This window comes from Rutidosis leptorrhynchoides, chromosome 1 (genome assembly GCF_046630445.1).
Source record: "Rutidosis leptorrhynchoides isolate AG116_Rl617_1_P2 chromosome 1, CSIRO_AGI_Rlap_v1, whole genome shotgun sequence".
NCBI classification, from domain to species: Eukaryota; Viridiplantae; Streptophyta; class Magnoliopsida; order Asterales; family Asteraceae; genus Rutidosis; species Rutidosis leptorrhynchoides.
In genome coordinates this window covers 667263309-667335397 of record NC_092333.1, presented here as the reverse complement: position 1 = coordinate 667335397, position 72089 = coordinate 667263309, and the positions used below count along the sequence as shown (strand labels likewise).

Here is a 72089-nt window from a genome sequence, read left to right as displayed (position 1 = left end):
CTTCCATAATTGAATTTGTTGAATCCGAATCACTAGAAAATTCTGATTTAATGGTTTCTTCCTCGACAATCTCTGGATGAGTAATTTGTGGTTCCGGAGGAATGATTAGTGGTTCAGGATCTCTGAATTGTCCTTGAATATTCTCCAGATTCTCAATTGTGAGGTCGGGTTCAAAAAATGGATTATCGAAAATTTGAGTTGGAGTACTCGTTCGACTAGATGATGATTCTAAAGAAAAATCAACGGCAACAATGTTGGCAAGATGTCTTGATCGAGTTACATGTGGTGAACGTATGAAAGGTGATGAACGTTTTGCTCGGTGCATTCACTGAATATCCTATTAGTTATAAAGATAAAAATTATATAAGCTATCAAATTAATAGACTTTTTTGATTTTGCCCACGTTTCGAATAGCCAATAGATGCAGCAGGTAGCCAGGACCCTTTAAATCGGAAGCCCACAACTCGCCACTAACAAATCCAACTATTACTACGAACAGGAAAATTTTGGATGTCTATCAATTTAACCACTTAAAATAATTTTTCGTCGAAGTTTAAAGAAAATAAAGAAAATTCTATGTCCTAAAAACTAGAGCGTCGAGAAATAAGAAAGAAAAAGAGCGCGTCGGAAAACGTCGAAAAATAAAAGGTCGAAAAATAATAATAAGAAAATAAAGCGTCGAAACTTAAAAGTCTAAAAACTAAATATTAAAGGTTGCGTCTAAAGGTATTAAAGCTTAAAAGTAATTCTATATCCAAAACGGCAATAACTTAATTAGCACTAAAATCTATTAAAACTAAAGCGATAAGCGATTTCGAAAAATTCTAAAGTACCTAAATCTTAATCTAAAGAAAAAGCACTTAAGGGATTTTACGGCAAATCTTAGAATTCTAGAAATAAAAATAAACTACGGCAAAAACTAAGTTTAAAACTAGTTACGAACGATAAATATACAATTACGTACTAAATAATAAAAAGATACAAAAATGCTAAAATTACTTATTTTTATAAAAATATTATTTTTATATTATTATTTTATAATAGTATTAAGTTTATATATTTAATAAAACTAATTATAACTTAAAAATACAAATTAAATAAAACTAAAACTAATTAATAAAATAATTAACCCTAATTAAATTAAATAATAATAATTATATAAAACCCTGCGCGTAATTAATGTTTTAAGGTTTCTGCTCTGTCAGATCACTCCATGCGAGTGCATGGTTTTCGTGCTACTGAGTCATACGATCGCATGACAGGCAGTCCAGGAAGTCCTTGGGCTTCGATCAGGCCTCGGCCCAATTTTAATTTTTTTTTAATTAATATATAGGTTATATTTAAAATTATATTTTTAAAAATACTTTTATACTTTAAATAAATAAATAAAATATAAACTTTTTAAACACTTAAATAGATAAATATACTTTTTTTTTATATTTTTGTATTTTAAAACTTATATAAAATTATATTTTTACAAAAATAGCTTAAAAACTAATATATTTATTTTTTTTAGAATATAGCGTAAAAATATAGCGTTTCACTTTCGCTTCCCCGGCAGCGGCACCAAAAACTTGATGTGCGAGCAGAGGTGTACGAAATAATATTATATTTTTTTTACAAAATACGGTACACTTTACACAAGTTTTATTTAATTTATTTACGGATGAGATATACCTAAACCTTGCTACAACACTATATGCAGTGTACCTAATCGTAGAGTAGTGTAGTTTTTAGTAAGTCCGGTTCGTTCCACAGGGAGCTAGCTGAGTTTAACGCTATATTTTTTTTTACAACTATATTTATAGAATATATATAATAAAAGGGGGTTTTTACCGTTTAATGACCGGTTTGTCGATTTTAATTAAAGCGTAAAGATAAATGACGATGACCGAATTTAAATTGCTATAAAGTAAATTGCAGTAATTAAAATGACAGTAAATAAAGGTACGATGAAATATGAAATAAAAGTATTATGCTTATTTAAACTTCCGTAATCATGATGTTTGACGTTTTGATTTTAATTAATTGTTATTCGAGTTAATTGTCCTTTGTCCTGGTTTATTTGATACCTATCCAGTTTTTGTCCATAATAGTCCATCGGTCATAATTATAAAATGCTCGTCAAATTAACCTTATTCCCGAAGTCAAATATTCCAACTAATTAGGGATTCGAACTGTAACAAGGTTTTAATTCTTTGTTTAATAATTACACCAGGTTATCGACTACGTGTAATCCAAGGTTTTATTACTTTGTTAACAATTACACCAATTATCCTTGTATGTAATCCACCCCTGTTTTAATGAGATATGAATATTAATTTACCCACTTGATCAGAATGAATAATCAATTACCCAACCCGAATAATTAAATAAATGATCGTAAAAGATGTCGTATAAACGTCACTAAATAGAACATACATAATCATTTTAATAATTAGATTAAATAATTTGAAGATAGGTTAGACAGGTTCCAATGAGTGGTCGTTCAATTAGACAATACCCCTATCTATTAATAATCATAGTCCAATATCCCCAAGTGTCGATCTTTTGTCCAAACCTTAATTATGGTACAAAATCTAATAACCCAATCTTAATTTTTAGTCCAACATCACGATTACTTTGGCTTAAATAAGCATAATAATAACTTAGTTACGAGACATTAATTTAAAAAGGAAGAACATAGCTTACAGTGATTATTTATCCCGTAGCGTTACCCGGACAGAGTTCCGACTTAAAAACTTACAACATTAGCTACCATAACCTTATTATTATTAATTTAAATTATAATTATAATTAAAATATAAATATAAATATAAATTGAGAGATAAGAGAAAGAAAATAGAAAAGGATATATTAAAACTCGCAGAAAACTGGTGAATTTATAGGATGTGGCCTGCTAGAGTAACTCATACGGTCGCATGAGATTTGTGCCTTCTGGCCATGCGATCGCATGGCCGTCATTTCCTGGTCACATACTTTTTGGCTCCTAGCTTGTCGACATATTTATTTAATATATATAATATATATATATATAATTTTATATAATTATATATATATTATATTATATTCATGTGCATAGTTGATTTGTAATTTTAGCTCCGTTACGTCGCGCGTTGATAGTTGGCTCAGGTCCCGGTTCCGAATTTTCGAACGTCCTTTCGTACTATTTAATATCTTGTTCTTTGCGTTTTGCGGCTTATACTCTTATCATTTTTAGACGTTTCTCATCAATAAATTGAACCACTTGAATTATATCTTGTACATTTGAGCTTTTTGGTCATTTACGTCTTCAAATCGTCGTTTTCTTCTTTTGTCTTCGCACTTATTTATTTAAACGAATATTACATAAAAATAGAACAATAGTAACTAAAAGCTTTACATATTGGAAGGATATTGTGCTTAAATATATGTTCATTTGGAGCACTATCAGACTTTATCTTAGTGGACTTCCAAGGCCCACCCTACTTACTTGATGGGCTCACTTAATGGACTAGTTAATGGACTAATTTAGCTCATTAAGCATAAGACAAAATCCAATTAGTTAATTAGACAAGATTAAGCATGCTTGGTACCATATACTTACACTTTTTAGCCTTTTGTTCCATGCCACCCAACATGTACAACCACCACCATGTACCACCATCCAATAGCAAGTAATGGTCCCCCCACCCTACCCCACCAAACCGTCGGCCTACACCAACACCACCACCACTTCATTTTGTTTTCAACTCTCTCGTTCTCATTTCAAAAACACACACACTTATTCTCTCAAATTTCTCTGTACTTTTCTCTCATCTTTCTTGAAGAAACTTGAAGGTTTTGATTCTTTTTCTCTTCTTTTTCTTCTCAAAATCGAACCATCATCATCATCATTGTAATTTTTGGATTTTGGTTTTTATAACTTCAATCCTCATGATATCTTGCAATCTTTGATCTCTTTTATGATAAAGAAGCAAGAACAAGGATCAAAGCTTTGTAGCTTTTGGTTCTACATGAACTTTTAACAAATTTTAAGATCAAATTACTTTATGATCTTCTTTATGTTCAAGTATTGGAACTTAAAGTTCATTTCATGAAGATTCAAGTTCTTAACTTGATATCTTTTTGTATAAAGGATCCTTACTTGAACTTGTTTATTTTTGACTTTAAATCTATCATTTATGTTTATAGATTTCGATTTGTTTGAGTTTCATGGTCAAAGATTACTTGTTAAACTTTGATCTCATAAATCTTGAAACCAAAGTCTAACTTTGAAAGTTCAAGAACAAGAAAGTATAAGCATACTATTTTATGACTTTCACACATGTAAGATTGATCTAAGTTTCATAACTTAAGGTCATCTAACTTGTTAAAACAATAGATCATTTATTCATGTTCATTTTACTTTACAAAATCTAGGTTTCATAACTTATGGTTGTGTAAAGTTGAAAGTCTAAGTGTTTTGACTTAGGGTTTCACCAAGAACACGAGATCTAGACTTTTTAGTCTAAGATCTTTAATATCTAGTTATGATCTAAGCTCTCTAGCTTAAGGTTTTGATTATTTAGTTTGATTCAAAGTTTATAGCTTTATAAGACTTGTATTTGTATTGAAACTAAGAAAAGTGATGCAACTTTGGTTCATCACCTTGCTCAAACTCTCACATGAGTTGTGTTTTAATTCTTAGTCGTGATTATTGTGTGTTGATGGTAGAACCTTGGTCAAAAGTGATGCAAACACATTAACGGGTTGTACACTTGAAGCTATAAGCATCAAGGATGAGAACCGTGATGAGCATCAAGCACCAAGAATCCCATCAGAGCACCTTGCTTACTGTTTTCTAGATCTAATCAGTCCCCTGGGCTGCTGGAAAAGTTGATTTCCAGATAGTTCGGTTCGATTAGATGACTTTTCATTTAGGCCTCGCCTAAATCCGATGTACGGTTTAGGATTTATAGCCTTCCGAAAGTCACTACGCCCTTGTAACGTTGTGCTGAAATTTCTGACCTACTCGCAATTAAACCGTCGCCACGGTCAAACAAAGACGAGTTAGGTTCTGAAAATTGGTCAGCGGTTAGAGGACTCACATACGGAGCCATTTCAACTGGCCTAGTGTCATTTCAGTTTGTATAGAGGTCATAGCAGCTGAACGAAGTCAGCCTTTGTTTCGATCTCTATCCTTGATTGAAAACTTACTTTACTTTTTACGTATGATGTTGATGATGATGATACTTGATGTTATGCGAGGTGTATATAAAATAGTTATTAATTTTAGCAGAAAACACTATTAAATACAATACAATTTTACACAAGATATTTAATTATTTATAGAATGGATATACTTAAACCTTGCTACAACACTTATAGGCAGTGTACCTAATCGTACAGTAGTGTAGTTTTTAGTAAGTCCGGTTCGTTCCACAGGGAAATCTTTAAACAAAGCTCAACGCTATATTAGTTTACTTTTATAAAAATACAAATATATATATATAAGTAATATTATTATTATAAAGGGGGGTTTTTACCGTTTAATGACCGGTTTGTCGATTTTAAGACTTTAGTCGCAGTTAAAACCTAATGTAAAATATAAAATAAATACAAGACTTAAATTAAAGCGTAAAGTAAATAACGATAATGAAATTGCGAATAATAAAAGTGCGATAAAATAAAATTGCGATAATTAAAAAGTACGATAATTAAAAGTGCGATTAAATAACAATACATAAAAGTGCGATAATTAGAAGTGCAATTAAATATAAAATAAAGGAAATTAAATATGAAATAAAAGAATTATGCTTATTTAAACTTCCGTAATCATGATGTTTGACGTGTTGATTTTAGTTTTATGCCCATGGGTTAATTGTCCTTTGTCCTGGATTATTTAATATGTCCGTCTGGTTTTTGTCCATAACAGCCCATCAGTCATAAATATAAAGTGCGAGTGTCCTCGTCAAATTATTATTATACCCGAAGTTAAATATTCCAACTAATTGGGGATTCGAATTGTAACAAGGTTTTAATACTTTGTTTAATGAATACACCAGGTTATCGACTGCGTGTAAACCAAGGTTTTACTACTTTGTTAACAATTACACCAATTACCCTTGAATGTAATTTCACCCCTGTTTTAATTATTCTAGTGGCTATTAATCCATTCCCGTGTCCGGTTAAATGAACGATTATTCGTACATATAAATACCCCGCCCATCGTGTCCGATCGAGTGTATATGGTAATTTATAGGGACGCCCAATTGTAAATCTTTATATTAACATTAACAAACTATCATTTAGTTAAACAAATATAAAGCCCATTAATAGCCCATAGTCTAATTTCCACAAGTGTCGTTCTTTTGTCCAAACCCCAATTATGGTACAAAGCCCAATTATCCAATTTTAGTAATTAGCCCAACATCATGATTACTTCGTTTTAAATAAGCATAATAATAACTTAGCTACGAGACATTAATGTAAAAAGGTTGAACATAACTTACAATGATTAAAAATAGCGTAGCGTTACACGGACAGAATTTCGACTTACACCCTTACAACATTCGCTAACATACCCTTATTATTAGAATTATAATTAAAATTAAAATTAAAATATAAATTATATATATATATTTTACGTATATATGAGAGAAGAGAGAAATAGATTGATAATTGTGATTAGAATTCGGTTGGCTTTATAGGGATTTTTGATTTTTGGGGCTCCGCGACTCGCGGCCTTTTTGGCCTTCAAACTCCGCGAGTCGCGGAGATTGAAATTACAGCTCACATCTTTTGGAGTCTTTCTTGCCGACGGATTTTATATATAAATATAAAATATAAATAATTAATATAATTATTTATATATTATATTATATTCTTGTGCATAGTAGACTTGTAATTTTTAGTCCGTTGCGTCGAGCGTTGAGAGTTGACTCTGGTCCCGGTTCCGGATTTTCGAACGTCCTTGCATACAATTTTATATTTTGTATTTTGCGTTTTGAATCTTGTACTCTTGTAATTTCGAGACGTTTCTTATCAATAATTGGAACCTCTTTGATTGTCTTTTGTACTTTTGAGCTTTTTGGTCGTTTGCGTCTTCAATTCGTCGAATCTGTCTTTTGTCTTCACCTTTTATTATTTAAACGAATATCACTTGTAAATAGAACAATTGCAACTAAAAGCTTGTCTTTCTTGAGGAATAATGCTATGAAATATATGTTCGTTTTTAGCATTATCAAATATTCCCACATTTGAGCGTTGCTTGTCCTCAAGCAATATCGTCTTGAAATACTAGAATCACTTCTTTATTCTTCACACTTTGTACATCAGTGATTTCTATACGGCAGTATAAACAATGGTAGTAACGATATGGTTTACAGCCCCACATGACTATAAAAATTTAGATCCATTAAGGAAATTGGATCTTTATGAAAACATTTGATCTCTTGAAAATTAAATCTAGTTTTTACCCTAGATAAGTTTTCCGGGATAACCCTTTACCGGTGTTTGCAAAATATTTTTGTGGGTTTGGTGGGTTTCAGATTTGAAAATTTTAGCTCAAAACTTGCGGTTTTGTGTCACCCACTTGCTAACTTTGTATTTGGAAAGCAACACGTCCAGTTTACTTGTCCCGTATATTACCTTTCGGTAAACTACCGTCCGGTTGTAAAGGAAAGCGTTGAACAAGCAACTGTTAAGGCAATGTCCCGTGACATGCTTTTGATTATGGTCTATAACGTATCGGACGCAATTACTATCCTTGGTAGGAGCAATAGTAAAGCTCACCCTTATAATTTTTCGGTATGGCACAAGGTCCTGTCTTTGACCACTATGCAACCACCGTTCTTACGGTTGACACCCGATTTAGTTCAGGTGACCTAATGAATTCCAGGTGAATTCCTAGGATTTTACGTTCAATGGTAATGAACGCATTGAAAATAGGGTTTTCAGAAAACAAATCGGTTTGTAATTTTGATCAAAATATTTTCTCGTTTAAGCTCGAGTTTAGATATCATCGAATTCCATGAGTTTGTAATTCTCAATCTTTAAGGTCAATCTCTAGGATTGAGTAATATCAGTCTTAAAAGCTGATTTTTAATCTTTAAGGAGATTATCCTTTCTGGGGATCTGATTCATTAGTCTTATCCAGCTAATTTGCATGGTGCCCCCCCCCCATTGTACGAGATAAATCCTTCTCATGGTTAGGATAAATCTGACCACATGGCGACCCTGTTTGATGCTGAGGTCCGTGGATTTCCTGCTGATTTTAGAGATGACTTTTCTAGATTTTTCGTCAACCTACAGCTGGTCTGGACGACAACTTCATGACCTAAATCAAGAAGCGCGTGTCTTTTTCGGAAGACTTTACTTCCTTTCAATGATGGAATTGATTCATCGTGTAGATCCATCTCTTCTTTTCTTTCATCGGGTAAAACAGTTTAGTTTAGTCCAAAGCAAAAGTATTTTCAGTTATTTGTTACAGATATATGTGACATATGTTTAAGATAACTTGGTAAATTTTCCCACACTTAGCTTTTATTTTCCTTTTTATCGTCCTCTATTCCATTTTAAATGAATTTTAACATTTTAGTTTGTTTCTTAATTTATGTCCTTTCCGAGGTAACAATAATTCCGGTGTTAAAACCTAGTTTTATCGTTCATAAATATGTATAAACATGATTTTGAATTCATTTAATTGAAAATTTTAAAAAATTTTACTAGAATTGGGTAGTCAGTATATAAGACTAGGGCTGTTCTTTTTTATCAGAGAGCACTAGATTCTAATACAACTACTGCTTTACTAGTATTTTTAATGGTAACCAAGTGTATAAAGTAAAAAATTTTAAAATCCGAAAGAATTTAACCCCTTCCCACACTTAAGATCTTGCAATGCCCTCATTTGCAAGAAATCAGTAACAATTTAAATTATTGAGGGTGATTTGTGTGAAAATGATTAAATTTTTACCAAAGTTTCCAAATATATTGGCGTTTGTTTGCTGAATGATAAATGGTGCACATCATTTGTTCATTCCGTCTTGTTGTTATTTCACATATATTTTGCATCTTGTCGTCAAAATTAGTTGCTTTTGCTGAACTTAATGCCAGTCTTTGAAAATGCGTTGTTTTACCCTGTTGTGTACATAAGATAAACTGCAAACATATATACATATTTTTGAAGTTTGGTATATTACCCCACATTCAAAAATTATTAAAATCTAAGAATAAAAGTTAGATAATTATAAAAATGATTACAATATTAACAAAAGTATTAAATGTATCAATAATTACAAATTACAAAAAAAAAAAAATAATAATAAGTAAACTAAGGATGATATTGGTACCAATAGGGGTTCCAGGCATAACCATAAGTGCTATAGAATGCTTCGGCAGGGTCATACGTAGGATATGGTGGCTGCATCTCTATAGACCAAGGAGGGAAGATGGGTTTCGGTGTAGGAATATAGTTTCTACCTATATGTTGGCAATGAGCTATGATTTGGTTCTGATGAACTTGCCAATCTTCAAATGCTCTCTGTCTAGCATTTTCGTATTCCTGAGAAGCTATAAACCTATGCATTTCTTGCATCTCATTCCCCCCTCCTACATTACCTTGCTGCTGGTTTCTCTCCACCTGTGGATGTCTACCATGGTATCGTACTGCGGCGTTATTTCGCCTCTTCAAAACTTTCGCACCATGGTATACATTTAAACCTATAGTATCGCGGGGTTCCGGCTCTTCTAGTAATAATCCCCCCCGACTTATATCCACACCGAGATATTCACCAATCAAAGTAATAAAAATACCACCTCCTATTATGCTATGTGGTCGCATCCCCCGAACCATAGCTGATAAATAATAACCCACACAATATGGTATACTTACAGCGCTTTGTGGGTCTCGAATACACATATGGTAAAACAAATCCTGTTCATTTACTTTTTCTTTGTTCTTACCCTTTGTGTAATCGAATTAGCTAAAAACCTATGTATCACTCTTAATTCGGCTCTATCTATATCCAAATAAGAGTAATTTCCCCCTTTGAAACGGTGATGGCTTGTCATTTGACTCCACACACCGTGTGTATCAAAATTTTCATCTATCTTTCTACCGTTTAGTATCAATCCTCTACAATCGGCAGACGCTAACTCCTCAGGCGTATATATACGTAAAGCCTGAGCCATGTCCAGTAAAGACATGTGGCGCATCGAACCGCCTAACAAAAATCTAATAAAAGAACGATCGGTTAAACTAGCTACCCGATCATTCAACTCTATACTACATAACAATTCTTCACACCATACTTTATATACAGGTCTACGTATGGTGAATAAACATACCCAGTCATTAAAAGAAGAATTACCATACCTCTGTACAAGTAATTCTCTAATTGGCCCGGCCAATTCTACAGCTTCTAAGGGTCCCCATTCTATGACCCTCGGTACCTCAACAACCTTAGAATGAAGAGTATGCAAACCCCTTTGATATTTTGGATAATCTATCCAAAGTCTGTCAAATCTCAGGTTCGGGTGCAACTCTTCCAAGTGCAGATCGGAAAAGGTCATGACTGGATGAGGTATATCCTGCTTGTAGTAGTTATCCACCTCCTGTTGTTCCAAATTCTCAGCAGGAGCATTGCGGGCTTGGGATGAAGATTCACCCCTTTCATTCTGCAAAACACATCAAACACAATTTTTGTGCATCCAAATATGCATTAGTGTCAGCAAAATCATCAATCAAAATAATTACAATGACATTATCAATTTATATCAAACTTAAGCTTATTTTCACATTTTTATCAAATCTACACTTTTTCAAATAAGCATATACGAAAATTTTTGCCAAGTTCATAAGCATTCAACTCAAATAACATGTCAAAATAATCATTACTAGCAATTAAACAAGTCTCAAATGGCATTATCTTTCAAAAATCAAGTTCATGAATTTTAGACTTGAAAAAGTCCACTTTAATTCTCAAAATCATGTTTAGGCTCAAAGTTTGGATCATTTAACTACCTAGACATGTTACACTACTTAATTTAGCAACAATTCATGACAAAAATCGGCCATAACCTGTTTATATCAAAAAGCCCCAAATTTGCTCAAGAACACAAACCCTAGATTACTCAAAATTTGAAGTTTAAGGCTTCTAATCATGTTAAACAGCATCAATCTAGGTTATACAAGCATAATACATAAACAATTTAAGCTTAATTACACTAAAAAGCATCAAAATCAAATTGGGGAAAAAATGACTCAAGAACACCAAATTTCGAATTAAATGGTGTTTAGGTGTAGAAATTTACCGTTTTTCTTGAGTAATTCTTAGATAGCATCATTCTCAACATGATTTTAGCAAAAGATTTGGTGATTAACGGTTAAAAATTGTGATTTTTGGGGTGTTTTTGGGTGGTTTTTCGGGGTTTTTCGCAGCAGTTTTTCGGTTTTGAGGTTGTGGACTGATCAGTTCGGGTGTTTATATTTTTTTATTCTGGGTTTTGGTCCCTCCGTGACTCGCGGTGAATAACCCTTCAAACTTCGCGAGTCGCGGAGTTTGTTATATTTTTTTTTTTTTTTTTTATAATCAATAACTTATTAAAACAATTAAGTAATTAATTTTAAAATTTTGTTTCCCTTGTTATTTAGGACGAGGTCGTTTCGGATTGATGTCCTAGTCCGTCCCTCGACAAAATTTTAAAATTTGTCTTTTTGTAGCGATTGTTTTAAAAGCTAAGATTTTTGGTTTTTTAATATTTTGGCATACTTTAATCTAATAAGATTAAAAATAATGATAATAAAAGTTCTCGTCCCTTCCTCGGGTAAAGCAATTTCGGTTCAAAGACCTTGTCTTCAACTTACGACGAATTTTAAAAATCATATTTTTAACTTAATGAGATAAAGTAAATTTTTGTTTTTAAATTCACACAACTTAAATATAAAATTCAAAATTAATATTAAAAATTCACACCAAACTTAAAATTTGAAATGCATAAAATTAAAAATTCATATTTTAAAAATTAAAAATTCACACCAATCTTAATTTAAAAATTCATATTATAAATTCATACCAAACTTATATTAATTTTTCAAATATTTACAATTTGAAATATATTGTTTTTACAAAGTTTACAATATTAATTTAAGATTTAAATATTAAGATTAAAAATATGGTAAAAATAAAATTAAAAATCTTTTTGTCTTTTTATCCCACTTTAATCAATCAAATATTATCAAAAATATGCGCCCCTCTTTTCAGTAAAGTAATTTCGGTTCCAAGTCCTAATTTAACTCATGACGAATTTTTGAAATATTTTGGGTTGATTGTTTAAAGATATTTATACCTTAAGAATAAACGTTAAATTTCGCAGTGATGTAATAAATTTTTGAATGATATCAATAATTTCGGTCGCCAAACCTAATTTTATTTAATACCAATTTAATACTTTTTAGCGAACAAATTAGCGTTTATTATCAAAAGGTTAAAAATAAAAATAAAAATAAAAACTGTACAGACATACCTGTGAAATAGATTTCTTAGTTATATGATCTATCCCATTCATAAGATAGTCGGTTTAATTGATTTTCCATGGCTACATAGGCGTAACCTCGAGCATTCAGTGTCTTTTCTTCTAAACATATGAACGGTCCGTCTCTGCATAAAGTAACAAATTCGGTATTTGAATAGGTTTGATTATTTGAACATTTACCTCCATGTGACCATTTTCCGCATTTGTGACATCGTTCTAGGTGTCGTGCTCTTCTTTTCGCTGCGGATTTTGATTTTCCTTTACCAAATTGTAACTTATTATCTTCGCATCTGGATTCTTTTCTAACTCCGTCCATTCTTTCTCTGATTACTGATACTATTTCACTCGGTAATATGTCATTATTACGTTTAGTGATCAAAGCGTGTAGCATTAGACCATGGTTTAGTTCACAGGCAGTCTTCATTTCGTAAAAACCTAAAAAAAAATAAAAATTCAGAATGGGGGGAGAAGACTAGTTCTTTAGGGTCTGCTAGGGAAAGACCATTCGGGTTCCATTTTCGAGAACTACACGAAAACAGACAATCTAACTCTAACAGAAATACATATTATCCTTTAAAGACTTGATTCTCCCCACACTTAATTAGCTGTGTTGTCGAAATTGTGATTAACTTCGTTGTCGACTTCCATCGGACCATGTATGTAATGTTTAACTCTGTGACCATTAACTTTAAATTCAATCCCATTTGAATTTATTAATTCTATCGTTCCGTATGGGAAAACTCTTTTGACTATGAATGGTCCAGACCATCTTGATTTCAATTTTCCAGGAAATAACTTGAATCGTGAATTGAAAAGAAGAACTCTGTCTCCTTCTTTAAATTCTTTTGAACTTCTGATTCTTTTATCATGCCATTTCTTCGTTCTTTCTTTATAGATTAACGAATTTTCGTATGCTGAATGTCTTAATTCTTCTAATTCGTTTAGTTGACTTAATCGTAGACGTCCAGCTTCATGTAAATCAAGATTACATGTCTTCAAAGCCCAAAATGCTTTGTGTTCAATTTCTACTGGAAGATGACATGCTTTTCCATAAATAAGTCTAAAAGGTGTGGTTCCAATTGGAGTTTTGTAGGCTGTTCTAAAAGCCCAGAGTGCATCCTCCAATTTAATGGACCATTCCTTCGGATTTGATCCTACGGTTTTCTCTAGAATACGTTTTAAAGCTCGGTTGGTATTTTCAACTTGTCCACTTGTTTGTGGATGATATGCGGTGGAGATTTTATGAGTTACTCCATATCTTTTAAGAACTTTTTCAAGTTGATTATTACAGAAATGAGTACCCCGATCACTTATTAAAGCTTTCGGTGTTCCAAACCTTGCAAAAAGACGTTTTAAAAAGTTGACTACAACTCGTGCATCGTTAGTTGGGAGAGCTTGTGCTTCCGCCCATTTAGATACATAATCAATGGCTACGAGTATATATAGATTATTATGAGATTTTGGAAATGGACCCATAAAGTCAATACCCCAAATGTCAAATACTTCACATACTTGGATGACATTTTGTGGCATTTCATCACGTTGACTTATTTTTCCGGCCCTTTGACATGCATCACAGGATTTGCAAAGAAGGTGTGCGTCTTTGTAAATTGTAGGCCAATAGAATCCAGCTTCATAAACTTTTCTTGCTGTTAGTTGAGGCCCATAATGCCCTCCTGTTGGTCCTGTGTGACAATGGTTTAAAATTTTACTAGCTTCATCTCCAAATACACATCGGCGTATTATTCCATCGGGACAACTTTTAAACAGATGTGGATCTTCCCAGAAATAGTGTTTTATATCACTGAAGAATTTCTTTCGTCTTTGGTACGATAATCCTTTTTCAAGGAATCCACAAACTAAGTAGTTTGCATAGTCTGCAAACCATGGGATTTCTTTATAATCTATCTTCAATAGATATTCATCAGGAAAGTTGTCTTGTATGGCCGATTCATTCAGAACTTCTAATTCGGGATTTTCAAGACGAGAAAGATGATCAGCGGCGAGATTTTCTGCTCCTCTTTTATCTCGGATTTCAATATCAAACTCTTGTAAGAGTAAGATCCAACGGATTAATCTTGGTTTAGCATCTTGTTTTGAAAATAGGTATCTAAGAGCAGAATGGTCGGTATAGACCACCGTTTTTGCTAGAACGAGATATGATCGAAATTTGTCAAAAGCAAAGACAATAGCAAGGAGTTCTTTTTCAGTAGTTGTATAGTTTGTTTGTGCTCCTTGTAACGTCTTACTAGCATAATATATAGGTTGAAATCGTTTTTCAATCCTTTGTCCTAAAACGGCTCCCATTGCAAAATCACTTGCATCGCACATTAGTTCAAATGGTAGATTCCAATTTGGTGTTATCATGATCGGTGCATTAGTGAGTTTCTCTTTAAGAATATTAAAAGATTTGATACACTCGTCTGAAAAGATGAATGGAGCATCCTTTTCTAGGAGTTTATTCATAGGAGTGGCAATTTTAGAAAAATCTTTTATGAAACGTCGGTAAAAACCGGCATGCCCTAGAAAACTCCTAACTCCTCTAACATTGGTGGGATGTGGAAGTTTAGCAATTACATCTACTTTAGCTCTATCTACTTCAATTCCTTCTTTTGAAATTTTATGTCCAAGAACGATGCCTTCTTTAACCATGAAATGGCATTTCTCCCAATTAAGTACTAGATTTGATTGTTCGCATCTAATTAGCATTCGTTCCAGATTAACTAGACATGATTTAAATGTATCACCGAAGACTGAAAAGTCATCCATTAATACTTCCATGCATTCTTCTATCATGTCGTGAAAAATCGCCATCATACACCTTTGAAAGGTTGCAGGGGCGTTGCAAAGTCCAAATGGCATGCGTTTGTAAGCAAAAGTACCATAAGGGCACGTGAATGTGGTTTTCTCTTGGTCTTCGGGTGCTATTGGAATTTGAAAATATCCGGAAAATCCATCTAGAAAACAATAGTAACTATTTCCGGCTAATCTTTCCAACATTTGATCTATGAAAGGTAAGGGAAAGTGATCTTTTCTGGTGGCGTCATTTAATTTTCTATAATCAATACATACACGCCATCCTGTTACAGTCCTAGTAGGAATAAGCTCATTTTTCTCATTTGTAATGACAGTCATGCCACCCTTCTTAGGCACACATTGAACTGGGCTTACCCATGGACTATCAGAAATTGGATATATCAAACCTGCATCTAGCAGTTTAATAATTTCCTTCTTAACTACATCTTGCATATTAAGATTTAGTCTTCGTTGGCGTTGCACATACGTTTTATGACCTTCTTCCATAAGGATTTTATGTGTGCAATACGAAGGACTTATTCCTTTAATATCATGAATCTTCCATGCAATGGCTGGTTTATGAGCTTTCAACACAGAAATGAGTTGTGATTTCTCATTTTCAGTAAGAGAAGACGATATTATTACAGGTAATTCAGATTCACCATGTAAATAAGCGTATTCCAAATGGTTTGGAAGTGGCTTTAACTCTAATTTCGGAGGTTCTTCTATCGATGATTTATATCGATATCTGTCTTCTTCTTTTAGCATTTGAATTTCTTCTGTTGTTGGTTTATATCCATTAGCTATAAGTGTAGCTAACATTTCAGCTTCATCAATTGGTTCATTACCTTCTCCTAAAGAACATTCTCCTGTTCCTTGTAATTCTGGAAATTCTTCTAATAATTCTGCATGTGCATCTATAGTTTGAATATAATAACATGTATCATCTGCAGATTGTGGTTGTTGCATTGCTCTATCAACTGAAAAGGTAACACTCTCATCCTCTATACTTAGGGTCAGTTTCTTACCGAACACGTCTATCATTGCTTTAGCCGTGTTTAAGAATGGTCTTCCTAATATGAGAGGAACTTGAGAATCTTCTTCCATGTCCAGAACAACAAAATCTACTGGAAATACTAAAGTACCAACTTTAACTAGCATGTTCTCCATTATCCCTCTAGGATATTTTATTGATCTATCGGCTAGTTGTATGCTTATTCTGGTTGGTTTCAATTCTCCAAGGTCTAGTTTAGCGTATAGTGAATACGGCATTAGATTTATACTAGCACCTAAGTCTTCCAATGCTTCTATTGAACTAAGACTACCCAGAAAACATGGAATTGTGAAGCTTCCTAGATCAGATAATTTTTCTGGTATCTTATTCAACAGCACTGCTGAACAATTAGCATTCATAGTAACAGCCGAGAGTTCTTCCATTTTCTTTCTATTTGAGATTAGATCTTTCAAGAATTTAGCATATCTTGGCATTCCTGAAATCACATCAATGAAAGGAAGATTTACATTTATCTGTTTAAACATATCCAAGAATTTGGATTGCTCGACTTCAAGTTTTTCTTTCTTCATTTTACTCGGGTAAGGAAGTGGTGGTTGGTATGGTTTAACATAAGGTTTATCCTTAACTGTGTTATCTTCATTAACCTTTTCAACTACCGGTTCTTTTTCCTTATCTTGATCAGGTTGTGGTTCTTGTGGAGTAGGAATAGTTTCATCAGAAGTTACAGGTATTTCAGGTGGTTTAAGTGTTGTACCACTTCTTGTGGTAATAGCTTTAGCTGTTTCATTCCGGGGGTTAGCATTTGTATCGCTCGGTAAACTTCCCGGTTTTCTTTCACCTATTAACCTTGCTAGGTTACTCACTTCTTGTTCCAGATTTTGAATAGAAGCTTGTTGATTTCTAAATGCTTGAGCATTTTGTTCATTAGTTTGTTTTTGAGATGTGAAAAACTGCGTTTGAGTTTCAACTAGCTTCGTCATCATATCTTCTAAATTCGGCTTTTTATCATCGGTTTGTTGTGGTAGTTTGTTTTGAAAATTCGGTCTTTGCTGATTGTAAGTATTATTGGATACTTGTTGATTGCTAGGACCTTGTTGGTTGTTGTATGGAATATTTCGGTTATAATTTTGGTTTTGATTGTAAATCGGTCTTGGCGGTTGATAATTATTCTGATAATTATTTCCAGGCCTTTGGTTTATGTATGAAATATTCTCTCTTTGTTCCATTGTTAATTCAATACTGAGACAATCTTTTGTCAAATATGGTCCTCCACACTGCTCACAACTAATTCATATTGAGTGAATATCCTTAGTCATCTTTTCCATTCGTCTCTCCACAGCATCTATCTTTGCGGAAATGGAATCTAAGTCATGGCTAGAATCGGCTCTAGCTGCTTTAGATGATCTAACGATGTCTTTTTCTTGGTGCCACTCATGTGAGTGGGAAGCAGTATTATCAATAATTTTGTAAGCATCAGTTTCGGTTTTCTTCATAATAGAACCACCAGCTGCTATATCTATGTCTTTTCTTGTAGTGATGTCGCATCCTTGGTAGAATATTTGTACTATTTGACAGGTGTCTAAACCATGTTGCGGACATCCTCTTAACAACTTTCCATATCTTGTCCACGCCTCATATAGAGTTTCATTTGGTTTCTGTGTGAACGTAACAATTTCTGCTTGAAGTCTTACGGCTTTAGATGCAGGAAAGAATTGTTTAAGAAATTTGTCAACTAAAACGTCCCATGTATCGATCGCCCCTTCAGGTAACGATTCCAACCAATCTTTGGCTTCTCCCTTTAAAGTCCAGGAAAATAACATGAGATATATCTGTTCATCCTCCACTTCTCGAATTTTAAATAGTGTGCAGATCCTATTAAAGGTACGTAGATGTTCATTTGGATCTTCCTTCGGCGCACCACTAAATTGGCATTGATTAGTCACCATGTGTAGAATTTGTCCTTTGATTTCATAATCTGGCGCATTAATGTCTGGATGAGTAATTGCGTGACCTTGGCCAGTGCGTTTAGCTCTCATTCGGTCTTCCATACTTAAAGGTTCCAGATTCTCCATAATTGAATTTGTTGAATCGGTATCACTAGATGATTCTGATTTAATGGTTCGTTCCTCAACAATCTCTGTTTGAATGATTGGTGGCTCCGGAGGAAAGTTTAATGGTTCAGGATCTACGAACCGTTCCTGAATATTCTCTGGATTCTCAATTGTGAGGTTGGGTTCAAAAAATGGATTATCGGAAATTTGAACTGAAGTACTTGGTCGACTGGATGACGATTCTAAAGAAAAATCAACGGCGGTTATATTTGCTAAATGTCTTGATCTAGTTACAGGTGGTGAACGTACAAAAGGTGGTGAACGTCTTGCTCGGTGCATTCACTGAATATCCTATTAGTTTTTAAAAGGAAAGAAAAATTATAATAAGTTATCCAATCAATAGACTTTTCTGATTTTTCCCACGTTTCGAATAGCCAAAAGATGCAGCAGAGGGGCAGGATTCGTTTGGTCTCAATATAATTGAGGACTGTTTGGCTCCAATAACCCGGTCCACGTACAAATCCAACTATTACTACGAACCAGAAAATTTTGATGTCTATTAATTTAACCACTCAAAATAAATTTTCGTAATTTTAAGAAATTTAGATAAGAAGTAGAAAAAATTCTAAGTCCTAAAAACTAGAATAGCGAGAAATAAGAGAGAAAAAGAGTTCGTCGCAAAAGGTCGAAAAAGAAAAAATGGTTGAAAAATAAAAGGTGACGGAAAAATAAAAGAAACTTATAAAAACTTAAAAATACTTGACTAACCTAACCTTATTACTACAACTAACTTAAAATTATAATCGCAAATTGAAATTACTAATTGGAATGATAATTGATACATAGTAAAAGGTGTCTAAAATTATTAAAGCTTACAGGAAAAACTAAATCCCAAATGGAAATAACTTAAAAAGAAACTAAAACTTAAAAAGGCGTCGCAAAATTCTAAAGCACCTAAATCTTAGTCTAAAGAAAAAGCACTTAAGGAATTCTACGGCAAAGCCTAAAAATCTAGGAATAAAAATAACTATAGCAAAAACTAAGTTTAAAATTAAATATGAGCTAAAAATACAAATATTACGCTACAACGATTAAAAAGGGACAAAATATAAAAATATATAAAAAGTTGTAAAAAGTACAATTTTTATAAAAATATTATTTTTATTTAATAAAACTACTAATTTTACAATTTAATAAAACTAATTAATACTAAATAAAACAAATTAAATAAAAAGAAATTTTAAAATAAAACTTAATAATAATAATAATAATAATTAGGGTTAAATAATAATTATAATTAATAATAAACCGTAATTAATGCTGAATTAGGGCTTCCTGTTCGTGTGTCAGGTACCCTCCGCGAGTCGCGGTAATTAATGAAGAAAACCCCGCGAGTCGCAGGGTTCAGAAATTCAGATGACAGCTTATAATTTCAACGCGTTTTTCTTTATTTTTTTTTTATTTTTTTTTATCTGTTTTCTGTTTTTTTTCTATAAATAAAAGATATTTAATAAAATTTATATTATTATAAACTAAAATAAAGATAAAGAAACTTATAAAACTTAAATATTTAACAAAATCTTAAAAATACTTATATTTTTGTTTTTCTTTTTATATTTTTGAATAATTAACACGTATTTTTACAAAAACGAATTTTAATAAAAGTTAACTAAAAATCTTTTTTTTTTCTTTTCTATATTATATTAGCGTTGCGCTTCCGGCGTTTAAGAGTTCCCCGGCAGCGGCGCCAAAAATACTTGATGTTATGCGAGGTGTATATAAAATAGTTATTAATTTTAGCAGAAAACACTATTAAATACGATACAATTTTACACAAGATATTTAATTATTTATAGAATGGATATACTTAAACCTTGCTACAACACTTATAGGCAGTGTACCTAATCGTACAGTAGTGTAGTTTTTAGTAAGTCCGGTTCGTTCCACAGGGAAATCTTTAAACAAAGCTCAACGCTATATTAGTTTACTTTTATAAAAATACAAATATATATATAAGTAATATTATTATTATAAAGGGGGGTTTTTACCGTTTAATGACCGGTTTGTCGATTTTAAGACTTTAGTCGCAGTTAAAACCTAATGTAAAATATAAAATAAATACAAGACTTAAATTAAAGCGTAAAGTAAATAACGATAATGAAATTGCGAATAATAAAAGTGCGATAAAATAAAATTGCGATAATTAAAAAGTACGATAATTAAAAGTGCGATTAAATAACAATAAATAAAAGTGCGATAATTAGAAGTGCAATTAAATATAAAATAAAGGAAATTAAATATGAAATAAAAGAATTATGCTTATTTAAACTTCCGTAATCATGATGTTTGACGTGTTGATTTTAGTTTTATGCCCATGGGTTAATTGTCCTTTGTCCTGGATTATTTAATATGTCCGTCTGGTTTTTGTCCATAACAGTCCATCAGTCATAAATATAAAGTGCGAGTGTCCTCGTCAAATTATTATTATACCCGAAGTTAAATATTCCAACTAATTGGGGATTCGAATTGTAACAAGGTTTTAATACTTTGTTTAATGAATACACCAGGTTATCGACTGCGTGTAAACCAAGGTTTTACTACTTTGTTAACAATTACACCAATTACCCTTGAATGTAATTTCACCCCTGTTTTAATTATTCTAGTGGCTATTAATCCATTCCCGTGTCCGGTTAAATGAACGATTATTCGTACATATAAATACCCCGCCCATCGTGTCCGATCGAGTGTATATGGTAATTTATAGGGACGCCCAATTGTAAATCTTTATATTAACATTAACAAACTATCATTTAGTTAAACAAATATAAAGCCCATTAATAGCCCATAGTCTAATTTCCACAAGTGTCGTTCTTTTGTCCAAACCCCAATTATGGTACAAAGCCCAATTACCCAATTTTAGTAATTAGCCCAACATCATGATTACTTCGTTTTAAATAAGCATAATAATAACTTAGCTACGAGACATTAATGTAAAAAGGTTGAACATAACTTACAATGATTAAAAATAGCGTAGCGTTACACGGACAGAATTTCGACTTACACCCTTACAACATTCGCTAACATACCCTTATTATTAGAATTATAATTAAAATTAAAATTAAAATATAAATTATATATATATATTTTACGTATATATGAGAGAAGAGAGAAATAGATTGATAATTGTGATCAGAATTCGGTTGGCTTTATAGGGATTTTTGATTTTTGGGGCTCCGCGACTCACGGCCTTTTTGGCCTTCAAACTCCGCGAGTCGCGGAGATTGAAATTACAGCTCACATCTTTTGGAGTCTTTCTTGCCGACGGATTTTATATATAAATATAAAATATAAATAATTAATATAATTATTTATATATTATATTATATTCTTGTGCATAGTAGACTTGTAATTTTTAGTCCGTTGCGTCGAGCGTTGAGAGTTGACTCTGGTCCCGGTTCCGGATTTTCGAACGTCCTTGCGTACAATTTTATATTTTGTATTTTGCGTTTTGAATCTTGTACTCTTGTAATTTCGAGACGTTTCTTATCAATAATTGGAACCTCTTTGATTGTCTTTTGTACTTTTGAGCTTTTTGGTCGTTTGCGTCTTCAATTCGTCGAATCTGTCTTTTGTCTTCACATTTTATTATTTAAACGAATATCACTTGTAAATAGAACAATTGCAACTAAAAGCTTGTCTTTCTTGAGGAATAATGCTATGAAATATATGTTCGTTTTTAGCATTATCAATACTTAAGACTTAATTTATTTACTTATAAACCTTTTGGGACGATTTACTGACTTAGTAACTTTTGACTTAGGTTAACGACCTTTCGGACCGACTTACTTGCTTACTTATCTCGTATCGACTGTGACGGCACTTTCACTGTGAGTTATAGCATCCCTTTTTGCTTCAACAATTTTTGGGACTGAGAATACATGCGCTTTTTACGTTTTACTTACTAGGCACGAGTACTTAAACTTATTGTATGTGTGGGTTATATAATGGCATAAACTTTCCCTATAGCTTGGTAACGTTTAGTCATTGGTTTTTGAACCGGTGAACGCGAATCTTAGATATGAATCCATAGGGTTTAACCTCCCCACTCGGGCTAGTCGCGCTAGCATTTAACGGGTGTTTAATACTTCGTAGACTTACGCACTCGCCAAGTGTACTTTTAGGGGGTGATATATACGTTAAGTTAGTTATCAAGTGCCCACGGTTAAGCATATACTTTTCATACTGTTTTGAATATGAAATCTCGTGGCCTACATTACATTATTGTTACAATTAAACTATAGCTCACCAATATTCGTGTTGACTTTTAAGCAGGTTATTGTAAAGGCCCGTGCTAATCCACCTGGACGAACGCTTCAACAGCTGGTCCCATTGCGAGGCGTTGACTTAAATATGTCATGAACGACTCCAAGTAATATCTCTAAAATGAGCAAATGCACAGCGAAATATTTCTATCATACCTGAGAATAAACATGCTTTAAAGTGTCAACCAAAAGGTTGGTGAGTTCATAGGTTTATCATAATAATCATTTCCCATAATCTTAATAGACCACAAGATTTCATTTTCATAAATATCATTACACTCGCAAATGTATAAAAATCCATTCGTATGATGAACACCTGGTAACCGACATTAACATAATGCATATAAAATATCCCCCGCATACTCGCAAGTATGTCATAAATATTGGCAATCACAATCACCATTTAAATCAAAGTACTAAAGCATTCTAAATTCCATAATGGGGTTTGTTAGGCCCATAGATCTATCTTTAGGATTCGCGTCAATTATGGGTCATTTCCCTAATTCTTAGGTTACCAGACTTGAAGGGGCGATATTCGGTTTAATAATCCAACCATACAATGTAGTTTTAAGTACTTGTGTCTATTTCGTAAAACAGTTATAAAAGCAGCGTATGTATTCTCAGTCCCAAAAATATATATTGCAAAAGCATTTAAAAAGGGAGCAAATGAAACTCACCATACTGTATTTTGTAGTAAAAATACATATCACGTCATTTAACAAGTGTAGGGTTGACCTCAGATTCACGAACCTATATTATTCATATATTTATTAAAACATATACTTGTAATCGAACAAGTTTAGATATTATTATTAATTGTTATTTCAGTAACTTGTATGTTTCATTGGTAACTATATTAACTATATTTATTTTATATACTTTAGATAAATAATTAGTATTTATTATGAAAATATTAATGTTGTTATGCGATATGTTTTAAATATATTCTTGTATAGCTATTTATTTGTTACAATAATATCGATGATAATAGATAAAAATTTGTATCTTTTTATGATAATAATAACAATAACTAATAATCTTTTCAAAAATAATAATAATGATAATAATACTATTTATGATAAAGTTAATATTAATAATAATAAAAATAATAATAATGATAATATTAACACTAAAATAAATAAAATATTATATGTTAATAATAATAATAATATTTGTAGTAATAATAATGTTAATGATATTACAAGTTATAACACTACTTTTACTAATAATAATACTAATACTAATACTTATGATAATAATAATATTAAAAATAATAATGATAATAATATTAGTATTAATAATAATAATAATAATAATAATAATAATAATAATAATAATAATAATAATAATAATAATAATAATAATAATAAAAGTTATACCATCATAAATATATCATCATCAACATCATGATCATTTCCATCATCATCATCGATCGCCATTCATCATTGAAATCATCATATCATAATCGTCATCACAATCATCTTCATCATAAACCATTATCATCATGCATCGTACGTATCATCACTCATATCATCATAATTATGTTATCTCATCATGATCATCACGATATCTTCAAAGCCTATCATCATGATTCATTATCATCACCGTCCTCTCTCGACATCATCATCATACTTCCTCACCGATCATCTAGTAACAATTTCATCATCATTACCTTCATCGTGTATCATCATATCGCATTCATCTTCATCACGATATCATCACCATTTCCTAACCCGACACCATAATAATCTATGTATCATCTTTATCATAACATCATTATGTATTCATCATCATACCCAATCATTATCATCTACCATCTACCTCATTCGATCATAGCTAAAACGAATAAAAGAACATATAAAAGTAGTCGCTGCTGCAAATTAAAAGGGGATGATTCGGCCTAAATTCAAGATTTAACATGTAGTACAGTATCGCATAGCAGAGGCCCGAATCATTGTGGCCCAAAAGGTGATCCAAAAGTATGTTTTAAATAATGAGATGGTGATGGAATAAAACTGCCGTATAATTAGTTTGGACAGCAAAAATATCTGATTAAATAATCGAAGTATTAGCTGGTATCCATCTACCTCTAGACCCACATGTGTACCGACAATCTATATTATGATAACCTCAATCATCTTACTTTCTTCTTATCAATCCATCATCATCAATATTTCCTCAAACAGAAACGAAACAGTAGCAGTCGACATAAATACAAGTGGGTTTTGATTAAAATCGAGCATGAGAAGGTTACAGTGGTTTCGAGGAAGCAGAAATATAAGGATCGAGCAGTAGATAAAAGTGTTAGAAAAGTGGTTTGTTGTAGCTGCAATAGTAACGAGGGCAGCAGTTGTCGATGATGGTTGTTTGGGTTTGGATCGAATAGGGAACATGAGTATAACAGAAGCAGGTGCAACAATAGTCTTGTGGGTGATGGTTTTAATTTTGTATCATGATCACACATAAAATTATAAACATATATGCATATATGCGTTTGTACAAAGAATAAATTGAGCTTACAAAGCTCAAACTAGAATCTCATCGAGTTTTCGAACGAGTTTTAAATCTTCCTTTGGTCTTAAGATGGATTACGATGGAAGAAGAAAATCAAGGTGATGTTGTTTGGGTTGGTTAAATGGAAAATGAACCCACGAGTGGGTCTTCGATAGAAAACAGAAAGGACTAGTAGTAGTTGTACTATGATTTTTGGTGGTGTGTTGTTGTACACAACTCATGAACAAGAAAGCAGTAGGCATCAAACAAGCATGGTGGTAGAGGTTGTGATGGTATCGTTTAGTGGTTCTAATATGAAACAGAAAAATAGTTTAATAGGGTTAAGAGTTGTGGTGGTTTTTAAGTTTACGAAGAATTAAGATAGTAAGGGAGAGAGAGATGGATAAAGAGACAAGATGGTGATTGAAACAGAAAATCACAAGCAGCAACCCAGTCTATTATTCGGACAGCAACAACGATTGATAACCAAGATTGAACGATGGTGGTGATGTGCTTTCGAAAGGAAACAGGAAAAAATATATCGCAGGTGGTTGATCGTTGTGGTGTTCATGGGTCATGGGTGTGCTTGTACATGAGTTTTCTTGTGAGTTGGCCTTTGGTTAACAGCAAATTAAAATGTGTTTGTTTGATTTTTGAAGTAAAGTCATGCTAATAGAAATTAATAATAGTTTTGGTTCATATGTACGTTGTATATGTGTGTATTTATTTAGATAGTGGAAACTCAACACTAACTCAAGCAAAAACAGTAAACAGAAAGAATATGGATTGAGTGATGATTAGTTGATAATTAAAACAATGCAATCATACTGTCAATTCCCTCAATCACAGATGAAAAATGGACAAGTGGGTTTTGTTCTCCAATGTGTAATTGTATATGTATATATAATTTAGAGAGTTGCTTTATTTGATTGACAAACAAAAAATAGTACAATCTCAATGATATTCTAATTCACGGACGAAGTGAAATACATGTGGGCTTGTTAGAGATCTCAATCACCTAAAGCAATATATATATATATATATATATATATATATATATATATATATATATATATATATATATATATATATATATATATATATATATATATATATATATATATATATATATATATATATATATATATATATATATATAGATATAGATTCATGTCCGTGAATTCTCAATTCTCAAAGTAAAAAAATAATAATAATATAATAATAATTATAATATAATTTAAATATATAGACATGTGATTAAGTTAGCCGTCGTCTACTATTTCATTCACAGACTGAAATTTGTGCTCCGTTGATAAATCAGTGGCGGATAAAAATCTTTGGAAAAGTCCCAAATTAAATATCTTTATTTATTTCAGTCATTATGGTATAGAATTTGATCTTGAACTATTAAATAAAAATTAAATTAACTATTCACTCTCAATCCCAAGTAAAATATAGTTAATGTTAAAATTTAACAAATAACTTCTAGATATATTATTAATAAACCTATAATTTATAAAACTCATTTTCGGATTACCGTTTATTTTAAAATCACATAAGTTCCTTTTTAACTCGTTTACTATCAATCGAATGACAATTGAGTGTTACCTTTGTTTACGAAATAACTTCGAACTTACAAAATATATATAATATATATACTTTATTTATATATAGATACTTTTTATATATTATTATTATTTTTACAAAATTAATTATAACAATTACAATATATACTATTTCATATTATTATATACAAACATATACATATATTTAAATATATGCATATCCATTTACAAGCAACCGTATCGTGAGTAGTCGGGAATAGTCAAAGGTTAAATGAATTCATGTAAACAGTTCAAAAATTTTGATACTCAATTTTACAGACTTTGCTTATCGTGCGAAATCAATTAAAGATCAAGTTTAAATTTGGTCCGAAATTTATGGGTCGTCACAGTACCTACCTGTTAAAGAAATTTCGTCCCGAAATTTGAGTGGGGTTGTCATGGATAACAATAAAAATGTTTTCATGATGAGTACAAGTTAAAAATAGAATTTTATCAACATTGAGTATCATGGATAAAATAATTCGATTACTCGAAGCGTACGGCTGAAGCTATCACAAAAGAACGGAATAAGGAATTTAAGATTCGTCTTACTTTTGACGTAGTCACGTTTGAATTCCAAAATTCAAGGAATTGAAAAGAAAATCTTGAAAATCTATAAGATCTGATTCTTCGGGATTTATGGAAATTAAGATCTCTTTAATTAAATGCAATCATCTGTCTCGATTACTTTGTCGGGTATTTTCACTATAAATGAACTTTTTCCATTCCATTATTTGCCACCACTCCCATTTTCTTTAATTCATACTTCCAAATCATCAATCAATATGCTTCATCCAGTTTTAATTCTGAATATATTCCTGACTTTCATATCGATCATTCTCCTTTTACATCTACCACCGGAGAAATTTGTTTACTTCTACTTCGCTCTTGGGGTTATTGTGTTTATCATACTCCCGTGTCTTTATATTGCTTTTCGTATTAATGTACACGGTTTGTGATTTCTGTGTTGTTGTTGAGTTTTATATCTTCCCTTATGTTTTGGAGCTCTTTGCCTTTTTATTCTCTTCTCGACCTCTAGTAAAACAAGTAACGGTCCAGAATTCGTAAGTATGGAGTTTCGAATGAACTTAATGTTCTAAACAAGAAAGAACGTAATAGCACGATTTGATTTGTCCAATTACCAGAATCACTGAGAATCGAACTATCAAGAATGTATTTTTCTTGATATGTTTAGAAGTTAAGCAGAATGAAAGAGTTATGTAACATGACACATGATAATGGTATGATCTACTGTGAACCATCATCACGTTTTATTAGAAACTCAACATGACTTACTGTAATATAATAACGTTGGTCGGGCGTCATTATATTATACTAACTCATGCTTCAATTTCCAACACTACTCCAGGAACATTCATAATTTATACTTAGGTTTTACAGAAATTTTCAATATAATGTAATACAGATAGCACGAAGAGGTATAAAATTTCGGACGAGAATATTTATAAAAATATCTTCAGAAATATCGAAGATATTTATGATGATATTTTAGGATTTCTAAGTTCGAAAGTTGATGAAGAAAAATTTTCCGCAAGATTTTAACATGACTTCGGAGAAAGATATTCACTAAAGATTTCATCGAATCCTGAATTACCTGGATTCTTTGAATATAGGGTTTGGTCCTTGTATTTGTCCTTAGTCTCTTTCAGGGTTAGCTCAATCCATTTTTCAGTACCAAATTTTCTATCGAGCGTTCCCAACACTACATTCTTTATCATCAAACTCTTGGCCATTTAGGCCATCTACAATTTTACTATTTCCTTTGCATTTAATGCAGCCATATCTGAATCATCGATTATCAATCCGAGGTGGTTTCAGGAGAATTGTGTTTTTAGATGATTAAACGCTGATTGTAATTGTCAAGATACGAAGGATATTTAAGATGAAAATCAAGTTACAAAGGATGTTTAAGATTAAATCAAGTGGCAACTTGAAGAATTATTTAATTGTAGTAGGTGTAACTTATTAACGATATTTTAAGTCAAAATGCGTTGTAATTAATGTTTTCCACTCTTTTAATACTTTTTAATTGTTCAATGATAGTAGTCCAATAGTCCAATAGTTCAACCAAGACTAGTATATTATAAGGAAATAGTCATAACGGATATAGGAACAGTTAGCTAGGATTTGGTTAGTATTGGTTTAAAGTTTTACGTAGTTAATTAATTAGTTAATAATCAATTTTATTTTGTTCACTATTTTCTTTATTATGCCACTTGTCGAATCTTGACTTGGATTCTGATCGGTCAAAATCCGAATTATAAAATTGAATTTGAATGAAAATGGTTGTTCTTCGATGAACGAATATATATGTGGATGTAGGTAGGATAGTTCAATGACTGTTGAATCGGTTTTGAAGAATGTACAGTGTGACACATTAATGTGAAATCTAAATACCTCGGGTACTACCTATCCGTTAAAATATTTTCACCATTAACAGTTTGTACAAAAGGATTTTTAATTACAATCTTTATGAAAACATATATACATATATATTTTCTTCAGATGTAATCATGGATTTAATGAGTTAATATGATATTAAACTCATATGATTTTCGGTTTGAGCTAGAATAAGCAATCTCTAAAACTATTAGGGACCACATATTCTTCGCAGAATATTTCTTCAATGAAGTTATGGATCAATACTTCGTCGTTCATTGTTGTTGGTACTCCTTGGTATCTATGGTGTGTATGATGTTGATGTTCGAGGTATATATTGTGATGTCGAGACGTGTGATGCGGATGTTGCTGTTGGCGGTGGTGATGGTACTGTTGGTGTTGTTGATGGTAGTACTGTTGCTGCCGGTGTTGATGTTTCTGAAGCTGGTAAGTTTTGCACCACATTCTCCAAATTAATTACTCAAGCGCGAAGCTCGTTGACTTTTTCCATTATTTTGGGATGATTTTTGATCAGAACGAGTGGATGAATAAGGTTTTGAATTTTAAATAGAATATAATCGTGACGAGATATCCTGGGAGTAAGGGTGGAAATGGTGTTTCGAATAGATTAGCCAGTAATTGCTTCATGTTCTTCGCCAAGAGGGAAATTTGATTGGTGAAAATGATCGCCTTCATCTCATTTCCATTGATTAAGTCGACTACGAACTCATCCCCAATTTATCCAAAATTGATGATGACTGATTGGTTGATCTATTCCGGTTATACTGTTTTTAGAGCTCAAGTGTGTATCCATATCGAAATAGCTGTCGGAATAGCTCTCGGAATTTGAGGAACTTGAACTGGTTGCAGAATTCATCTTGCACGGTTAGATAAAGGATTTTCGACATGAAATGATTTTTGGATATCGGATGATATTCTAATTACATAGAATACCCAATACTTATATATAGTACATAGGATCCCATAGATTACCGAGGGAATTAAGAGAAACGTGTCAGACAAGGTCTAATGTGATGGAATATGAATTCGTCTGTACACCATCTATGCAATAATTGCAATAGGATGTGTCGAGACTGAAAATGATAGGTAGATATTTTTCTTACAAAGAATGATATGCAAACTTTTTACATGCAGACTAGGTTCAAGTCCAGACTCATTAATATAACCTAACAACTACTAGGTCGAAGTCCAGACTCATTAATGCATCCTAACAACTACTAGTTAGACACACTAATGCAAGACCTGGTTCGCTACGACCACCGCTCTGATACCACCTGTAAAGGCCCGTCCTAATCCACCTGGACGAACGCTTCAACAGCTGGTCCCATTGCGAGGCGTTGACTTAAATATGCCATGAACGACTCCAAGTAATATCTCTAAAATGAGCAAATGCACAGCGGAATATTTCTTTCATACCTGAGAATAAACATGCTTTAAAGTGTCAACCAAAAGGTTGGTGAGTTCATAGGTTTATCATAATAATCATTTCCCATAATCTTAATAGACCACAAGATTTCATTTTCATAAATATCATTACACTCGCAAGTGTATAAAAATCCATTCGTATGATGAACACCTGGTAACCGATATTAACATAATGCATATAGAATATCCCCTGCATACTAGCAAGTATGCCATAAATATTGGCAATCGCAATCACTATTTAAATCGAAGTACTAAAGCATTCCAAATTCCAGAATGGGGTTTGTTAGGCCCATAGATCTATCATTAGGATTCGCGTCAATTAGGGGCCATTTCCCTAATTCTTAGGTTACCAGACTTGAAGGGGCGATATTCGGTTTAATAATCCAACCATACAATGTAGTTATAAGTACTTGTGTCTATTTCGCAAAACAGTTATAAAAGCAGCGCATGTATTCTCAGTCCCAAAAATATATATTGCAAAAGCATTTAAAAAGGGAGCAAATGAAACTCACCATACTGTATTTTGTAGTAAAAATACATATGACCTCATTTAACAAGTGTAGGGTTGACCTCAGATTCACGAACCTATATTATTCATATATTTATTAAAACTTATACTTGTAATCGAACAAGTTTAGATATTATTATTAATTGTTATTTCAGTAACTTGTATGATTCATTGGTAACTATATTAACTATATTTATTTTATATACTTTAGATAAATAATTAGTATTTATTCTGAAAATATTAATGTTGTTATGCAATATGTTTTAAATATATTCTTGTATAGCTATTTATTTGTTACAATAATATCGATGATAATAGATAAAAATTTGTATCTTTTTATGATAATAATAACAATAACTAATAATCTTTTCAAAAATAATAATAATGATAATAATACTATTTATGATAAAGTTAATATTAATAATAAAAAAAATAATAATAATGATAATATTAACACTAAAATAAATAAAATATTATATGTTAATAATAATAATAATAATATTTGTGGTAATAATAATGTTAATGATATTACAAGTTATAACACTACTTTTACTAATAATAATACTAATACTAATACTTATGATAATAATAATATTAAAAATAATAATGATAATAATATTAATAATAATAATAGTAATAATAATAATAATAATAATAATAATAATAATAATAATAATAATAATAATAATAATAATAAAAGTTATACCATCATAAATATATCATCATCAACATCATGATCATTTCCATCATCATCATCGATCGCCATTCATTATTGAAATCATCATATCATAATCGTCATCACAATCATCTTCATCATAAACCATTATCATCATGCATCGTACGTATCATCACTCATATCATCATAATCATGTTATCTCATCATGATCATCACGATATCTTCAAATCCTATCATCATGATTCATTATCATCATCGTCCTCTCTCGACATCATCATCATACTTCCTCACCGATCATCTAGTAACAATTTCATCATCAGTACCTTCATCGTGTTTCATCATATCTCATTCATCTTCATCACGATATCATCACCATTTCCTAACCCGACACCATAATAATCTATGTATCATCTTTATCATAACATCATTATGTATTCATCATCATACCCAATCATTATCATCTACCATCTTCCTCATTCGATCATAGCTAAAATGAATAAAAGAACATATAAAAGTAGTCGCTGCTGCAAATTAAAAGGGGATGATTTGGCCTAAATTCAAAATTTAACATGTAGTCCAGTATCGCATAGCAGAGGTCCGAATCATTGTGGCCCAAAAGGTGATCCAAAAGTATGTTTTAAATAATGAGATGGTGATGGAATAAAACTGCCGTATAATTAGTTTGGCCAGTAAAAATATCTGATTAAATAATCGAAGTATTAGCTGGTATCCATCCACCTCTAGACCCACATGTGTACCGATAATCTATATTATGATAACCTCAATCATCTTACTTTCTTCTTATCAATCCATCATCATCAATATTTCCTCGAACAGAAACGAAACAGTAGCAGTCGACATAAATACAAGTGGGTTTTGATTAAAATCGAGCATGAGAAGGTTACAGCAGTTTCGAGAGAAGCAGAAATATAAGGATCGAGCAGTAGATAAAAGTGTTATAAAAGTGGTTTGTTGTAGTGCAATAGTAATGAGGGCAACAGTTGTCGATGATGGTTGTTTGGGTTTGGATCGAATAGGGAACAGGAGTAAAATAGAAGCAGGTGCAACAATAGTCTTGTGGGTGATGGTTTTAATTTTGTATCATGATCACACATAAAATTATAAACATACATGCATATATGCGTTTGTACAAAGAATAAATTGAGCTTACAAAGCTCAAACTAGAATCTCATCGAGTTTTTGAACGAGTTTTAAATCTTCCTTTGGTCTTAAGATGGATTACGATGGAAGAAGAAAATCAAGGTGATGTTGTTTGGGTTGGTTAAATGGAAAACGAACCCACGAGTGGGTCTTCAATAGAAAACAGAAAGGACTAGTAGTAGTTGTACTATGATTTTTGGTGGTGTGTTGTTGTACACAACTCATGAACAAGAAAGCAGTAGGCATCAAACAAGCATGGTGGTAGAGGTTGTAATGGTATCGTTTGGTGGTTCTAATATGAAACAGAAAAATAGTTTAATAGGGTTAAGAGTTGTGGTGGTTTTTAAGTTTACGAAGAATTAAGATAATAAGGGAGAGAGCGATGGATAAAGAGACAAGATGGTGATTGAAACAGAAAATCCAAGCAGCAACCCAAGCTATTATTTGGACAGCAACAGCGATTGATAACCAAGATTGAACGATGGGGGTGATGTACTTTCGAAAGGAAACAGGAAAAAAAATATCGCAGGTGGTTGATCGTTGTGGTGTTCATGGGTCATGGGTGTGCTTGTACATGAGTTTTCTTGTGAGTTGGCCTTTGGTTAACAGCAAATTAAAATGTGTTTGTTTGGTTTTTGAAGTAAAGTCATGCTAATAGAAATTAATAATAGTTTTGGTTCATATGTACGTTGTATTTGTGTGTATTTATTTAGATAGTGGAAACTCAACACTAACTCAAACAAAAACAGTAAACAGAAAGAATATGGATTGAGTGATGATTGGTTGATAATTAAAACAATGCAATCATACTGTCAATTCCCTCAATCACGGATGAAAATGGACAAGTGGGTTTTGTTCTCCAATATGTAATTGTATATGTATATATAATTTAGAGAGTTGCTTTATTTGATTGACAAACAAAAAATAGTACAATCTCAATGATATTCTAATTCACGGACGAAGTGAAATACATGTGGGCTTGTTAGAGATCTCAATCACCTAAAGCATAAATTTAATATTATATAATTGATCAAAGATATTTGTGGTGGTAATATGAAAGAGTAATCAAAGTTACTTTCGGGTCTCACTACACCAATAAAACCATACTATATTACATATTAGTTATAAAGGTTGAAGGTATTATTTTGGTGAATAAGTCAAGTAGAGAAAAACAAAATCATAAAGGGTGATAGTGATGATTATGGGTAATGTATTATATATATATATATATATATATATATATATATATATATATATATATATATATATATATATATATATATATATATATATATATATATATATATATTCATGTCCGTGAATTCTCAATTCTCAATGTAAAATAATAATAATAATATAATAATTATTATAATATAATTTAAATATATAGACATGTGATTAAGTTAGCCGTCGTCTACTATTTCATTCACAAACTGAAATTTGTGCTCCGTTGATAAATCAGTGGCGAATAAAAATCTTTGAAAAAGTCCCAAATTAAATATCTTTATTTATTTCAGTTATTATGGTATAGAATTTGATCTTGAACTATTAAATAAAAATTAAATTAACTATTCACTCTCAATCCCAAGTAAAATATAGTTAATTTTAAAATTTAACAAATAACTTCTAGATATATTATTAATAAACCTATAATTTATAAAACTCATTTTCGGATCACCGTTTATTTTAAAATCACATAAGTTCCTTTTTAACTCGTTTACTATCAATCGAATGACAATTGAGTGTTACCTTTGTTTACGAAATAACTTCGAACTTACAAAATATATATATTATATATACTTTATTTATATATAGATACTTTTTATATATTATTATTATTTTTACAAAATTAATTATAACAATTACAATATATACTATTTCATATTATTATATACAAACATATACATATATTTAAATATATGCATATCCATTTACAAGCAATTGTATCGTGAGTCGTCGGGAATAGTCAAAGGTTAAATGAATTCATGTAAATAGTTCAAAAATTTTGAGACTCAATTTTACAGACTTTGCTTATCGTGTCGAAATCAATTAAAGATCAAGTTTAAATTCGGTCGGAAATTTCTAGGTTGTCACAGTTATTTCTTAGGTGCTTAGACATTTGATGCTTCCGCTGTATTAGTCTCGCTGTTAGACTTGCTGTGTAGACACCCGCTGCTTTTGTTTAGAGATGTCTCTGCATGAAACTTTTACTTTGCATTCACGAACAATGTTACTTTTGAACAATGAATTTGTAATGACCTTTGAGTCTCGTACTTATGTTATTGCTTTCTATTCGTAGAAGCACACTATCGTTTGTTAAACATTTGACATCGGTAAAGACGTTACCCCTTTTTATGAATGCAAACTTATTTTAAAACAACATATAGTGTTTGACCTTGTAATGATCCTGTTGTTGATGATCCGTACACGTCAATTTTGTACAGGGCGTCACATGAGTTGAATGTAAAGAGTTTACACTCTTGTTGGCGATTCCTCAAAGGTAGCAAATACGTTGATTGCTTTACGCCATGAAGGTATAATGATACATGATTGCATGTATCAAATTTGAGTAAGTGAGAATGTAGAGTGTGAGTGATGGATAGCATGAGAGCCTTTTTTTTCTCTAGAGCTGAACCCTCACTATATATAGTGAAGGGAAGTAAGGTGTGACTTAAACTAACCAATTCCCAATGCTCTGTCATCAGTTCCCGAGGTACTGTAGCATCAGTTCCCAAGACAGTCAAAGATGCTCCGTATTCAGTTCCCAAGGCACTGTAGCATCAGTTCCCAATGCTTTGTAAAGAGAGCCTTGACCTTCTAAAAATGTCCATTGTACTTTTGGAAAGCAATAATGTTCCTTTCCTTTGACTCAAGTTTGACCGCAGTTATCGAGGCACCATATTGCTTCGTTGATGGACTTAGCTTCATATGTACATTTAGCTTCTTAATTCTCATGTTCGGCGGAGGTTAATGTATCGGAGGTGGGGTACATTATCAAAAGAGCTAGAGTAAACAAATTTATAAAGAATGATCAAATCATAAAGTCCAATTAGAAATGTCACAGCATATATGTTGATAAGAAGCGGAGTTATAACTTTAGAAATATTTGAGTTATTAATGTAATACTTACGATATGTGCTGATAAGAAGAAATTATAATCCCAACCTTTAATATGTGTGTTCACACCTGCTACAACTTAGGGATTTCATTCTCATCTTTTTTCAAAGAAATTGAGAATGAAAGCTCCATCATATTTTGGTCGAACATATGGGTTGGAAGCTCAAAACGGTGAAGTTCAACAGGCTATTTGTTCTAGAAACAAACAAACAAGTATCGTTGCAGGGGAGGACAGGATCATGACATTGGATCAGAGAACCTTGTTGGAGACGTCTGGATCTTGGGATCGAAGGTTTTCGTGAATCGTTGACGTTGGGGATCGAATTAGTCCAACCAGATCGATTTGGATCGGATTAGAACGATGCCCTAGAGTCTTGATTCGACTTGTTTGGGTTTTAGGATTGCTGTGATGAGAGTAAAACATCCAGGGGACTCATTAGGGTTTTTGGAACCATCAGCCACAAATGAATACATAAGCTCCCTTATATACTCATATGGGCCGACAGTCGATCGTCGGGCCCGCCTGACTTTAAACTTGTACGGGATGATACGAACTCGGGACTTTTATGCACCAACAAACCTGTTGTCGAGATTTAGAACAAATGGAAGACATTTCTATTGTGATTGTAGATGTATGCTTTCAAGCAAACTCATCGGATAAATGGAAATGTGGTTGAGGCAAAGACGGTATCTTCGCAACAAAACAAATCACAACCATAATTGATGAAAAACGACTCGCAGCTGGTAACCATATCATTACAACTGTTCCAAATACTTTGATTTCTCAAAAGGTCGAAAGTTTTGTATGGAGAGCGGAACTAAAAAGGCTACTAGTTGATAAAGAACTTAATAAACGAGGTATTGATTTGGATTCTTGATTTTGTTCGCTTTGTGTGGAAGAAATAGAAACGGTTGAACATTCATTGGTAAATTGTTTTATAGTAGTAGAAATTTGAAAACTTTATCTAAAGTGGTGGAATCTCCCGGCTGATAATATTCAATTGCTCGAACCTTTATTTGATGATTCGATATTCACTTCATTCTCTAGGTTCAGGTACTTCATTTGACAGGTTGCGAAGTGTAGTGGCGAATCTAGGATTCAAGCTCCATGTGGTCCTTAAAAAGTTATTCGATAAATTACTTGAACGAAAATTAATTGTGTTCTGGTCGGATCGGATCGGGTCGGGTTTTTGCGACAAAGACACAAACATATAACAAAAAGTTAAGTAATATTATTAGAAATCAAAGTGTTTACAAAATTATCATATATTTCAATCTTCAAAAGACTAACTGCAACCAGGGGCGGAACATTATTAGGACTGGGTGGGGCACCCGCCCCAGCTGGATTTTAAAAAAATTACCCTAAAAAATTGTTTATACTAAAAAATAAGGTTTTTATTAGTGTTTGCCCCGACAATCACTGAAAAATTTAATAAGTTTTTGCACTCGCTCTATCTGTGGTCGGGTTCAAGTTACGCCCCTGAATGCAACGTTTCACTTTGAATAATTATTAGATATATATTATGTTGTCCTTTTTAGTCAATTTACAGCTATAGGCTCCAGCTCTAGTTATTCACCAAACACTTATGAAAAGTAATAAGCTTCAGCTTCAAGCTTGAAAAATAAGCTTCAGCTACCACTCCAGCTACCAGCTTCATCTCCAGCTTGTTTCACCCAAACATATCCGTAAGCTCCAAGTTGCGTGATGGGTATGGTGGGTCTTAACAAAAAGAAGGTTCTTATCATTTATTTGGTATTGTGAAATAAAATAAGAAATACAATAAAATTAAAAGAGTTTAGATTTATATATTTATTTACTCCGTATTTATTAGTGGCTCATACTATTAAATAATCATACTATTAAATAATGTACTAATTTTAGTGGCCTATACTATAAAATTATAAATTTTAAAAATTATGGGGTCCTACAATTTTATTTAGTGGTATCTTGTACAATTTTGAAATATCGTTTCTAAAAAAAAAATTCGCAACTAATGGTGTCATGGGTCCCCGGAGGTGCTAAGTTCGCCCCTGGCGAAATGGGTGTGATGTTATATCATTTAGAAGTCGAGGAATGACAAAGTATTTAGAAATAAAAAGCGGAACTAAGCAAGTATTCTAGACGAGGTTAAAACCATGCGTTTCGGCTGGATCTCAAAGCGGTCAAATAAGTTTTTCTTGGAGTGACATCAATGAATGATCAACCAGGTATATTATATTGTTCCTTCTAATAATAGATCGATGATAGGATAATAAGTTCACTTTTAGATGCTTTTGTTTTTGCTCCGTTTTGTGGGCTTCTATAATTATCAATCTCTATCTCTATATTAGTGAAAGGATGTTTTGTATTTTCATGTTTTAAATCTCAATTATTTTTTTGTCGTTAAGGCTAGGTAAGAAAATGGTCACACCAATTGAAGTTTAGGGGTAAAAGGTGTTAGTTTTCAAGGTTTAAAGTTGTATTTGAAATGTAACTTGAGGGCTACAAAATGTAACTTTCTAATTCAATAAAATAATTATTAAATAAAACCCACCCAATTTTTTCACGGGATCTATCTCTTTTTTCGTCGCGAGTTACACTTCTCCGTTATCACCGTTCAACTCGAAATAATTTTACGAACAAAACGCAACTAACTATATTCGAAACGAATACTTTTTTTTTAAGAAAAAACATATATATAATAAATAGATAAACTCAACTTATTATAACGAGTGGATTGCTACATCAACTGGTAAGCACATGAGTTGGTAAAATAAATGACCCGTGTTCGAGTCCTTCTAGCCCATTTTTTTCTTTTTCTAAGCAATTTTTTTCTTCTCAGTTTTCACTCAACATTAGCTTCATTAAAAATGTTAGAATGTTCTGCCGCAACGCGCGTACCAAAATTTAGGCTAACGGAAAAAGTATAAGTTTATTGGCCGCATTTTGTTTTTTTTCGCGTGTATTGCAAATGAATGGATAAGTGAGGTAGTGATATTTTTTTATCCTTTTTTTAAATAAAAAATATTATAAAAAGTGTTGTACATATTCATTAATTTGTAGTTTTAAAATTTTAATTTTTCATAAATATATATTCTTTTTAATTTTTGTAAATATAACTTATTAGATGTTATTAATGTGCATAAATGAGTTATACATAACAAATATTATTTACTTTTGTTTACTAATTATTTTTTGTGCTAACAATTTAAACAACTAAATTATGTGGATTTGATCGGTTAAATTATGAAAATTTAAACTAATCGCATTTGTTAGGTCTAACTGAATTTTTTGTGATTGATTTTTTTATTTGGTTAAAAGTAATATGAGATATTTTAACAGAAAGCATATACTTTTATATATAACGATATTTATTTCATCAGCAACAGCCCAGCGAAGCGGGCTGGGCCATATTCTAGTTTGTATATATTCGTTGCCCAAATTGAAGTTATAGTTAGCTGTATATAGTTTGTACATATGCTTTTAGTAAAATACTTGATTTTCAAATAAAAATCTATAGTTAATATTAAAATGCTATAGTGATGATGTCATTATTAGGCTAATTCCTTTGTTAAGAAAAAATCAAAAAGAAAAAGGAAAAAATCTAAGCATGATAGGTGATGTCATTAATCTAAATAATTTTGAATTATAATTAAATCTTATTAATTAATTATATTATTAAATCTTATTAATAATTATTTTAATTATTAAAATTAAATAATTTTGAATTATTTTAATTAATTATTTTGAATTGAGTACGAGAAGGTATAAAAGCTAGACAGAAGGAAACCAATTCTAAATTTATATTTTAATTTATACTTTTAAATTAAAATGACAACCAATATTATTTCTTATGATTAGATGTGAATTGTTTAATATGCATTTTAGGTGTTTGATGAAATGTTTAGCTGTCGAGTTTCTTAGTCGGACTATGTGGTTCCACGGGTCATTAAACTAAATAACTTTATCATTTACGTTCACTTAATACCTAAAACATATCATTAAACTGTTTCGTTTAAACAAACATGTGATTCCACGAGTCATTTCACTAGTATGTATATATATATATTTTTTCGTCCCACCAAAATAACATACATAATTCATGTATTTTCCACCCCTAAAAAAAAGTAAGTATTTAGATTCCATCGTTGATCATGTTAACTTGTTAAGGTTATTCATGGATGACGTGGGTGAAGTTCGTACTCTCTTTGACCGTCATTTAGACCATGGATAATACAGCGTTTTTGCCCCTAATGCCCATGATGTGTCGTGAGAAAAGCCCCACAAACGCCCTGAATGGGGCGTTTGTGTTGGGGCGTTTGTCAAGAACGCACGGGCATGAAAATGTGCGTTTATAATTTTTTTATTTTTATTTTAATTCTTTTCTACCTTTTTCACCACTTTTTAACCCAACCTTCAATTATATTTTGACACATCACCCACAAACGCCCTTACAAAAACCCCCCATTACAACTCCTTCATTCCCCTGGCCATGTCAGCGTCATATCAAAAAGTACCCCTCTTTCACTCCACGTAGGCGTCACCATTATCTGTGGTCTTATATGTCCCGGGTGTTGTCACTTGGATACTAGTGTATATAAAGCCACCGTCGAATGTGTTTACATTGGGAATTTTTTTTTAGGTCTTTGGGTGATAGATACGAGTTACATATAGAATTTGGTTGAATCATCTTTTCTATGCTTTAGAACTTTCGTTGTTATTTTTAAATTGTACGATAATATAGAGAATTGATCCATCGTACAAGTAACATCACAATCTTAATATCTTAATATAATTATTAAATTACAAAAAGTTATAACTTGCTCATGAATTACGACCACTATTTATATACCATGTGACTCAATAATTGAGAAAGTGTATAATTTAACATTTTTTACACTTGTGGGGTGGGGGTGGTAGGTTGACAAAGGCAAAACAGGGTTAAGGTGTCCTGTCAATCTACACTTTTTAGGAAGGAACATTTTTTACACTTTTGAAATATACATTTTTGTACCAAAATAATATAATAGTCATAATTTGATTTTATTTTTTAACTTTAACTTTGATTAACTTTTTTTGTATAGTACTCGATGAAATGAAATTTATTTGAATAAATTAAGTTTTATTTGTTTTTTTTACACCAGTTTGGGATCACTCAGGGGGACTTAACCACTCACGCATTCATCTTCCGTAGTTGTATAACTCATCCCCAACTACTATCCTGGATGAAACACGGATCAACCCGAGGGCATGGTCGATAAAACCCCGCTGCCCCCGCGCTAAGCGAAAGGCGACCTGAGTGGATACTTCAGTTCAGAAATAACATTGAGTGTAATGTTGCAGCCCAGTAAAGTCAAACTTTTAACCTCTCACTAAGAGAGACAAACCACTACCGGTTGCTACAACTCAATGTTTTAAGTATTATAATAAAACAAAAAAATTATTTTAAAGTTAAATTAAAAAAAATAAAGTTAGAGCATGATTATTATTTTGGAACTAAGGTATTATAGTTTTCACTAAACTCTCTAATTTTTTAACTAAACACAAAGATACAGGTAAAGTACTACTACCTCCGTCCCTAAATTATTGTCCAGTATTTCATTTTAGAATGTCCCAAATTAATTGTCTACTTCCATAAATAGAAAGGAAAGGAGATATTTCATTGGTGGATCTGGAGAGAGAAGATATTTCATTGGTGGAGAAATAAAGTTAGTGGGATTTCCTAAAACTGTGTGTTTTTTGTTTGGGGACAATTAATCTGGGACGGAGGGAGTACTATATATAATTATTGAAGAATATTACTAATAGAGTAGTAATTTAGAGAAATGATACGCTCACATAAGTGTCACAATTTTGTTCACACACTTAGGGTGTGTTTGTTTGACTCCAGTGGCGGAACTTGACCCCGACTCGAGAGGGGGCGAAACTAATTGAAAGGAGTAAGAAACTAATCGAAGGGGGTAAACACTAAAAAAAACCTTATTTTTTCGTTTTTTTTTTTAGCGTAAATTTTTTTCTTCCCGAAATCGAGGGGGGGCGGATACCCCCTTTTGTCCCTTAAATGTTCCGCCCCTGTTTGCCTCTTAATGGAATGGTTCAGCGCTGAATGTTGAACCATTCAGCATTCAGCGCGTTTGTTTCTGACCTCTGAATGACATATGGTGCTGAATGGTTCAGAATTCAGTGCTGAACCATTCAGAGCTGAAATGTTCTCTTAACCATTAAGAGGCTAAATTTTCCTTAATATTCACCTCAAATCATATCCTGAACACTTAACCATCAAGTATATTGACTTTTTATTCATGTTACACGTTAATAAGTTAATCTTACTCAGTTCATATCGTTCATTCTAAATGATTATCAAACAACTATTTTCATTCAGAACAAACATTATTCAGAGGTTTTGAATCATTCAGATTCTGAACCATTCAGCGTTAAATCATTCAGTTTTATCAAACGCACCCTTAGATGGACTAATGAAAAATAATGTGGGAAAGATGAGAGAAAAATATAAAATTATAATGATTAATGGATATTATTTATTGTGTCGTTGTGTGAAAGTTTATGTGTTGAAATTGTGTAACATACCAACATACCTCAATAATTATATGTATGTTCGAGATGATCGTGTAAACAGAGCATGTAATTTTTTACTAATAATATTTTATATATATATATATATATATATATATTATTACTATACTATCTATTAGACAAAAATGATATAGTACCAGAGGTGTTTTCGTCTTTTCACCTTTTTTTTCTTTCCTTTCTTTTAACTAACACCACAACGCCTCCCACACTTTGTTCAAAAATTAAAACCGGCCCCAAAACAGGAGGATAAAGTGTCAAATCAAAATTTTCCATAAAATATCTTAAATAAATTATAAACTCTACTCAAATATTCAACGGGTCATATCTTCTCGCTCGCAACGAGTTAAATTTTTCCGACACCATCGTTAAACTCGAAATAATTTTACGAACACAATGTCACTAACTATACGCAAAACGGACACTTTTTAAAAAACGCTAAATATTTAGGGTAATTTTCATATACGTTGATTTTTCACTCGCAGGCTCCATAACTAAACACAATAAAATACATTAAAAACCGAACCCCTGGTGCGAAGCGAGGGTTCGAAAACTAGTTGACTTCTAATAAACACTTCTTTTATTATTTTTGACTTATTTTTAAGTTTTTATTGGTGATTTTTGTGTCATCCAACATTCATTTTAGCTAAATGCGATTTACTTGAATGCAATGGTTAAATAGTTATACTTAACAACGAATTCGAAGAGTGTAGAATACACGCCCGTAAGAGTTGGCTGCTAACTACCGCGTAATTGCGGGAGTTAAGGGGGCTACGCCCCCTTGCAGGTTCCAAGGGGCAGCGCCCCGAAACCTCAACCGAAAACACAATATACGTTATGTGGATAAGGTGTATTCCAGCAAAGGTTATACATTTTGGTATAACAGATTTTCCCGCTCAATTTGAAAGGTTGTATCCTTTCAAATTATAACTGCCTAGTTGAGGAGTATTCTTATTTCGGTTTTTTCACACTGCATTCATACACACAACAACAGAAACATACAAAATCTCTATGATATTTTGATTAGTGATTTCATTGTCAAAAACACTAAGTGCGTTCTTGTCTTATCCCTGTAAAGATTTCGTGAAACCAAGACAATCGTTGGGTCAAAATAATTTATAGAGAAAGTGAATACACGATTCAAGAATTAGTTCGGACAGTCGATTCACACCCTATTTCTAACAGTTTCGAACATTAATTCATTAATTATATGTGATTGATTCATTTAATCCCGTAACTTAATTGATGAATTAACAATTGAGACAATCATACAATGACACTCTTGTGTCTGATTAAGACTCTAAGAGCACCTGGAGTTGACGCGGGATCTCGCCATCGACTCCGGCCCAATGTTTGTTCCATTTTTGACCATCCTTGAGCTTCAAAGTTAAATAGGCGACGTTCTTTTTTTTTTTTTTTTTTTTTTTCTTTCCTTTCTTTCTTTTCTATTTCATTATTTTTTTTAGTTGAGGTTGAGATTGCATGGAGATGCAATGAAGAAGAAAGTCTTGGGAATTAGGTTAGAAAATAAAAGGCCAAAAATAAAAATTTGGGCAAAATATAGGCTGATTTATTTTAAAAATTAGGCTCTCTTTTTTCTTTAAGAATATTAATAATAATAATTTTTTATTTATTTTTATCAATTAAATAAATTAAATAATAATAAATGAAATGATTTTAAATGTATAAAAAAAATAATAATAATAAGCATTAAATAATAATTAAAATTAATATTAAAATCTAAAATTAGACACCGAACAATTTCTTGACTTTTGCATTCAATTTTAGATTTTAGTGTCTTGAAAGACGACATTGAATTTAGTGTGCTTTAAAAATTATAATTTAAAAACTTCTAATCATTAACTTAAAAATCAAACATGTAAACTGCTTAATATTAATGAACCTAGAGACCAAAACAAGGGATCCCCAAAAACAAATCAATTAAAAGCCCAACAAGCATTCATAGGCTTATAATACTTACCTACTAGGTCCATATGTTTATAGGTCATATAAATTTTGGCAGCCCAACCGACCCATTAAGTCGGTTTATTGATTTTATTTATTTTTTATTGTTTATTCTCATCAGAATATCCGTGAAGGAAAAACACTCGGTTAGATACAAATTAGAATCTGCAATTTTATATCATTCACTCATCTTTTTCTTTTTCTTCTTTGAAGCAAAAGATCGAACACCTGATGTGCAAAGGCAAAGCAACATGATGAATACGGCTAAAGAAGAATTTTTGAAAGAATTCGGTGAATCTTATGGCTATCCGAACGCACCAAACAACATTGATCATATCCGAGCTACTGAATTTAAAAGACTTGACGGTAATAATTCCTTTATTGTAATGTTTCTTTTTGATTTTTGATTGTATTTAATTTCTTTATTTTTTATTTTGATTAATTTTTTGGGTAGGAAATGTTTATTTGGATCATGCTGGTGCAACTTTATATTCTGAAACACAGATGGAAGCAATATTTAAAGATCTTACTACTTCTGTATATGGCAATCCACGTATCCCTTTTTATGTTATTTTCCTAGTTATCTTTATTTTATATATAAATATAAATAAATATATTCACTGTATTTGTTTATAATGCTTTAGAGATAAGTTTGAGGAATCTTTTGTATAAATGACTAGTAAATTACTTCATTTCATATGAGATACTATTATACTATCTAAAAATGATTATATTATCATGTTTGCACTAGTTTTTATATCTATAACAAAACGTTGATCACTTTTTTTTTTGGATAAGCAAGGAAACCCTTCTATGAACGAGCACATTGGCTCCCCCATAGAAGGTAAAACCTCGGGTAATCAAGCCCCTCGAGGGCGAGACCTGGTACCGGGTGAATTGCGCATTATGCGCACCCTCTAGTCACACTTCCTTTTTGAACAATTTGGCATAGCCAGGAATAACACTTTTTTCCAGAGTATTTGCTTTTTGCTAAGACAATAATCAGATAACCTAAAATCCTAAACAACCCCTCAATTGTGTAAGAAACTTCACAATCTTCACTACTTGTGTAAACTTAGCTAGAGTTGAACTTGGATTTTGTAATGTGATGGTTTTGAGTTGATATTTTGTGATACCTTAATAAGCGAATATTAGATAGTCAAAGCAGTTCTAGCTTGGCCACCTCAGACATCGTAGAAGATGCTCGTCTTCAGGTAAATCGTTATCCATACACATTCTTAATAAGTGGTTCTATTTTATTGATCTTGTATCATTGTACGGACATAAAAACATTTGATATGCTTAGAAAACAGTGGAATCCCTTTTAATAACAAGTCCTTAAATTCAAGTGTCCATATCTATATCATTGTCTATAGGTTCTCAAACTCTGTAATGCATGCCCCAAAGAGTATAAATGTATATTTACGTCCGGGGCAACAGCCGCTCTTAAACTAGTTGGCGAGACGTTTCCTTGGAGCAGTCAGAGCACTTATATGTACACAGTAGAGAATCACAACAGTGTGCTTGGAATTCGAGAGTATCCTTTAAGATAGCATTTCATTTTATATTTCATTTAGTTTCTCACAAAGCTTGTGATGGATCTGTATAACCCTTAATTTGTATAGATATGCTCTTGATAACGGAGCTGCAGCAATAGCTGTAGACATTGTGGAAGCTGCAGAGTCGGATAAGTGTGTAAGCGCTAAATCGTCGATTAGGGTTTCACAACATCCTGTACAAAAGAGAAATGGAGCTAGAGTATGGGAAGAAGAGGCTAATGGTAGTGTTTTGAAATGGATGCTGATTAGATTTGTAATTCTTTAATTGTAATTCTGTTTTGTTTGATAATTCTAGTTGAATACTTGATGCATATATGCAGGACAAATATACAATTTATTTGCATTTCCCTCGGAGTGCAATTTTTCAGGAGTGAAGTTCAACCTTGATCTGATAGACATAATTAAGGAAGATTCAGAAAGAGTATTGGAAGGCTCTCAACATAGCAGGTGCTAGATATATTCTTTATGTTCTAAGTTGGTTCTCTTTTGTATTAGAAAATACGTAGTAATATGTTGTAAAATATGAAGTACTTGATGAAGAGAATTACAGGTGGCAAATTCGACCCATTTGCTTATGAATGGGTCAGTTTGGTTTTGTTTATAGACAAGAATACCCAAGGGGACTGCTTTTGGGAATACCTCAGACCATCTTTGTTAAAAAACGGGTCAAAATAAAACAAGAAGCCAAAAGGAGTGTGGCCGTGTGGGTCAGATGGGTTGAAAGTTGTCGGGTCGTAAGCTGTACAAGTTTAGGTAAAATGCATGTAATATCCTAAAAGGTTTATTCAAAATTTGATATTGTTGAAATCAACACATGAGTTATATTCAATAAATCAAAAATTGGATTATGACTCGTACTTGCAAATGGCTTGTTTCAACCCATACCCATTTTGACGTGTTACCCGACCCGCCCATTTTGCCACTCTAGAAGTGATGTTAATGGTCTGTTCATACATAATGTTCCACTCAGGGGAAATTGGATGATTTTACTTGATGCTGCTAAAGGATGTTCCACGGACCCTCCAAATTTATCAAAGCATAAGGCAGACTTTGTTGCTATCTCGTTTTACAAGGTAACTGTTCAACTTTCTGTTTTTAAATGCAATAAGAGGGATATCTGTATATTTATTTACTGCTTTTATCTTTCTTCTTAATAGCTTTTTGGCTATCCAACTGGACTTGGAGCTTTGATAGTTCGAAATGGTAAGTTTATGATATGAAAATAATTAGTCATTTGCAGTCATACGCTAGATTATCTCTATTGATGCACAAATATATATTGTTCCATGTGTACCATCTTCCATATCTTTAATTTAATTGTTCATGAATATTTAAATTCGGATTAACTTATGTTTAGAATTTTGAAAACAAACAAAAAAGAGTGATATTTTGGGTTTTTTGGGTGTACAGAAGCTGCAAAGTTACTAAAGAAGACCTACTTTAGTGGAGGCACAGTAGCTGCATCAATTGCTGACATCGACTTTGTGAAAAGAAGAGAAGGTATTGAGGAATCATTTGAAGACGGAACATTATCGTTCTTGAATATAGGATCTATTCGCCATGGATTCGATATACTTAATAATTTGACCACTTTTTCCATATCACGGTACATGGCTCTTTAATCTTGTTAGAGATTATTAAGTATGATTAACGGTTTTAAGATTCAATTTAGTTTCATAATCAGGATCTATTTTGTTTTATCCATAGCTGTGTACTGTATATAAACTGAGTTACCTCATGAGATGTATACAGAAATTATTTCCAGTATTTGATTACATGGTATCAGTCTATCTGACCTAGGGGTGTGCACCATTTGGTTTGAAACCATTTAAACCGAATATCGAATCGAAACCAAATCGAAAAAGACCAAACCGAATTTGAAAAATGGTTTTCGGATCGAGAAAAACCGAAACCGAATTTTATTTCGGTTTTTCGGTTTGGTTTTCGGTTTTGAAAACTTTTAATTTGGTTAACCGAAAACCGAATATAAAACCGAATTCAAATTATACAATATTAAATAAATATTTTAAGTTATTTATATTATTGTGTACATGTACGAGAAACGATTTTGAATAGATATTTTAACTCTTCAAGTCAAATTCGGTTTACTTGGATTGAAATCCTATTTTAATCTTTAATTTCATAATTTTCCTTTTAACTCCACATTTTTGAAACTACAATCATTTCAAGTCGATTTGCAATTCAATTCAATTTATGTGTGTGTGCACGTTGAATCAATCAAATTTATATACATTGCTTTACAACAGTTTATTATTAGAAAGTATACACTATGACTAAAACAGAAACAGAGAAAGTTTTAGTTTTGTTATTGGTATTGGTTTTGTTTATTTTTTGATATAAATGTATTGTATTATTGTATTATATGATATTGTATAAGCTTATTTTATTTTCTAAAATTTGTATATATGTTCGATTGTATATATTATTTTAGTATGATACTTACAAAGTTAATAATATAATGTTTATTTACATCGTGAGAAAAAAGTAAAAAAAAAAAAAATCGATGCGGAAGTTAATTTGGTTTTAACCGAAACCGAACCGAATTCAAATTTGGTTTTCGGTTCGGTTTTGGTTTTGGTTTTGATATTTGAATTTGGTTTCGGTTCGGTTTTTGGTTTTAATTTTTAGAATTTCAAAACCGAAAAAACCGAACCGAATAAACCGAAAAACCGAAAACCGAACCGATGAACACCCCATTCTGACTTGTGAACCTTATATACAACATGCAATATAGTCTGTCTTTCCTTTACTTGTTTCGATAATGCGTATTTAGAATTTCTAGTCTTGTTATTGTATATTCTAACATATAAATATATATATATTTTTCAGACACACATCATCACTTGCAAGATATACGCGAAATAGGCTTTTGGCTTTAAGGCATACGGATGGGGAGGAGATTTGCGAAATATACGGCCTCGATTATTTAAAGGTTAGTTTTGGAACTCTGAATAAAGCTGGCTTCTAAGATTTTATGAATCATGTAGTTTCATTGCCATATTTTCGATGTTTTTCAGGGATCCTAATATGAATGCAAATAAGTAAAATATTCTATTTGAAAAGTATAACATGCATGTAGTTGATTAATGCTGTATATTAGTACTTTGACGGTGACTGTATTGCTTTCGATGTCACATTTGTGCACTTTATTGAACTACCTATCTAATTTCTAGGTATCTTATAGTAGTGGACTTGGTCCTGTAGTTACTTTCAACTTGAAAAGGCCCGACGGTTCTTGGGTTGGTCATCGTGAAGTGGAAAAGTTGGCTTCTTTATCTGGAATTCAGTTGAGGGTAACATTTATTACAATATTTATTTTTTGTTTTACGCGTAGCTGAAATTTGGGTTTACAGTAATCAATTCTTTTTTACTGGATTTTTCATTTTTATAATTGTGTAGACAGGATGCTTTTGCAATCCTGGAGCATGTTCCAAGTATCTTGGCTTATCTCATTCGGATCTACTATCCAACATTGAGGTGAAGTTTAAAAATACGATATATTTGGTGGAAATGTTCACATAATAGCAACATGAATCAGTGGTGAAAATACATGGGGGCAGGGGGGGACGCCCGCCCCCAGTGGATTTTTTTTCTTCAGTGTTAAAATTTTGGGTTTTTCGAATTTGCCCCCGGTGGATTTTTTTTTTGGCCCCAAAACCAAAACATATTTTGCCCCAAAACCTTTGAATTTTGCCCAAAATTCTCCAACTTTTGCCTCAAAACCTTCAAAATTTGCCCAAAAACCTTCATACTTTGCCCAAAAACCTCAATTTTTTGCCCCAAAACCTCCATATTTTGTTAAAAAAAAATTGCTACGGTTTTAATTTTTTTTTTTTCCCCCGGTGAGAAAAATCCTAGTTCTGCCACTGAATATGATCATGTAGCTGAATACATTAAATTATAAAAAAATAACTTAGTATACTAATACTAATACATGAATCGTCTTTCACAAGAGTTGTCTATATTTTTCTGTTAGGCTGGGCATGTTTGCTGGGATGACTATGATATATTACATGGAAAACCGACTGGAGCTGTTAGAGTATCTTTTGGTTATATGTCAACATTTGAAGATGCTTGGGTAATTCATATTCATATTTTATATTATGAAAAATACATCTCATTCTGTTTTCGTTCATTATTATTGCTTATATATTGGTTTCATTTTGATTTTTTCAGAAATTCACCAACTTCATCGTGAGTTCGTTTGTAGCATTACCGTCCAATACTAGTCAGCTATATCCGTTAAAATCGAGCTCTATCCAGTCTGCCATGGAAGGTAGGTCACCTTTTACAACATATTGTTAACTGTTTACATCTTGCAATAGCTGACCAAGCCAACTTAACTTATATGCTTGATCAAGAAGCAGGTCACGAGAGGATAAGAAAACATCGTCTTACGTCAATCGTTGTGTACCCGATTAAGTCATGTGGAGGATTCAGAGTGGACAGTTGGCCTCTAAGCAGTACTGGTAGAGAGTTGTAAGCTGCATGTTTTTGTTAACCTTCCGAATTAAGTTTGTTCGGTGCTATATAATTGATGTCTCTCTTTCCCTTGTCAAAAATTTCAGTTTTTTTTTTTTTTTAGTTGAATGTATGTCAAGTGTGATTACAAAACCTATTATCAGATCAATAATTATCCATTTGTTCTAATAACATAACTTAGGAACTTATATGTAGTTAATCTTAGCTGAGGATATGTTTCCTATCACAACATACCTCTTTTTAGCTGACATCAGAAATAGTGTACATATGTTAGCTTCGCAAAATACATGGGAAATATATGTAAAGAGCTAAATTTTCACATGATTCAGATGCTAGAATTTAGTTCATGTTAACTTTGAATACTAGCCAATTCAGTTCTGGACACAATAATGCTAGCGTAAATTTATACCTAGATGGTAGTGGTAACTTATGCTTGAGTGACAATTCGTGAAAAGGCTTCTAGTTTTCACTAATTAAGTCAAATATAGCATCAGAACTCTTAAATAGGCGGCTCAACAGGGAATTAGAGATTCATAAATGGACTAGAAATGGAACCATATTCACTCATTCAGTTGCTTCCTGCTGCACAAGTAGTCCTATTGATAAAAATATATTAACATGGGTCTATTTTCTACCTAATGGTATGTTTACTCGCCATGAGCATGAGCGATATTTATATGGTATCATTATATATGATCTATTTTTATAAGATTCATTGATCCATCATCTTTAGCTACTTACATTTTGAACTAAATTTGTATCCAGGATTGCTATATGATCGAGAGTGGCTTCTGAAAAGCTTGAATGGTGAAATACTTACACAGAAAAAGGTGAGCTATAACATGGAATGAACTGTATACCCCAGGGTAGCCAAGATATAGAATTTGTCACATATTTTTATTCTTAATGACATAACTGGATTTAGTTATTGGCGTTTTTATTCTTTTCATAAGTTACTTGTATTTCACTAAATGGTGTAAAGATGAAATATCTGCACTTGGTGTTGTAGGTAGCTGAAATGTACTTCATTAGCACGAAGATTGACCTTAAAACCGGAATGCTTCATGTTGAATCTCCTCGGTGCAAAGAGAAGCTGCTTATCGAACTTAAATCGAATCTTTTTTCTGTGGTTGAAGAAATCAACGTACATGCCCAAAGGTCTGCAAATAGTGTTGTTATATTATATCTCAAATTAGTATTAGAATATAGCCTTCAGACTTATTATTCAACCGTTCTTTTACATTACAGATATGAAGTTTTGGGGTATGATAATGAGATCGACAATTGGTTCAGCAACGCAATTGGCCGACCTTGTTATTTATTACGATCTAGTTCCAGAAGTTGTATACGCTTGAACAGGAGCAAACACACGGGCATATGCAGAGACGTGAATACCAGATTAAACTTTGTTAATGAAGCTCAACTTTTATTGATATCTGAGGAAAGCGTATCTAACCTCAACCATAGATTAAAGTCAAGTATGTTAAGTTGTTCGGTTATTTATTTTTTTTTTTTTTTTTTTTTTTTTTTCTCCTGCTTCATTTATATTTGTTTTGTTCCTTTAACTTCTTATATGAAGTACGACCCATTTACTCGTGAATGCGTTGATTTGTGTAGTAGTGTATCAAATTTTTTTTTGGGCGTATTTTCGTCACCACCTATGGTGGGCAACTACTCCAATATCAAAATTTTAGTAAATGAGAATAGTTGGTTCAAATCATTTCAACAGGTTAAATGGTCTGCCCGTTTCTCGATTTAGAGGCATACAACCTTTTAGTTCTTATTTTACGGAAGTTAGAACATTAGTTACGTAATTGTATGGTTTTAATTATATCTAACACATCAATAATTTTCAAAAAAAAAAAAAAGGTTAGAAGATGAACAATTTGTCTTTTGGGTCAACCATAAATCACCTGACTCATTTTGACCCATACTAACAATAATTCTTGGTTTGGTCGGTTACCCAACTCGCCGTTTTGACACCTCTGGTATGAAGGAACTTCTTACTGTGATTATATATGTGCAGAATATGCTTAATGGGTGATTAGTGATAATTGGTTGTTTAGTTTACTAGAGCTGACAAGATAACCAATTTTGTTGGAAACAGGTAAAGAAGAAGGATCCATTGGATCACCTATGGAAGTGAATTCAATGAGATTTCGGCCCAATCTTGTTATATCTGGTGGTGACCCATATGTTGAAGATAGTTGGAGTAGTCTTAAGATTGGAAGCAATCACTTCACGGTTAGTTTTTAGCTTCCTTAAATCTTTTGCAATGATTTGCTAGTTATCATCGTTACATGTAAGTTCATGGTACCATGGTTGAACATGATTTGGATGTTTGTATTTGTTGAATTAGTATTGAAACTTTGCGAATAATTTAAGGCGCCAAAATGGGAGGGTTATGTAACGGATCAAAAGATGTAGCTTTTGGGACAGGGTCAATCAGGCTTGGCCAGATTTATCCCAATGCTTTCTCTCCTGATAACATTATATTGCTAAATATGTGTTGAATATGTTCACCAAATACATATCCTATTACAATGAAATGGGTAATCAGATAAGGGTTTCCTTGTTCATGCGACACGGGGAGGGCGGATATTTTCATATGTACGCGGCCTAATTAGGTTATTCATGACCGTTTTTCGACCCTTTTTCGGGCCACCACCTTAAGATATGCTTTTAGTGAGGTTTGAGCAAAGTGAATTTGTAGCTTGTATACAAGAAAAACTCTGTAAGCGTTTTTTTCACTTTATGCATTAAACATGCTAGAAATAAAATATAACTCGAAGCTACTCATTCATAAGTGAATCGGTCAAGATTTCCACCTTTAAAAATAATGATCAACTTGAAATATTCGGTAGGTCTCCTCACACCAGTTTTTTTTTCTGGATTTAATCGGTACATGCACCTTTTTGTAGTCATTGGGCGGTTGCAATCGTTGCCGGATGATAAATATGAATTTTGAAGCTGGCGAGTTACAGAAATCAAATGAGCCTCTAGCTACTTTAGCTGCATACAGGAGACACAAGGTCGGTAAATGCGCTATAACAATATCTGAGGTCCAAGTTACTGTTTTTTCGTTTTGTTTATAATAAATAAAAATTTAATTGCTAACAGGGGAAAATTCTCTTTGGAATTTTACTGAGGTATGAGCGCGGCGACAATTCTACCGTGGAAGAAATATCTTCATGGTTAAAAGTTGGACAGGAAGTTTATCCTAAAGTAGATTGATGAGGTATGACACTATGTAAATGCAACTTTTAAAAATTACATATTATGGTATTTAACCTGTATAAATAATTTATACTATGTAATAAGTAAATTTTACAGAGGTGACAGGTAATCTTGTTCTTGTTCATAAGATGCATCTGACCTAAGATTAGTTTATGTTATCTATAAGAATTGTAATTGTAATTGGAAAGGCCTAATTTGGATATTATCTTAAAACATAGCCCTATTTATGTATGATGTATGTGATGGTTGTTGGTAGTTATAGTTATTTAAGAAGATGTGAAGTATTGATGTTGCTATTTTTTTTTTTTTTTTTTTTTTTTTTTTTTAATCAAGTGGTAGGTATTACTTTGATTATTTCTCCTTCAAAATTGGCTGTTTCTTTCCTGGTCTTTAGCTCTTCTTTTTCTCAATCAATGATTTTGACTTGTTACAAGTTTGGGGTTTTGCTTTCTATATAAAAATTTCATTGATGCTGACAGTTTTGTGTGGTAGATTTCACATGTTAGTATAATTGCATTGTAACCGAATTACAAATTTCGGTTACTATTGATTATAATTAAGTGGATTCTTGTACGGAGTATATCTTTTTCTTCCCAAGGACGCTTCTATAGTTCTACTACTGAATCTGTTTTACTTAAAAGTGATGGTAAAAGCTGAAATTTCTTCTCTAAGGAGCTGTTTACTTTTTTTTCTTTTTCGTATCTAGTCCTGTTTCCATTTGCCTCTTAATGAAAAAGGTGTCTTAATGAAAAAGGGTGTCTGATCTTCTAGAAACGGATCAATTTTTCAGATTAAGTGATATATAAACAACTATTTACTAAATGAATCAAGAGTTGTATTAAGTAGAAAGTAAATAGGCTCTAACTCGTAAGTGTTCATTATTACTCTTAAGTTCTAACTAAACCTTTCCATAAGTGGGGTGTGGAAAAAATAATTGTTGTTCATTATTACTCTTAAGTTCTAACTAAACCTTTCCATCAGTGGGGTGTGGAAAAAATAATTGCGTAATTAGTTCTTTCAAAAGTTTGACCACCTTTTAGTTCAACTTGGTTGTATAGACTTGAGACATGAAATCTTGAATTTGACTAATCTGGATTCTTTCTGTAGTTTTATAAAAATTACATAAATTGTCCTTGTATTTTGATAAAGTTGAGAACTTTATCCCTCAACTTATAATTTAGATGATTGAGCCATTGAGTCCATACACGATTTCAATTGCACAATCTAGCCACCAAAAGTTTAATTGCGCAACCGGGTATGCAATTTTCTATGCTGTCCAATTGTGCCTATGAACTCCAGACATACATTTCAGTAACCTTCCTCTAAGCCTCCGATTGTAAATTAAGTTTAATTTGCAACTTGCAAACCACCCAATATCCCTTTGTTTTTCTAAAAGAAAGAAGATTCAGATAGGGCCGCGGATTGTTTTAGGATTCCGACTAATAGGAAATGTGGTTTGGCTTTCTATTCCGTAAGATCATGGGTTTCGGATTTCAACTATTAAGTTTGAAATTAGCTTCATTCGTGTTTCATTTTTCTTCATTTGTTTTGTGGTAATCTTGTCGGGATATATGGTTTTTGGGGGTGGTTCGCACCCTCGTAATGTTTGGCTAGGTGGAACATGTCTCGAAGGGGTGAGTCTTCGTGGTCTTGTTGTTTCTTCTAGCTACTTGCTACTCGTAATTTGTTTTTAATTTTTTATATGCTTTTCAAATAAAAAAAAATTGAGTCGTTGGTTTGGGTTTCAGTTAGCAGAAATCCATCTGATTAGAAAAACGGGTTGAGACTTGGACATGAATACATGACTCAGCTTTATCGAATCAGGTTAGAACCCAACCACTAGACTATCTTGTTATTTGAATATTTGTATTTATGTAATTAAATCTGAAGATGTTGTGAAGTTCTCACAGTAATAAGTGTTTCTATATATAAGAGAAAGTGAGACTTGCTGACCATACTTAAACAATCCACAACTAATTTGAATGGATCAATACCACATAAATCAAAGACCACTTTTTGTCAACTTTTGACTATATAGATTCCAGACGGTTTATACAGTTATATGCAGTATATATATACCAAACGTCAGATGCTATTTTAATTATGATCAACGTTGTGTTAATGAAGACGTATATAATGTTCCTACTTCGTAATCATCTTTAATTTTTTATCTTAACGTGTCACCTAACTCTACTAAAAATATGTTTTGCGTATGATCAAACTAGATGATTAAGCGGTAAACGGTTCATATTACGCATGATTCATTCTCAAAGTGTATTTGCGATATGAAATGACTTGATTTTTTTAGCACGCTTTTTTACGCTTTGGAGATGGCCTGGATTTCTTGATCATGGCCGAGAAATTTCGGGCCGCGACCTTATTATTTTCAGTAATGAATACGAAAATTTAGGCCACTCGCTTTCTAAAGACTATTGGTTAGATGCAAATTTATTTTTGCGACTATAAAGGCATTTTTGCAAACTTTCTAAAGAACATTGGCTAGACGCAAATCTACTTTTGCGATCACTGATCATGCATAGATTTTTCAAGGGAAAACATATTCATGGTACGAAAGGGTGTTTTTAGGCGTCAATGTCATTAACCTCTCGTTCGTAAACCGTTGATAACCCTAGCCGAGATGATGATCTCGGGTGGGTGGTTAACGATTTGCTCATCAGCCGATCAACGAGATCAATCGACGGCAAGGGAAAAACCATACGAGGATCCGTAGGTAAAAATCCTAGATCGCGGTTGTCGTAGAGAGGCATTTAGCATGACATGATGAGAGCCGTATGCGATGAGGCTTGTGGGAGTGAGTTTTGATGTAAGGTTTTTACCCCATATTTATCTATCTGAATTAGGGTTTAGCTGACTTGTGGCCAAGTCAACGTACAAGTCCTAATTGAAAAACCCTATATCATAAAGTCCCCTAATGCCGGTATGGTATTTTTGTCAAGTATCGTATTGAACTTCTTATTGTGCTGCGGAAAAATAGGTTCACAGAAACCTGCGCAAATAGCTGTACGTAAACCCGCGAACAGTTGCGCGTAAAAGCGCATGAAGACTGTGTAAAACCCCGGACCGCTACGCGCATATGCAGAGCGAACAACCATGCGTAAAACCGCAAGAAGACTGCGCGTAAAACCACAGACACTTGTTTGTAAAAACCACGCGAACAACTGTGCGATAAGCGCGTGGACACCAACACGAAAGATATTCTTTGCTCGAACCGCATATAATAAATTACAAGCTCAATAACAAAGACGAACCTTCAATTCCCGTGTGATTGCAAGAGTACGAGACAATGTTGCGTCTAACAATAAAAACACCAAATGTTCATGCATAGATTTTTCGAGGGAAAACATATCAATGATTTACGCTATGAGAGGGGTTTTTTAGGCGTCGACATCATTAACTAGTAAACCATGGATAACCTAGCCGATATGATGATCTCGGAAGGGTGGTTAACGATTTGCTCATCGGCCAATCAACGGGATCGATCGACGGCAAGGGAAAAACCCTACGAGGATCCGTAGGTAAAAAACCCTAGAATCGTGAGGGATCGTGGTTGCCGTAGAGAGGCATTTAGTATGGGATGACGAGAGTCGTAGTGATGAGGGTTTTGGGAGTGAGTCTTGGTGTAGATTTTTATTCCATATTTATAGATGAAAATTAGAGTTTATGTGACTTAGCACTCGGTGCCCCACGTCCCTCACCATCGTCCACCATCAACCGATGCCGGAATCGACCGTCGATCGTGTGACGACCCGGAAATTTTCGACCAAATTTAAACTTAATCTTTAAATGATTTCGATATAATAAGCAAAGTCTATTTAATTGAATCTCAAAAAAAATTTGAACTGTGTACATGAATTCATTTGACCTTCGACTATTCTCAATGATTCACGAACAATTGTTTGTATATATATATATATATATATATATATATATATATATATATATATAAGTATATATAATAATTTGCAATAGTAAAATACACTTTATTCATTTGAAGTAAATATGTAAAATAATGTACAAGATAATAAAGTGATTATTAAAATAAAGTTATACGTATAAATGTATATGATTTTTATAAATAATTATTATGATATATATATATATATATATATATATATATATATATATATATATATATATATATATATATATATATATATATAAGGGTATAAATATTATATGATATGTAGTTTTAATATATTAAATTTAACCGCAAGTTAAAATACTATTAATGTTATTACTTTTATTAAAATAAATATTGTTAGTAAAATCAATAATAATATTATCTATATAACATATAGATATGAAATTTGATATGTAAAATTGGTATTGTTAATATTAATAATATTAATGTCATTATTATTAGCATTATTATTAGTATCATTAATAATACTATTATTAGTATTTTTATTATGTTTATCATTTTTATTAATAATTATTAAACCTATCTTTTTATTAAAAATTTCCATTATTATTAATATTATCATATCAATATTTTTCTATTACACTGTATTAATTGATATTATTATTGTTAATGATTATTAGTATTTTATCTATATATATTTATAATTACAAATATGATCATTATGATTATTAGAAAACAAAACATTTTATAAAATTAATACTATTATCATTTGATTATTATTAGTATCATTATTATTTATTAATATGTAATTATTATCAGTATTTTATCAATAATAATAATATTATTATCATTAACATAATTATTATTAATTAGAATTATTATCATTAATATATCTATTAATTAATAATATTATTTATAATTTAAAAAAAATAGAAATAGAGTACGAATCTGTTTTACATCGTTGACTAACTGTATATAATTTTTGTATCTATTGCTAATTGATTCCATTACAACAAACAAATCCAAATTCTGTTAAGAAATCGTACACCACTTTTTATTTTTTTTTATTTTTTTCTGTTCTGATTACGATGGTGTCGGATCAATTAAGCTATCAAACAAGATACATTAGCTGTAATATTATCTATTGGCCTCTATATAACACTCTGTAATTGCAATTCGATTTTAAAAACAGCAAAAATTAAACTTTAATTTGAATACCCAGCACGTACCTCTGTTCTTGATAAAATTTTCAATTACTTCGAATTCGAATGCCATTTTAAAATCCTTAAATCTAGTTATGTTAGAAATCTTTTATTCAAACTCTCTGTAAAGTTTTGAAACCCAATTCTTTCTATCGGATTCGAATTTCAGAGTCAAAGTTCAACTTTAAAAAGTCAACCGTTTTGTTCATCATGAAATTCGAAAATTTTTGGATGTTTCAAGAACAATTGATGATTCAAAAAGATTCTAGGAGAGAGTTACAACCTTTTTCATGTTATAATCTTTGTCTAAAACGTCCTACAAATGTGAATTGATTTTTGGTTCATACGTGTTCTTGTTTTTATGTCACAGCTCAAAATTCTTTAATTTTTTTTTAATTAATCCAATCAACAATTATGAGTCGTTTTTTGTTTATTAACAAGACTTAATTCAGTTTATTAAATTGTTGATACAACTGGTTTATAATTTTGATCGATTAAGGTAAGAAGATGAAGGAAACAGAAAACGTGTTTTTATATAATAGTTTAGGAGATAATTCAGAAAGATAGGAATAGAGGAATGGTTAAGGGGTTGTTCGGGTGTTCGAGAGGTCACGGGTTCGAGCCTGTCTTGTGGCATTTTTTTTTAAAACGGTTGATATGAGGTAGTCTTTATTTTTTTTAAAAACAAATTCTTATTATTGTTGTTATTATTATTATTATTATTATTATTATTATTATTATTATTATTATTATTATTATTAAGTTGTAACATTATTATTATTACTAGTATTATTACCATTAAGTATTATAAATATTATTGATATTATTATTATCATTATAATGTTAGCATTTATTACCATTATTATTACATTTACCATTATTACTATTATTATGTTAAGTTATTATTATTAACTATATGATTATTATTACTAATATAACTTATGATATTATTGTTATTATTACTAGTATTAACACTTAAAAATTATTAGTATTATCATTACTAATATTATTATTATTATTATTATTATTATTAGTACTATTATTATTGTATTATTATTACTAGTATGATAATTAATATTGGAATTATAATAATAATTATTATTATTATCACAGTTACATGTATCATAATCATTAGTATCATTAATATTATTTTTTACCATTACAAATAGTATTTTCGTATTATTATAATTAATAGTTTCATCAAATGATTGATATATATATATATATATATATATATATATATATATATATACATATATACAGGAAAATATATTTAATATACATAACTTAACTATATTAACATTTTTATATACAAAATGAATACATTTAACTAAATAATGAAATATATATATAAGTTATTAATATAAAAATTATGTCACTAATAATAATATATATAAATTTACTCGATTACGATTATATATTAATGAATACACAAATGATATAGGTTCGTGAATCCGAGGCCAACCTTGCATTGTTCAATGTCATCATATGTATTTTTACTACAAAATACAGTATTGTGAGTTTCATTTGCTCCCTTTTTATATATATTTTTGGGACTGAGAATACATGCACTGATTTTATTAATGTTTTACAAAATAGACACAAGTGATCAAAAACTACATTCTATGGCTGGATTATGAATATTGAATATCACCCCTTTTTAGCTTGGTAACCTAATAATTAGGAAACGGGTATGGCCCCTAATTGACGCGAATCCTAAAGATAGATCTATGGACCTCGACAAGTCCCATCCGGGGTACGGATGCTTTAGTACTTCGAGATTATTATTATTATACAGACGAGAGGTTCTGTCTGGGGATATTCTATGCATTAAAGTTAAGTCGGTTATCAAGCGTTCACCATATGAATGATTTTTAATTAACGGGTTACGCGTGTTATTATATACTCGGGTTACGTGTACAATTGAATATCTGAAATCTTGTGGTCTATTAAAATGATGGAAATGAATGTTTACGATAAACTAATGAACTCACCAACCTTTTGGTTGACACTTGAAAGCATGTTTATTCTCAGGTATGAAAGAAATCTTCCGCTGTGCATTTGCTCATTTTAAAGATATTACTTGGAGTCATTCATGACATATTTCAAAATACGTTGCATTCGAGTCGTTGAGTCCATCAAGATTATTATTAAGTCAATTATAGTTGGACATATTATGAAATGGTATGCATGCCATCAACTTTCGATGTAATGAAAGTTTGTCTTTTAAAAACGAATGCAATGTTTGTAAAATGTATCATATAGAGGTCAAATACCTCGCGATGTAACCAAATGTAATGTATTCGTCCAGATGGATTAGGACGGGTCATTAAAGTTGGTATCAGAGCAGTGGTCTTAGCGAACCAGGTCTTGCATTAGTGTGTCTAACTGATAGTTGTTTAGATGCATTAGTGGGTCTGGACTTCGACCGTGTCTGCATGTCAAAAGCTTTGCTTATCATTTAGTGTCAAAAATTATTTGCTTATCATCCTTAAAGTCTAGACACGTCTTACTGCCTCTATTGCATAGACAGTGTATAGATAAATTCATATCTTAGCGTATCTGTTATTATTACCTTTGTCTGACAGCTTCCGTAGATTCCTCCGTAACTTATGGGATTTTAGTATTATATATGCATATGTAAATTATGTATTGTACGGTACTAATCTACATCCTATAATCTATTTCTTATCGAAAATCCTTCATCTGCTCGTATGAGATGAATCCCTCAACCAGTTCGAGTCTCTCAGATTCCGATAGCTATTCCGATAGTTATTACGACAGCTATTCCGACATGGACGTTCACCTAAGCTCCGAAAGCAGCGTCACCAGAATGAATCAATCAATCATCCATCCCCAATTCATCTGATGGGTTCGTAGTCGACTTAATCAATGGAGACGCGAAGAAGGCGATCCTTTCCACCAACCAAATTGCCCTCTTGACGAAGAACCCGAAGCACTTACCGGCAAATCAGTCCGAAACACCATTTTCACCCTCATTTTCCGAATACCTCGCCACGATTATATTCTATCTAAAATTCTAAACCTTATTCATTCACTTATTCCGACCGACAATCATCCCGGAATAATAGAAGAAGTCAACGAACTTCGCGCTCGAGTAATCAATTTGGAGAATATGGTGCAAAACGTACCAGCTTCAGCAACATCACCGGCACCAACAGTACCATCAGTAGCAGCACCCGTACCATCAACAACACACGCCTCAACATCTCATTCTGTACCTTGATTATAATCATCATACTACGTATCGTTCTACATCAATTATCTTCGTTCGACATGGCAATTATGTAAACTCTAAATGTTTTAGAGATTATATATCCTTGTTCTAATAGTAAATCAAATGAGTCTAATATCATATTGACTCATTAAATCCATGATTACATCTGAAGAAAATATATATGTATATATATTTTCATAAAGATTGTAATTTAAAAAAATTCTTTCGTACAAACTGTTAATGGTGAAAATATTTTAACGGGTAGGTAATACCCGAGAAATATTTAGATTTCACATTAATAAGTTACACTGTACATTCTTTCAATTTGATTCAACAGTCATTTACTATCCTACTTGCATCCACAGATATACGTATCCGTTCACCGCAGAATAACCATTTTCATTTAATTTCATATTTGAATTTTGACCTATCAGAATTCAACAAGTGGCATAATGAAGAAAACATTTGACAAAATAAAATTTGTTAGAAACAAACAAATTAACTATGAGAAATTTTGTTAAGAATCCACGCTAACAAAATCCTAGCTAACTGTTCCTAGCTAACTGTTAATTCCGTATTACATTTTATTTATCGCAATTTATTTATCGCAATTTTAATTCTCGCAATTTCATTTATCGTCATTTAATTTTTGTTATTTATTTTACGCACTTTATTTATCGTCATTTAAATACTGTTATTTACGTATTTTAAATATCGAGACATGTATACAAGGTTTTGACACATCATATCGATGCATCTATATATATTATTTGGAATAACCATAGACACTCTATATGCAGTAATGCTTGAGTTAGCTATACAGGGTTGAGGTTGATTCTACAATAATATATATACTTTGAGTTGTGATCGAGTCTGAGACATGTATATAATGGGTCACGTTACGTATTAATTAATTCGAATATTATATATTAAACTATATATGAATTGTTGAACTACTAACTGTGGACTACTAACTGTGAACTAATAACATTGGACAATTAAAATGAATTAAAATATTGACTATAACATATGAAACTAAACATTTCTTCAAGTTGCCACTTGATTTCATCTTAAACCTCATTTGTATCTTGACGATTACAACCTGCGTTCAAACCTTTCATGATTCTTGAAAACACCTCAATCGAGAGGATGAACCAACTGGATCTCATCTACGGAAGGAAAGATTTATGTATATAGTTATGCACCTAAAAAACTTTTGGAACCTGAGTAAACGTTTAACACATATCTGTGCTAGCTCCTTTGGCATTGTTATTACAGAAAATAACATTGCAATTCTCTTTCACAATAGTCAGTTTTGTCATAGCTCCAGCAAGTCAACTTCGACTTTTCGTTCGAATCAACCTTATTATAACTTTGATATATACATTTGCCATTGTTATTGTTACCGGGAAACCTTTTATATTCTGCAATATTACCAACAGACGTACCAGCAACCTCGTTGCTCCTTGGCTTAAATCTTTCCGAAAAATTGCTATACTTAATTATTGAAACCTTATAATGTACTCATCGACATCTTGTAACGATAGTTTACATACCAAATACCGGGAAGCATTAATCATTAATCCTCGAATTTTGCAGCGTTCCTACGTCAACAGTTATATATCTATATATAACGTATATCTTCTGGACTGATGAATTTCAATTCGGAATCTCAGAATTCCTGAAAAGCACTCTAGCTTACGAATCAGATCTCTGAGTTCTGAAAAAGCTGATGAAGCAGCGAAAACTAAAGACTGTTTAAACAGTCAAAAGTTTGATAATAAAGAGCGACATACTGAAAAAGCTCAAAAGTTTTGATACTGAAAAACGAATTGAGCAAACCATGAAGGAGGCTGTGGACAAACCACAAAGACTAAATCTGCCTTCAAAGAATTCAAATGATTCAGTGTCAGCTGAAGTCTTTAGTGAATACCTTGCTCCTTACTCTAAAACTTTGCGGACAATATTCTTCATCATCCTCTGATCTTAGATATTCTAAGATATCATTATATCTTTCATTATAAATATCCTCGATATTTCTGAAGATATTTTCATAACTATTCTTATCTGAAATCATTTATCGCTTCGCGTTATCTGTATTACATCATAAAGGAAACTGTTTAAACCTTCGAGTTTAAAGTATGAATTTTTTTGAAGTAGTGTTGGGAAACTGAAGCATGAGTTAGTATAATATAATGACACTTGATCAACGTGATTATATTACAGTAAGTCATGCTGAGTTTCTAATGGAACGTGATGATTCACAGACTATAACGTCATCATGTGCCATGTTACACGACTCTTACATTCTATCTAATATCTAAACATATCAAGAACAAATTATCTTGATAGTTCTATCTTTTCCTAGAATTCAGGAAATCCATCGTGACTACGTCAAAGGTTAAATCTCTATCTCAATCTTTTGTGACAGCTTCACTCGTACGCCTCACGTTGTCGAATTATTTTATCCTTATTACTCAATGGTAATAAAACTCTATTTATCAGCTTATATGAATCATGAAAACATACTTATTGTCAGCCATGACCATCCCAATCAAATTTCGGAACGAAATTTCTTTAACGGGTAGGTACTGTGACGACCCGGAAATTTTCGACCAAATTTAAACTTAATCTTTATATGATTTCGATATGATAAGCAAAGTCTATTTAATTGAATCTCAAAAAAATTTTGAACTGTGTACATGAATTCATTTGACTTTTGATTATTTTCAACGATTCACGAACAATTGTTTGTAAATAAATATGTATATATATATATATATATATATATTATATATATATATAAATATAAGTATATATAATAATTTGGAATAGTAAAATACACTTTATTCATTTGAAGTAAATATGTAAAATAATGTACAAGATAATAAAGTGATTATTAAAATAAAGTTATACGTATAAATGTATATGATTTTTATAAATTATTATTATGATATATATATATATATATATATATATATATATATATATATATATAAAGGGTATAAATATTATATGATATGTAGTTTTAATATATTAAATTTAACTGCAAGTTAAAATACTATTAATGTTATTACTTTTATTAAAATAAATATTGTTAGTAAAATCAATAATAATATTATCTATATAACATATAGATATGAAATTTGATATGTAAAATTGGTATTGTTAATATTAATAATATTAATGTCATTATTATTAGCATTATTATTAGTATCATTAATAATACTATTATTAGTATTTTTATTATGTTTATCATTTTTATTAATAATTATTAAACCTATCTTTTTATTAAAAATTTCCATTATTATTAATATTATCATATCAATATTTTTCTATTACACTGTATTAATTGATATTATTATTGTTAATGATTATTAGTATTTTATCTATATATATTTATAATTACAAATATGATCATTATGATTATTAGAAAACAAAACATTTTATAAAATTAATAATATTATCATATGATTATTATTAGTATCATTATTATTTATTAATATGTAATTATTATCAATATTTTATCAATAATAATAATATTATTATCATTAACATAATTATTATTAATTAGAATTATTATCATTAATATATCTATTAATTAATAATATTATTTATAATAAAAAAATAGAAAAAGAGTACGAATCTGTTTTACATCTTTGACTAACTGTATATAATTTTTGTATCTATTGCTAATTGTTTCCATTACAACAAACAAATCCAAATTCTGTAAGAAATCGTACACCACTTTTTTTTTTCTGTTCTGATTACGATGGTGTCGGATCAATTAAGCTATCAAACAAGATACATTAGCTGCAATATTATCTATTGGCCTCTATATAACACTCTGTAATTGCAATTCGATTTTAAAAACAGCAAAAATCAAACTTTAATTTGAATACCCAGCAAGTACCTCTGATCTTGATAAAATTTTCAATTACTTCGAATTCGAATGCCATTTTAAAATCCTTAAATGTAGTTATGTTAGAAATCTTTTATTCAAACTCTCTGTAAAGTTTCAAAACCCAATTCTTTCTATCGGATTCGAATTTCAGAGTCAAAGTTCAACTTTAAAAAGTCAACCGTTTTGTTCATCATGAAATTTGAAATTTTTTGGATGTTTCAAGAACAATTGATGATTCAGAAAGATTCTAGGAGAGAGTTACAACCTTTTTCATGTTATAATCTTTGTCTAAAACGTCCTACAAATGTGGAATTGATTTTTGGTTCATACGTGTTCTTGTTTTTATGTCACAGCTCAAAATTCTTTAATTTTTTTTAATTAATCCAGTCAACAATTATGAGTCGTTTTTTATTTATTAACAAGACTTAATTCAGTTTATTAAATTGTTGATACAACTGGTTTATAATTTTGATCGATTAAGGTAAGAAGATGAAGGAAACAGAAAACGTGTTTTTATATAATAGTTTAGGAGATAATTCAGAAAGATAGGAATAGAGGAATGGTTAAGGGGTTGTTCGGGTGTTCGAGAGGTCACGGGTTCGAGCCTGTCTTGTGGCATTTTTTCTTAAAACGGCTGATATGAGGTAGTCTTTATTTTTATTTTTTTTAAATTCTTATTATTATTATTATTATTATTATTATTATTATTATTATTATTATTATTATTATTATTATTATTATTATTATTATTATTATTATTATTATTATTATTATTATTATTATTATTATTATTATTAAGTTGTAATATTATTATTATTACTAGTATTATTACCATTAAGTATTATAAATATTATTGATATTATTATTATCATTATAATGTTAGCATTTATTACCATTATTATTACATTTACCATTATTACTATTATTATGTTAAGTTATTATTATTAACTATATGATTATTATTACTTATATAACTTATGATATTATCGTTATTATTAGTAGTATTAACACTTAAAAATTATTAGTATTATCATTACTAATATTATTATTATTAGTACTATTATTATTGTATTATTATTACTAGTATGATAATTAATATTGGAATTATAATTATTATTATTATTATTATTATCACAGTTACAAGTATCATAATCATTAGTATCATTAATATTATTTTTTACCATTACAAATATTATTTTCGTATTATTATAATTAATAGTTTCATCAAATGATTGATATATATATATATATATATATATATATATATATACAGGAAAATATATTTAATATACATAACTTAACTATATTAACATTTTTATATAAAAATGAATACATTTAACTAAATAATGAAATATATATATATATATATATATATATATATATATATATATATATATATATATATATATATATATAAGTTATTAATATAAAAATTATGTCACTAATAATAATATATATAAATTTACACGATTACGATTATATATTAATGAATACACAAATGATATAGGTTCGTGAATCCGAGGCCAAACTTGCATTGTTCAATGTCGTCATATGTATTTTTACTACAAAATACAGTATTGTGAGTTTCATTTGCTCCCTTTTTATATATATTTTTGGGACTGAGAATACATGCGCTGATTTTATTAATGTTTTACGAAATAGACACAAGTGATCAAAAACTACATTCTATGGCTGAATTATGAATATTGAATATCACCCCTTTTTAGCTTGGTAACCTAATAATTAGGAAACGGGTATGGCCCCTAATTGACGTGAATTCTAAAGATAGATCTATGGACCTCGACAAGTTCCATCCGGGGTACGGATGCTTTAGTACTTCGAGATTATTATTATTATACAGACGAGAGGTTCTGTTTGGGAATATTCTATGCATTAAAGTTAAGTCGGTTATCAAACGTTCACCATATGAATGATTTTTAATTCGCGGGTTACGGGTGTTATTATGTACTCGGTTTACGTGTACAATTGAATATCTGAAATCTTGTGGTCTATTAAAATGATGGAAATGAATGTTTAGGATAAACTAATGAACTCACCAACCTTTTGGTTGACACTTGAAAGCATGTTTATTCTCAGGTATGAAAGAAATCTTCCGCTGTGCATTTGCTCATTTTAAAGATATTACTTGGAGTCATTCATGGCATATTTCAAAAGACGTTGCATTCGAGTCGTTGAGTTTATTAAGATTATTATTAAGTCAATTATAGTTGGACATATTATGAAATGGTATGCATGCCGTCAACTTTCGATGTAATGAAAGTTTGTCTTTTAAAAACGAATGCAATGTTTGTAAAATGTATCATATAGAGGTCAAATAACTCGCGATGTAACCAAATGTAATGTATTCATCCAGATGGATTAGGATGGGTCGTTAAAGTTCGACACTGGCACGGGGTCATTCCGCCATTGGTTTCCAAGGTCGCCAGCACGACGGTGCTTTTCTTGACCGTTTCTTTTTGAATTTTTAAAATATAGCCGTTTTAACGGCTATTTTTGCCCTTTTTTATTTCCTACAAATACTACCTTCATTTTATTCACAATTCACAGCTTTATCTTTTTTATTCATCACTTTACTCTCTACAATATATAAATTATCAATTTATTTATTTTTATATTTTATTTTATTTTATTTTATGAAGTTTATTTAAATATAAAACAATTATTAATATAAAAACATATTAAAAATTAATTAAAAAAATAAAAATTAATAAATGGACAACGAAATAGACACGGGGGACATATCCACCCATATCACTGTCAGTCAATTTCGATGTCTATTTTAAACACTGAAAATGGATACGATTACGAGTACCGAGTACACTTATGGGCCAAGTCAACATACAAGCAGTAATTTGAAAAACCCTACATCATCAATTACAAAGGGATTTTTGCAAACTTTCTTTTTCGTCAAATAGTATAGTGTGTTTCATAAAATGATGTTATAAATAATATCTACTATTCCTTCAATTTTATTTGTTTTTAGGTGCATCATGTGTTGTAAAAGTCGGCCAACTTGGCCGACGCGTCGGCCGATGCGTCGTTTTTTTGGGTTCTCCGTCCCGTTTTTCTGAAAACGACTCAAAAGACGGTCAAAGCTAAAAGTTCGGTCAAAGACGGTCAAAGTTGGTCAAAAACGGTCAAAATCATTCAAATTTTCGTCAAGATGTGATATGTTTTAAAATTAGGGTTCGTTTTCATTTTTTGGGCCGCTCTTTTTTCTGTGTCCTTACTGATTATTTACTCGGTAACATTAATTAAGTTTGAAGTTTGATTGTATTTAAATTCAAGTTCTTATTTAAGAAATTTATGGTAGATAATCAACTATTTTATACATATATAAATATATATTTAAGAAATTATCAATAAAGTCAACGTTGGTCAACGACCGATGCGTTCCCGATGCGTCCTCGACTCGGCTGACGCGTCCTTTTTAGGTCTCGACCGATGTGTCCCCGACTCGCGACTTTTACAACCTTACTGCATGTAATTTTTCGTGGAGTAAGATATATAATGTATTTTTGTTTAACGTGTGCTATATGGGTAAATGATAAAACTATTATTTCACATTGAACTATAATAATTGTTACATATCTATCTATATCTATAATAGTTGAACGAAACCGTTAGATTCTATGCAGGGCCGTCTCAATAATTTAAATGCCCTAGACGAAAATAATAATGGCCCGCATATACGTTAAAATTTTTTACTACGCATAAAAAATAATACTTTAATTTATCTGTTTATTTACTTACATTGTATTTAACTATTAAAAATAAGATATTTTAACTTTAATTGATAAATATTATTTGATTTAATTAAATATATTAAGAAAAATATTTACATATTCAAAATTTTTGACCCTTCAAAATTTTTGAGCCCTAAACGGTTGCTTATCTTGCATATGCTCAAAGACATCTCTGATTCCATGAACCACTTTAATTTAATTATCCGGTATTTGAATTATATCCTGTTAACTGTATTTGATATTGTAAACTCCATCTATCAACTAACACATTTTGTAGGTACCAATCTTATAATTTACCATAATGGCATCGAGTATCCAATCTGATAGGCTTCCAATATCACATAAATGCTCTGAGGTAGAGTTCATGACTCCGAATTTTTAAGTCTTGCACGAGTCAAATAGTTTAGCTGGATGTGTAACTTATTAAAAACTCTACACCAATTACAACCTCTTTTTCGCCAATGGTTAAATACAGATAGTTTAAGGTACGTATATAAAATATGTAGTATATGATTATTATTCTTTATTACGAATAAATTTATAGTATTGATAACAAGACTAATGGATAAGGTGATTAAACTTTACTCTTTCTTGCAAAAATTTGTTATCCCGTAAGAACACCGATGGTTAACTGTGGTATACATTACGTGAATGACCAATTTAATATTGTAGTTCATGATCTTGAATCAATGGTTAATCAGCATAATTAAAGCACAAATGAATATTAATAAGTGGCAATATGGGCGGGTCAACCGGTGAGGGATTGAACACAACATACATCATGCTTTTATTTGTGTATTTTAGAGAATGAATTTTTAACTATTCACTTTCATATTTAATACGTTATATTACAGGCTGAAAACATGTATGCATCTTACATTTATCGTAATTGTATCATACACCTAATCGGTCTCAATACGAACGTTTACGAATACTATATTAGAGAGCTGTCATGCAACGCACTCATAAATTGCATTGGATAAAGTGGCGTACCATGTTAAATCCCCTCGAGAATGGTGTTAAATGTGGCAAGTTTACGACCCTTAAATCTTGCTCTTATTTGTAAATGGAGGTGGAGGTTTCTAAACAACAAAGACTCGAAGTGGGCTACCATTGTATCTGCCATCCATGGATCAAGTATTAGAAATAACTTGTCAGCAAACAACTCGATTTCAGGTTCTTGGCTTAACATTGTTAAATGCATTGCTAATTTACATTATATGATGGTTATTCCTTCCCACAACTTGAGAATTTGTATTTGTGATGGTCAAATGTCCAAATTTTAGCATGACACTTGGATTGGAGACATCCCTCTTGCCTCTCGTTTCAAACGGTTGTTTTTTATCGACATAAACCAAGATAGCTCCGTTGGTTCTCGGTTTGATTAGCTCCGTTGGTTCTCGGTTGGATGGTAATTCTTGGAAATGGTTTTGGAGAAGAACCCCACGTGGGGGTGTTGAATCAACCCAATTGACCGAGCTTCTGTCACTCCTGGATTCGGTTACTCTTACTAATATGCCTGACTATCGAGCTTAGTCAGTAGATGTGACGACCCGAAAATTTTCGATCAAATTTAAACTTAATCTTTATATGATCTCGATACGATAAGCAAAGTTGTAAGGTTAAGTCTCAAAAACTTTTGAACTGTTTACATGGATTCAATAGACCTTTGACTATTACCAACGATTCACGAACAATTGTTTATAAATAAATGTGCATATACATATAAATATAAATACATATATTAGTAAGAAATAATAAAATGACAATCAATTAGTAGAATTGAAAATGTAAAATAATTCATGATACAATAAAACTTGGTATCAAAATATAATTATATATAGTATAGTAATTAAGAATATATATATATATATATATATATATATATATATATATATATATATATATATATATATAGTTAAAAACTTTGAATACATTATTTAGAAATAATCGTTTTATTTTTCTTAACAAAGTTAATAATAAATTTACATATATTAACAATTGTAGGATAATGATGTAATATATATATATATATATATATATATATATATATATATATATATATATATATATAATATCTATACATATTTATATATATATAAAAATATGGTAATTTATAATATATATATATATATAGAAATTTATAATATAAATAGTTATGTGGTAACATTATTTT

General features: G+C 31.3%; 1 protein-coding gene across 3 annotated transcripts; it reads left to right on the top strand.

Moving 5' to 3' along the window:
- The first annotated feature begins 44780 nt into the window (after positions 1–44780).
- Positions 44781–54134, top strand: LOC139885900 (molybdenum cofactor sulfurase). Of its 3 annotated transcripts, none has more exons than XM_071869655.1 (21): positions 44781–44986; positions 45075–45173; positions 45776–45834; positions 45997–46157; positions 46246–46400; positions 46500–46626; positions 47150–47252; positions 47337–47382; positions 47590–47785; positions 49030–49132; positions 49374–49493; positions 49600–49677; positions 50177–50278; positions 50377–50476; positions 50568–50669; positions 51448–51512; positions 51692–51840; positions 51931–52160; positions 52790–52926; positions 53604–53714; positions 53803–54134. In XM_071869655.1, the coding sequence occupies exons 1-21, from the start codon at positions 44872–44874 to the stop codon at positions 53914–53916; spliced, it is 2472 nt and encodes an 823-aa protein (XP_071725756.1). In that variant the 5' UTR covers positions 44781–44871; the 3' UTR covers positions 53917–54134. The 3 variants fall into 3 exon arrangements, with proteins under 3 accessions (XP_071725756.1, XP_071725755.1, XP_071725754.1); XM_071869654.1 differs by having other exon boundaries at positions 50565–50669; XM_071869653.1 differs by having other exon boundaries at positions 50562–50669.
- Positions 54135–72089: the final 17955 nt, after the last annotated feature.

Coding starts and splice junctions, on each gene's coding strand:
- LOC139885900 (XM_071869653.1), top strand. CDS start 44,872: ATGATGAATACGGCTAAAGAAGAATTTTTGAAAGAATTCGGTGAATCT. Junction 44,987..45,074: donor TGAATTTAAAAGACTTGACG/GTAATAATTCCT, acceptor TTTTTTGGGTAG/GAAATGTTTATTTGGATCAT. Junction 49,494..49,599: donor TATCTGGAATTCAGTTGAGG/GTAACATTTATT, acceptor ATAATTGTGTAG/ACAGGATGCTTTTGCAATCC.